Source organism: Lycium ferocissimum, chromosome 9, assembly GCF_029784015.1.
Source record: "Lycium ferocissimum isolate CSIRO_LF1 chromosome 9, AGI_CSIRO_Lferr_CH_V1, whole genome shotgun sequence".
Classification (NCBI taxonomy): Eukaryota; Viridiplantae; Streptophyta; class Magnoliopsida; order Solanales; family Solanaceae; genus Lycium; species Lycium ferocissimum.
This window is the reverse complement of record NC_081350.1, coordinates 43,230,409-43,301,442: the sequence shown is the minus strand read 5'-3', so window position 1 is coordinate 43,301,442 and position 71,034 is coordinate 43,230,409. Positions and strand designations below refer to the sequence as shown.

General features: G+C 34.5%; 7 protein-coding genes and 1 long non-coding RNA gene across 12 annotated transcripts in view; 4 read left to right on the top strand and 4 right to left on the bottom strand.

The window, feature by feature from the left end:
- Positions 1-5,217, top strand: part of LOC132029244 (pseudo histidine-containing phosphotransfer protein 2-like) — a 12,177-nt gene extending 6,960 nt beyond the window's left edge. The window contains exons 3-7 of one of the 2 annotated variants that reach the window (XM_059418560.1): positions 3,727-3,854; positions 3,933-4,001; positions 4,518-4,589; positions 4,667-4,739; positions 4,832-5,216. In XM_059418560.1, the coding sequence (XP_059274543.1) occupies positions 3,727-3,854; positions 3,933-4,001; positions 4,518-4,589; positions 4,667-4,739; positions 4,832-4,906 (417 nt within the window). In that variant the 3' untranslated portion in view covers positions 4,907-5,216. Of the gene's footprint in view, positions 1-3,726; positions 3,855-3,932; positions 4,002-4,517; positions 4,590-4,666; positions 4,740-4,831 lie in introns of both variants that reach the window. The other variant, XM_059418561.1, reaches the window with a different exon arrangement.
- Positions 5,218-12,044: 6,827 nt separating this feature from the next.
- On the top strand, positions 12,045-17,620 carry LOC132029243 (pseudo histidine-containing phosphotransfer protein 5-like). The gene is made up of 7 exons (XM_059418559.1): positions 12,045-12,102; positions 14,935-15,018; positions 15,809-15,936; positions 16,013-16,081; positions 16,691-16,762; positions 16,840-16,912; positions 17,228-17,620. Exons 2-7 carry the CDS (start codon positions 14,962-14,964, stop codon positions 17,300-17,302), a joined length of 474 nt encoding a protein of 157 aa, XP_059274542.1. The 5' UTR covers positions 12,045-12,102; positions 14,935-14,961; the 3' UTR covers positions 17,303-17,620.
- Positions 17,621-25,948: 8,328 nt separating this feature from the next.
- On the top strand, positions 25,949-28,921 carry LOC132030970 (putative late blight resistance protein homolog R1B-16). The gene has a single exon (XM_059420777.1). The coding sequence runs from the start codon at positions 26,044-26,046 to the stop codon at positions 28,648-28,650; it is 2,607 nt and encodes an 868-aa protein (XP_059276760.1). The 5' UTR covers positions 25,949-26,043; the 3' UTR covers positions 28,651-28,921.
- Positions 28,922-29,018: 97 nt separating this feature from the next.
- LOC132030972 (uncharacterized protein C3F10.06c) lies at positions 29,019-35,175 on the bottom strand. Of its 2 annotated transcripts, none has more exons than XM_059420778.1 (7): positions 34,852-35,175; positions 33,386-33,543; positions 31,449-32,142; positions 30,402-30,502; positions 30,157-30,265; positions 29,699-29,758; positions 29,019-29,469 (listed from the first exon to the last, which is right to left on the bottom strand). In XM_059420778.1, the coding sequence occupies exons 1-7, from the start codon at positions 35,132-35,134 to the stop codon at positions 29,300-29,302; spliced, it is 1,575 nt and encodes a 524-aa protein (XP_059276761.1). In that variant the 5' UTR covers positions 35,135-35,175; the 3' UTR covers positions 29,019-29,299. The 2 variants fall into 2 exon arrangements, with proteins under 2 accessions (XP_059276761.1, XP_059276762.1); XM_059420779.1 differs by having other exon boundaries at positions 33,386-33,538; positions 34,852-35,174.
- A 2,980-nt stretch (positions 35,176-38,155) lies between these two features.
- LOC132030968 (senescence/dehydration-associated protein At4g35985, chloroplastic-like) lies at positions 38,156-45,087 on the bottom strand. The gene is made up of 5 exons (XM_059420776.1): positions 44,452-45,087; positions 43,258-43,373; positions 42,063-42,229; positions 41,223-41,307; positions 38,156-38,485 (listed from the first exon to the last, which is right to left on the bottom strand). The coding sequence occupies exons 1-5, from the start codon at positions 45,022-45,024 to the stop codon at positions 38,329-38,331; spliced, it is 1,098 nt and encodes a 365-aa protein (XP_059276759.1). The 5' UTR covers positions 45,025-45,087; the 3' UTR covers positions 38,156-38,328.
- On the bottom strand, positions 38,800-41,204 carry LOC132030969 (uncharacterized). The gene is made up of 2 exons (XR_009408145.1): positions 39,410-41,204; positions 38,800-39,224 (listed from the first exon to the last, which is right to left on the bottom strand). It is a non-coding gene; the product is annotated as an uncharacterized LOC132030969 (long non-coding RNA).
- Positions 45,088-48,633: 3,546 nt separating the features above from the next.
- On the top strand, positions 48,634-52,320 carry LOC132030967 (cytochrome B5-like protein). The gene is made up of 6 exons (XM_059420775.1): positions 48,634-48,788; positions 48,943-49,028; positions 49,160-49,197; positions 51,200-51,277; positions 51,395-51,486; positions 51,952-52,320. The coding sequence occupies exons 2-6, from the start codon at positions 48,947-48,949 to the stop codon at positions 52,016-52,018; spliced, it is 357 nt and encodes a 118-aa protein (XP_059276758.1). The 5' UTR covers positions 48,634-48,788; positions 48,943-48,946; the 3' UTR covers positions 52,019-52,320.
- A 2,254-nt stretch (positions 52,321-54,574) lies between these two features.
- On the bottom strand, positions 54,575-65,096 carry LOC132030964 (uncharacterized). 3 transcript variants are annotated; one of them, XM_059420771.1, is made up of 14 exons: positions 64,736-65,094; positions 62,661-62,716; positions 62,354-62,528; positions 61,782-61,883; positions 60,442-60,513; positions 59,463-59,579; positions 59,268-59,345; positions 58,442-58,504; positions 58,225-58,321; positions 57,350-57,428; positions 57,034-57,248; positions 56,462-56,607; positions 55,934-56,056; positions 54,575-55,082 (listed from the first exon to the last, which is right to left on the bottom strand). In XM_059420771.1, exons 1-14 carry the CDS (start codon positions 64,820-64,822, stop codon positions 54,930-54,932), a joined length of 1,563 nt encoding a protein of 520 aa, XP_059276754.1. In that variant the 5' UTR covers positions 64,823-65,094; the 3' UTR covers positions 54,575-54,929. The 3 variants fall into 3 exon arrangements, with proteins under 3 accessions (XP_059276754.1, XP_059276756.1, XP_059276757.1); XM_059420773.1 differs by having other exon boundaries at positions 62,354-62,548; positions 64,736-65,093; XM_059420774.1 differs by lacking the exon at positions 61,782-61,883 and having other exon boundaries at positions 64,736-65,096.
- Between the last annotated feature and the right edge of the window lie 5,938 nt (positions 65,097-71,034).

Below are 71,034 nucleotides of genomic sequence, written 5' to 3'. Positions count from 1 at the left end.
GATTTGACCTCTATCCTCCACCTCTTGTGCGGCCTCTTCCTTGGTAGGAGTCTTGACTTCTATTTTCTTTGGTCGGAGGTTGACTACCACCTCTTCCTCCTCTACCATGACCTCTTCCACGCCGAAGACCTCTTTGTTGTGAGCCCCGCCTGTCATCTTTCTCCTTCAAAGAAAGTTTTGCTTGCAAAGCTTGTTCAACCGACTCTTGTTTCGATTTCTCCAACTTTTCTTCATGTGCTTGCAAAGAACCCATGAGTTCTTCTATGGTCATGGTTTCTAAGTCCTTGGACTCTTCAGTGGCAACAACAATATAATTAAACTTTGAATTTAGGGATCGTGGTATTTTTGCAACGACCCTATCATCATTCAACTCTTCACCATATTTCTTCATTTGATTGACAACCACCAATACTCTTGAAATATAATCCGAAACTGATTCTGATTCCTTCATTTGCAGCGATTCAAACTCTCCTCTTAAGGTTTGGAGACGAAGCTTTTTCACCTTGTCCAAACCTTTAAAGGAAGTTTGAAGAATATCCCATGCTTGCTTGGAGGTGGTTGCATTTGCAGCCTTCTCAAACATCTTTTCATCCAAACTTTGATTGATGAGAGTGAGCGCCTTATGGTGCTTTTTCTTTATGGCAGCTGCATCATCTTCTTCATCAACTCCGCTCTCCACAATTTCCCAAACATCATAGGCTCCAAGCAAAGCCCTCATTCGGATGCACCAACTTCAATAATTTTCTTTAGTGAGCATCGGAACTTGGAATGGAGTTCCATTGCTGTTAGTCATTTTCTCTCTAAGTTTAGTTGTCTTTCAGACACACCAGCTCTGATACCAAATGTTGGAAATTTGGGAGAGCAACACAACTGTCACGACCCGCCTCGAGGGCCGCGACGGGTACCGCTAGATACCGAGCACCGTACATCATACTATCATCATCTTAACCCATATTCACATAACCTCATATAACCTGAATTCATATAAGCTTCATAAACATGTACATGCAACCACAAATATATTATATATATATATATATATATATATATATATATATATATATATATATATATATATACATCGGGTGCTCCATAGCCTTCGTTACCCACATACAAGTATCTACGAGCCTCTAACCGAAACTATGAAGTCATAACGATGGGACGGGGACCCCATCATAACCAAATATGTACACAAAAGAATATGACAAGGCGGCACCTCCGATCTATGGAAGTGCTCGGGTGCAAGCGGCCGACTCTAGGAAGCGGGGTCGTCTCCCCGTCTACACTCCGTGGGCATGAGCACGTCACCCAAAAGAAAAGGATGTCAGTACGAATAATGTACTGAGTATGTAAGGCATACATCTTAAAGCAGCATAAGAACATGAAAATAAGATAAAATGAACGAGATAAGCGTGGCCCGCCTGCCCTTCTTGGGCGGAGCCATGCATGCATACGCGTAACATAACATATCATATATCGCTGCGGAACGTGCAGCCCGATCCATATATTGTCGTGGAACGTACGGCCCGATCCATTATCCACATGGCCCGCGTCCGGGCATCCCGCGTCCGGGATAACATCATCATATGCCAGCTGATCAGGAGGCCATGCATTTATAGCATATATATATAAAATATACGTAGCATGCATGAGAGCCCAAATAACAGTGCAATCTCTCGGAGTGACATAAGGTCGTACCCCTCCGAGTGCATTATGACATCATCATCATTGGACCGCGTCTGAGGCTCCATGACGTACCTACGGCCATATGTAATATAGCCCAGACATAATCTGAGCCATATGCTTTATAGCCTGGGGCCATATGTAATATAGCTCGGCGAGACACGAGCGTGGCCATATGCTTTATAGCCCACTCAGTTGCGCCTGGAAACCATTTAGAATGCTAGATTTGAAAATCTTTCGGGGTGGAGTCATTATACAGCATCTTTAGGAACGTTAAGCTTTTGGCATTTCAGGGGGGTAAAATAGCAACACAGAGGATAACATACATGGAATCAATGTGTAGGGATCATGCCCTTAATAGAAGAAGGGAATAGCCTCACATACCTTTGTGTTTCCTTACGAGGTCAACTAAAAGCTCTCCTCCCGACTCACGATTCTACATGTAGGAAAGTTCGTATGAAGGTTAGATTGTAGGAGACATTCTTACATTTAAACTAAAGCAACTAAGGCTAACGAAAATTGGGCAGCATTTCGTCTGTTTCGACAACTTTTCCTCATATAGCCAAACAGCTCCCAAACTACCCAACAACATCCATAATATCATAATACGCCAATTTCCTTTGAGTTAAACATTATTCAATCTCTAAACTCGTTTTCGGAATTCTCTATAACCATAACTAGAATACAATTTCATACTGCTTTATAATTCGAGTCCTTCGACTGCTTAACATCCTTACTGACATGAAATAATCATAATACTCACCTTGATTATGTAAGGATGATCTTTGGATGAAAATATTCCACTTGAGAAGAACTCCGCTTGACTACCAAGAAGATCTCCAACTTCTATTAACTTTCCGGAAGCTTTTACACCCTTGATTCCACTAACTTTTGGTATTTGATCCTTTAATTTTCCTTCTTAGATGTGTATTAATGTGATATGGAGAGGTTTCTAGAGGTTTGGAGAGTGTTTGGATCGTGGGAAATGAGAAAAAAGAAGAGGAAACCGTGTATATATGAAAATAAAATCTGGACCCGACCCGAAATGTACGGTACAATATACGGTCCGTATAATTTATACGGTCCGTATATTGGACCGTATATTCCTTCCAGAACCTCCAGAAATTTCCCTTTCACTGGAAGAGTTCTACGGCCAAACATACGGGCCGTATAATATATACGGTCCGTACATTGGACCGTATAATTCCCAGTTTTTCCAGTTTCGTTCTCGTCGCTTCGTTTGATCTCGAATCCTTATGGAACCTTCTTGGCACTCGTGCAACACCTCCTTAACGACCTAACGGACATCGTAACTTATCCTTAAATCCTCGTTAAACATTCGTTAGTTCGATGACCATGAAATCCTTCCCAAATATAGCATATACCCTACTTCCTTTCGATGAATCTAGTTTCCACCAAATCCTACGACTCCAAAATCCTATCGTCTACACACTAAGGCTGCCAATTGCTCTCTTATAGTCATGAAGGCCTCGTGTCCACCTTGACCGACATCAGTCCATTCACGACGCCACGTCACGAAATGGCCGAGGTGTAACAACAACACAAGCAACACTTAAAAAACTCACTAGAAGAGAAATGGAGGAAAGATGAATTTCTATTCAACTTGACTTGATCAAATGGCTAGATTACATGACTATTATAGGTGAATTCATCCATGTATCTAGTCTAGCATACATGTATCACTATTAATAATTTCAAACTTTACATCCTCCAAGTACATGAATAAGAACTTATTAGACTAATCTAGAATTTTCCACCAATTCATGTATCTCCTAATACAGTAATCTACTAGTTCATGAACTAAATTAAATATAACGTGAACAAGTTTAATAATGTGAACAAGTTTAATGTTTTCAACAAATTGTTGGTAATAGGCAAAGGATAAAGTGCCTGATCCTAGGGTCTAAATTTTTGACGGATGGCTATACATGACTTTTTTATTTGAACGGTTACTTCTAGAATGAGTTTTTCTATTCAAAATGGAAAGTATGTGACGGAAAGTAAAATGTTGTGTATCTGCAGCAACTTCTTGATGAGCAATTTCATAAATTTGAAAAGTTCGAAACCACCAATGAGGGCTTTCTTGAGGAAATTTGTGATGAGTATTTCCAAGAATCATCGGAGTTTTTGGTCTTAGTGGTGCCAAAACTGTAAGTACTTGTGTTCTTCTCTAAATTTCTTTTTCAACTTCTCCTCCCCCCTCACAGGTCTGATATGTATGCATACAGGCAAGGACTTCCCTACAATGTCCCTGAGATAGAGAGGTTATTTAATAGATTCAATTCTTTCGTCACAGGGTGAGAGAACTGTTCTCTTTTTCTGTCTTCACGGATCATTTTCCCTTTTTCTTCCGCATTTTTTACTTCTTTTCCACATTCTTCTTTTTACTTTTTGGGGTGGTTAGACTTAGGAGTAGGGGTGTCAAATGGGCGGGCTGGTTAATATTGTGTTTGTGCTATTATAATTTTTTAAGATTAAAACTATTTGTCTTTATTAAAAAGATTTTGACAAGGTTTCTTTCATGGGTCAATTTGCGCTACATATCAATCAGTCCAATTTTAAATGGGTGAGCTAAACTTGGGCGGGTCATGTTTTCATGGTTACGAGAGGAGAGGGTGATCAAATGGGGAAGTTAAATGGAGGCACTTTTGGTAGCCTGTGAATGGGTATTTCCAAGAGTATGTTTACATTTAAATGTATCAGGTGTTTCCAATTAATGTCCATTCTACTCCGAATTCATTTGTTTGTCTACTGCAAGTGTCGTCCGGTTTTTGTATTGCCTAATAACCGAGTCTGCACCTTTGTGCTTGCAGTTTTGGAGCTGTAAAAGTGACACATCAGATCAATATCATGAAGGATTGCCTGAAGCGTGGAGATTTTGAAGCGTAAGATCTAGGGAGGAAATTTATTGCTTTATTATTTGTTGATGATTTGATTGTATTGACTTCAGAAATGTTAACAGGTCCAAGGCTGCGTTTGAGGCTATTAAACGAGAAAATGAGCTTCTGCAGTCCAGACTAGAGAGCTACTTCAAGGTTCTCTTAAAGTTTGTATAAAAGTGTCTCATCTTTAGCATCATTAATTATTGTCATTGTTGTAATCTCTCGTTCTCATTTGGTCTTTTCAGACGAGGAAGCAAGGTCCACCTGCTGAGATAGAAGACCGACCTGAGTACGGGTATATGGACAGTGACAGCGAGTAGAGAGTTGACATATAGGGCCAGCCAATGCTTTGAGAAAATCAGTCGGTCAAAATAATGGATGTGAGTGGAACTAAATGGGAACATTAGGAAGCCACTTCAAACTGATTTTTCTTTATACCCCTATTTGTAGTGTTAAAAATTTGTGATCTGAAGTCTACCTTTGGTCATGTGACTCTAATCTATTTTCATGTTGCTTATGCAAGTTTGTGGTATAGTCTCTTTTTATGTTGCTTTTATCCAATTGTTTTGTTGGTTTGACATGGTTCTGCCTGGGAGGGGTATTTGACGAGGAGAATTTGGTAGTGCATTATAATGTGATATTAACCTATATTGCTCAAACTCTCCAAAAAAGCAATCGGGTGCTCATTGGACCCTCCAAAAGTAGTGTAATCTTGGTTCGACACATGTGTGGCAACATTCTTTTAAGAGTCCGCGCAACATCGATAATAATCATACAGTATTTGTTATCAATCAAAGTTCTTGTGCATTCTCAAGAGACTTATGCAAATAGTATCATCTCATCCCACTGCTTGAACTTTGTCCCGTTTAAGGAACTTGTACCAAAAAAAAAAAGAATGGGAAAGTACGCTTTCACAAATATGGGTGAGGCATAACTTTGGTACAATCTTCATTCTACTTATCTTGTTAAATTGTTCTCAAATTGTCGGATCGGCAAATGTTGCCTTGTTCACAAATTATGCCGGATGGCGGAACTTTGGTACAATTTTGCCTATCTTATTAAATTGTTCAGAAGTCTTGCGGCATTGATAAATTTTGCGTTGTTTAACTGTTCTGTTTTGTTGAACTGGTAAGACTTGGTACTATCTTCAATCTACTTATCTTGTTAAATTATTCACAAGTTTTGCCAGCATGTATTCTGAATAACTATTAACTAATATGTGTGATGTCTTATAATTCGCCTAAACAGTGAAAAATTTCTTCGCCCTTAAGTCGATGAACGTTGTATTAATTGTAACCTTCTGTTTGGTTCAAGTCTAGCGACTAATGCATTCATAGAGCATAGTTTTTTATGAGCTTTGCTTCTTGATCTCAATGATTTTATCAATTCTAACACCAATGATATACACAAAATAACAGATGAAACTAATCCTTAATAAACATGGTACACATTAATTGAATACTCCTAACGACCTTCAAAACAGAAGAAAAGCAGTAGGCCAGAAACAAACAAAAAGAAAGGTTAGAAAAGATGTCCCTTTGGCCATTCACACATTTACATAAAATTTTAAGATATACCAGAAGTCCAGAAGTGCAAGTCTATTATTTTTTGCCCATGATTAACTTTTAGGATCATTCGCAAAAATGCCCTCCTATTTTGGGGAGGTCTTTGATTTTTGCCCTTCAGCACTTTTGATGCCGCATAAATTAGATTTTGCTCGGCATAGTTTATGTTTAGCTTCAGCATATGTATCATAACATCTCACCAATTACGCCGGACGAGGCACAACTTTCAACACTTAAAATAATCTGAAAAAAGGGCGTAAATTTAGATTTCGCTTGGCATAGTTTACATTTACCTTCGGCATTATGCATTATAACATCCACACAAGTTATGCCCGAAAAGGCAAAACTTTCAACATTCAATATAATCTGAAAGATACTATACAACTTATGCCGCATAACTTAATTGTATACATGGAAAAGTAAAGCTTGACACATGGCGTATTAGCAGTAGGACATGTGGCAGCACAGGTAAAGGCATTATTAGCCATTTCGTGGGAACAGGATAAGGGTCTCCGAGTCTAATCAGAGGAAATTTGTTGAGCCGGTATTGCCACGGGATGTCATTGGATCGGGTCATTAAATGAAGAAGATACAGCTCGCAACCGTTACTCAATCGGAGCAAATCCGATTGAAACGTTACGATTAGGATTGAATAAGCATTTAAGGCTCATAATTAGTCTTAATTATTAGATAACCACAGCTAAAGGGTTGATTCTTGTGCTATAAATAAGAGCCTATTATACTTGTGAAGGTCATCAGATTTCCAGTGCACAATATTCTTAACAATCCTTTACTTAAGCAATATATTCAGTGTTCTCTTGTATTCATTTTTGTCAATCCGGTCATCGAGCTTCAACTAGGAACGGGCTGACTCCAACTGAGAGAATCACTCCGGCTAAGCTATTCAAGCTCTTTCTTTTTATTTATTTATTGTTTTGTTGTTAGAATTCGGCTAATATTCATTTTATCACAAATCGATCCACATATCCTTTAGACCACTAACAAATTCAATTGTACCCTTTTACGGGGTAAACATTAATCCCTACAGAACTTGTGTCGAGTGAGGCAAAAGTTCAGTTTCCGATAATAAAAATGTTATAGAACTTATGTCGAGCGAAACAGGTCTAGATATTTTCACTAAATAAGCAGTAGGGACAAAAATTAAAGACCACAGATATGAGGGGGAAAAATTAAAGACCAATACGTTTGAAGAGCAATCTGTACAAAAACTTCTAACTATTAATATATAAGAGTTTGGCCTCCATTTCTATGCTATCTAAGCATTTGATAAATATTAAAAGTACTTATAAGTCAATTTTTTTAAAAATAAAAAAAAAGTTGAACAATAGCATCAGACAAAAATAATAATCAATAATTTAACGGTCGGATTTGAGATCCTCGGTTGAATGTTTGTAAGACAAGCATGACATTAAAAGGTTCATACACGATATGGCGATCAGTGTTTTAAAAGGCAGTTTCAGGACTCGCCCTGGGGCGACATCGGCAAAACGCCTTGGGGCTCACGTGCGGCTTAGTTCCTATGAGGCTTACGCCCTAAGCGCCCGACTATACGCCCTAAACACGCCTAACACCCAACGCTCGAGGCTCACCTAACAGTTCTTACACAAACTATATGTTAAATTCTTTAACTAAAATCGTTGTCCTCACAATTCTTTACCAAATGAATGATACTTAATAGTTTTTCATCGGATAAGGCACTATTACCCCCCTGAACTTTGGTTCCAGTTGCTACGACGCACCTTACCTTTTCAAGGGTCCTATTAACCCCCTGAACTTTTTTAAAATGGAAAAATTATCACCCCCGAAATTGGATATCTACTCCCTGATGGGAGAGTGACATACACTCTCCTTGCCACATGTATATTTATTTGTTTTTTTTTTTTAATTCTTTTCTCTTAAGTGGCAATTTATTTTAAAAATTGAAAAACTGAGTTTTCTTTTAAAAAATGAAAAATGGATATTTAAATAAAATTCAGATTTATTTTAAGACCTGTTTTTTTGAAGAAAAAAATCAAATCTGAAAACATGGATTTTTCTTAAAATATGGAAAACTGGATTTTTTTTTTTAAATGACTTAAAAAATCTAGATTTTCATGATTTCATTTTTTTAAGACACTTTTCTTTTTCAAATAAAATCTGTAAAAAGTGTTTTTTCTTGTCAAAATGTGAAAAAACTGAATTTTTATAAAAATTTGGAAAAAATAATTATTTTTTAAAAATGTCGAAAATCCATTTTTTTAAACTAAATCTAGAAAACTAGGTATTTTATTCATATATAGAAAAAAGTAATCAGTTTTCCACAGTTTTAAAAAAAAAAATCAGTTTAGAAAAAAACTTTAAGCTTTAATGATAATTAATTAATTAGGTGTAACTAAATGTGAAGTACCCAATTGAAAAAATGACTTGTGTCAGATTTCATACTTCTCACTCTCCTAAAGAGAGTGAAATACCTCTCCTTGCCACGTCAGCCCTTACGGTGGTAATTAGTTCGTTTTAAAAAAGTTCAGGAGGGTAATAGGACCCTTGAAAAGGTAAGGTGTGTTTTAGCAACTTTGGCCAAAGTTCAGGGGGGTAACAGTGCCTTATCCCCTTTTTCATCTATAGAAATAAGAAGATGGGGTGTAACTCATATAACAAGTCGTAGTATTGCATATTTACTATTTGAGAATATCGTGAGGGTGAATATCACTTAAGATTTCTTTTCAAAATACATAGCTGAATTGTACATTTTCACCTGTCATTGGTCTTGTGTCCTATGTATCAAAATTATCATATTTTATAATTTTGTTGTATGTAATTTTATTTTTATTCATGAAGGAGTTACGTTGTAACTATAAAACTGATAAAGTTCATTGATTATTTGCTTATAGGGGGATAAAATGAATAATTGATAGTAATATTATTTTAAGAAGGGAAAAGGCATCATTATTCCTCTGAACTTTCGCCGAAGTTGCTACGACATACTTTACCTTTTCAGGGGTCCTATTATCCCCACTAAACTTTTTAAAATCAGAAAAAATACCACCCTGAAACAGGATATCCAAACTCTTATGAGCGAGTGACATCCACTCTCCATGCCATATGTATATTTAATCTTTCTTTCTTTTTTTCCATCCTTTCTTCTTCTCTTTCCTGTGCAAGCCCACCATAACTGTCCCTTTTCCTCCTTTTTTTCCAGCGAAATTCAAAACACATGGCCGGAATTTGAAATTTCGGCAAGCTTAAAATTCCAGCACTATTTTTTTTCGGCGAGCTTCAAATTCCGGCGACAATCTTTTCCAGTGATAATCTTTTTTGGCAACAAAAGATTTTCCAGCGACAAAATCTATTCCCAATCTCATATTTACCGGAGTTAACAAGAACTTTCAAAAAAAAAAAAAAAACTTTAAGCTGTAATGATAACTAATTAGGTGTAATTAAATGTGAAGTACCCAATTAAAAAATGGCAGGTGTATATTTTATCAGATTTTATGCTTCGCACTCTCCCAAAGAGAGTGAAATACACCCTCCTTGCCGTGTCAGCGCTTAGGGTGGTATTTATTCTGTTTTTAAAAAGTTTAGGGCAGGTAATAGGACCCCTAAAAAGATAAGGTGTGTCGTAGGAACTTCAGCCAAAGCTCGGGGGTAATGATGCCTATTCCCTTTTAAGAAATTGTGATTTTTTTATTGTTTGAAAGTTAAGATGTTAGAGTTAATTTGCATTTCATAATAGCTTTTATTTCATTGTATTGTTTAAACTTGTAAAATTATGTTATATATAATTACAAGTTGTAAGTGGCTTATAATGGATTGCTTTGATTATTTTTTTGTGAGGATCGCGCCCGCGAACGCGCGCGCACACACACACATATATACTTCTATTCTTTTTATGTAATTTTACCTATTTAAAAAATATTTATTGTAATTATATTACTTTTATGAAATATTAAAAATTAAATACCATGGGGCTTATCCCTCGCCTAGGCATATGTAAAATGCTCCGCCTTACGCCCCCGCCTTTTAAATCACTAACGGCGATACATATATTATCCTTACAGCAAGAGTTTTGGAAATTCTCTTTGTCTACGGCATCAGAATCAAGATAATTTTTTGCAAAAAGATGAAAGATGAGACAGATTTATTATAAAAATATCTAAGATTCAATTGTTTTTCAAGTATACAAACCGGCCATTGAAAGATTTGGGGTTTCTTCAAGTTTTAGACTTGGGAGTATTGGGCTAAAGTTGAGATACTTTAGTAAAGACATAATACATAAACAGCCACTCAAACTTGGCTCGGTTAAGCAAAATCGTCCTTCGCTTTGGGTGTGCGCAGTAAAAGAGCACCAACTTTAATAAATGTTGGGAGAGCTAAAATCAACCCAACGGAATTATCTTAGGTCATTGGCACTTATGTCATTATTTTGTACTGATCTTTAATTGTTGCCTCTCGTAATAAATCTTTTTCGTGAGACATAAATTTATATTTTCGCATCGTACTTTTGTCATTGACAAACTTATGCCCCGCTAGGCATAAGCTCGCTTTTGAAGGGCAAAAACTAAAGACCAGCCCATTTGAAAGGAAAGTCGTGCAATTTCTTCTTGAAAAGCGTGGGCATAACTTGTAGGATATTATGCTACGAAAATATAAACTTACGCCCCAACAAATAAATTATTTGTCTTGAGGGGCAAAATAATGACCAGCACAAAATAGGTGCAAAGCTGTGAATGACCCCCTTCTTCAATTATGTTATGCCAACCCAAAAGATTATGTGCAGATTTGGTGGGCCATCAATTTTTTGGGTCATATTTATACCCTATGACAGTCTAAAGTTTGACTATTACAATCAAAACTTCAAACCTTTGGTTAAACCCGCAGGGTTGAAGATGAAATATATTTAGGTATGAAGTTTTGCTTTGAGAGTTTTTAGCCAAAATGTCCCCTATCTATGGGAGTAGGTCTATTTGGTCTTCAAATATAATCTAAGAGTATCTTTAGTCCCATAAGTTTGCTAAAGTGGAGCACCTTTGGTCCAACTAACATAATGGATTTAAAAACTAATGGTGATCACCAAATGTCTTAATTACTGGATCAGACTAAGGAATCCAAATCGAGTCCTTTTAAATAGGTAGAGCCAGATTTTCTTACTGGTCATGGGTTGGGAACGGGAATTAAACTCTACAAAATCAAATCTCCTATTATTCCTCAGTAGCTCAGTCATAGAGCGGTCGGCTGACAGGAAACTGATCGAGTCGATTGATCCCATTTTTCTCTTTTAAATAAAACCGTATAAAAAGCTTTAGATCCAATGGTCTGAAGTGACCCGCAATTTCTGAAATGACTAAACTTTTAAATTTTTACAAATTTTCAGACTATTTAAAGTCTATAAATAGGAGTCCTAAACACTGATATTTGTGCACTTTGCCAAATGGGGTTCTCTCTTTTCCATTTTACATCCCAAGTGATTCAGCGGAAAATTCATCTCTCTCAAAATGGAATGGAAAATCTGCTTAAAGTTTCTGCTATTGCTCTCTCCTGCCATTTCTGGTAAATAGTATATTGCACTTACACCTTGTTTGGATCGTTGTTACCCATTGTATCGTTATTACGAATGCAGTGCTTGTTTTGATTGTTATTTAAAACGTATTGTTTAATATACCATATGTAACAACATTTGGTGTGATCAGATTGTTACCTAATTTCGCTTTCCAATTATGTACTACTTACTTAATATTTCATTTACCCTAGTATTATTTAAGTCCACCCAAATATTCTACCTAAGTCTTTGTTCTTCTGTCTCCTTCTACATTTTGGTTTGTCTGCTCTCGTTTTCGTTTTTCTTTTTTTTTTCATCTCCGTCACTTTCTATGTTTTGGTTAAAAAAAAGCTTTAGTAATTTTAGTTAATATTCTATTTGCTCAGGTTTCTACCATTGTTTCAAAGTGGCAGAGGTACTTCTTTTTGTCCATAACCATCTTTTTAAAATTCTTATTCTACTGTATATATATCTCAGTTTTGGAGTTTTTTCTTTTATTTGTTGTAACGTTTTGGATCTTTTTTTAATTAGCATCCTGTATGATCTTTTTAAATCTTAGATCATTAAAGAACAATGTGTAGATATCCTAGAAAGTTTTTCGTTATCTCCCTTGCTTTCCCATGCTTCTGTGCTTGTTAACATGGAAACACTATTCCATTTAATAATAATTGTTACAAGGCATAATTTCTGAAAAAGTAGCAGAAAGATGCTGTGTTATATTATTTTTATGAATAATTAGTGAAAATTTAATATTTACAATAGTTTAGGGCATTTTAGTACACTTAATAGCTACAATACAGTACGATACAGTGAAACCAAACAGTAAAAATATTATTAAACAACAACAAACAATGCAATCTATTCAAACATTGTATCTACAATACAGTACATCACAATAACAGTAGATTATGAAACGATGGGTAACGATGATCCAAACAAAGGGTACAATCCTACTGCAAAACCATCTCATCCAAAGGCTTAAGTTGTTAGAGAGAGCACACTATTTACTTAATGATATTCTCAACACATTGGTCTAGTGGTAAGAGCATGTGTGTGATTAGCCACATGTCACGTGTAGCTTGGTATTTAAGGGGAGAAGAGTAAAAGCGCGAGCTCGTTTTCCACCAAATTTCGAACGGTGTGCCAGCTGCCCCTCAGGTATTACATGGTCATCAAAAATAATTGTTGATGATGTTACGTTGCAAACCAAGGTGTTGGTGCTTGCATTTAGTTTTTCGGAGGCCATAAGATAAATTGATTTTTTTCTTTCTGAACTTGCATGCCAAGTTGGGATACCTCGGAGAAGAGAAGTCGATAATTAAAGGAGGCTTACTAGAAAGTTAATGTCGTTGTAACTGAAAGTTGATTTCTGGGTTATTTATGCGTTTCTTAGCTCTAGCTTTTTCCTATTATTGTTTGCTGATAAATTGAGATGATTATCTCGATAGTTAAATGCTTGGAATCTCACTTTTATTGCTTTTGATCAGGTAAAAGGTTTCATTGATAATAACAAGGCCAACTTGGCTGTATACAATTGATATACCAAAAGGAGGAGAAACCTACAAAATGTGGTTCTCTCCAAACAACACCCAATCCTCTATACAAACAGGAACTATATGGGCGCTCCAAAAGAAAATAAGGGATCAGATACTACTCCTCAATTGAGCAAAGCTTATCTCCACTTTTATTAACCGTTGCGCCTTTGCTATCGTTCTATCTGGTTGCGCGGATATTAGCATTTAATTGTGGTCACTCAAGGGCTATACTTTCCAACTGATTAAATTACCTTAACTATTAACTAGAAAGTCATTTATTAGGGTTGGGTCGGCTATATAAATCCTCTATATCCGTTTCAATTGATCCGTGTTTATTTCATTTGAATGTTATATAATTTGCTTTATGAAGGTTCTCTCAGCCTCACATTTATTCCTACACAAATATTTGGTTTGATCTGAAGTTCTCAACTAGTTCATATAACATGCATGATCCTAATGTGTGCTACTTGCACCCATTAACATGATCATTTACAATTTTGTCTAATCTGGTATAGCCGCGAATCTCAACATTTGTGCTCTTTCTTATTAAGCTAGTGTTGAGAAGTATAACTTCTATAGTAACGTCAGTACAATAATAACTAAATCTGACATTGTAGTAGGAGGGTAGGTATTTCTGCATGATGTATAACTTACTATGAGAAATGATGTTGGATGGAAGTTTTAGCCTTAAGAAAAAAATGGTATTGGATTGAAGACGAATAAGAAGTACTAAAAAGAAGAAATGTTTCTTTTAAAGCTCTATCAAAATGGCCGAATCTTGTGAATGCATTGTATAGGTTAATGTTGTCTAGGGATGCATTATGAAACTTTGGATTATCATAGGAAGGAAATCATTCAGTACAATATGGAGCAATAATTGTAGCATGTTTAAAGTAAAAGATCTATAAAGGAAACTAGAAGCAAGGGGCTTCAGTCAAACAAAATAAAATGCTCGTGCCTTCCTTCTTGATTGTCTTTTCTTTGTAACGCATATTGTACATGAGTATGTCTACTTAAACTGTGCTTCTATCTTAGTCTGCCTTCTTTATATTTTCTTATACACTTTCCGGCCAATTTATTTAGTGCACTACTATTTAGGGGTTGCTGAAGGTTTTATACACTATACAAGCTTTTGCAAGCCTAAAGAATCCAATATGTCATTTGAGAAACACTTTTTTGCATGTCATGTCCATAATGGTGAAAAAAAATTAGCTTTCCTCCATCTTTTTAGTTCCTTTAGGAATTGATAAAAGCTTCGTACGAGATTATGCATTCTATCAGAGAATAAGAAGTACAATAGCCAGTTAGAAATATAGCAGAGTAATAATGTTATGTTGTCATCACTCATCAGCTTAAGATATCTGAAATTCTTGGTCACTTCTTTTCTTTTTCATTTTTTTTATCAACACATCCTACAACCTGTTGACACATACAAATAAAGGGGTTTATGGAGACGAAAGAAGTTCTTCAAGGGTCGAAAAGATAATTTCGTGATGTTTTGACAAGCAGATGGCTGCAGTTTTGTTTGCAAATGTGGCAACGGCATGTTTTACCCATTTTTTCTGATTGATTAGTATTAAAACATCTGCGTTCTTTTTCGTTTTGGACGAGTGTCATGTATATCATCCCATTGGATCGTCAACTCTATATTCGTGTAATGGCTTGAACACATTTCTGCACTGAGTTTTATGCTTTCGCATCCTGTGTACTAGGTTTGAAGAAACTCGACAATATCCAGGATGGCAAGCAATTTTGCTCGATACATTGCCAATTTAAGGCAGTCACTTTTTGATGAGGTTAGATTCAGATCCTATGTCCTACTTTCTTTTTTTAATCAGGTTTTCCCTTTCTATTTCTTTTATTCCTTGTTCATCTTCATGAGGACCATCTATACTACACGCTAAGCACAATGTGCAAGGATAGGGAGGATGGGAGAAAGGAGAGGGGTGGGTGGCACTCTAAAGGGGCAAGGTAAGTGTAAGGGGCACGGGACTATGGGAGGGTGGAGTAGGGTCAAGTTGAGAAGGTGTAAGGCCATACGGGATGCTAGACAAAAACACTATGTGATTTCTTCCTATCTGTAGCCTTGGTGGGCAGAGTTACCTGGTACCTGTTGCTGGTGGGAAGTAGCGGGTATTTCGTAGAATTAGTCGAGATGCGCGGAAGCGGCCCGGACACCACGGTTATATAAAAAAAGGTCATAGGGGATGCTGGCCTAGTGGAGGATGGAGGTGATGTGGCACTAAAGGGGTCCGTAAAAAGGCGGTCATTATAGTAGGGTAAAACGGTACCTTGATGCAAATATACTACTTCTGACGGGAAAAATAACAAAATCACTAGTGTTACAATAATTGTTAATAGGCAAAGGACAATGAACTTAGCTTGTAAACGATGAATGAAAGACGGTGCCAGATCCTAGGGTCCAAAATGTGATCCGACTGCAATTTTTTTGATCCCCCGTCATGATGATCCATTCCCAATACTTAGCTATACATGCCTTTTTATTAGAACTGTTACTTCTAGAATGAGTTTTCTATTCAAAATGGAAAGATACGTGACGGAATGTCATATGTTGTGTATCTGGAGCAAATTCTTGGTGAGCGATTTCTTGAATATGAAAAGTTTGAAACCACCACTGAGGGCTTTCTTGAGGATATTTGTGTTGATTATTTCAGACAAGTTGCTAAGTTTAAGGGCTTAATGGTGCCACAACTGTAAGTACTTGTGTTCTTCTCTAAATTTCTTCTTCAACTTCTTCACCCCTCACAGGTCTGATATGTATTCATACAGGCAAGGACCTCCCTACAATGTCCCTGAAATTGAGAGGTTACTTAATGGATTCAATCATTTCAGCACACTGTAAGTGTTCTCTTTTCTTTGTCTTCACGGATCGTTTTCCCCTTTTCTTCCGAATTTTTTCTTCTTTTCCTCGTTTTTTATTCGGGTGGTTAGGACTTAGGAGTAGGGGCGTCAAATGGGCGGGTTGGGCTGAATTTGAGCAGGTTAAATGGGTTAAGTTAATAATTGGGCGGGTTAATTACCTACCCAAACGCTACTTGGGTTAAAATGCGGGTCATAACCCAACCCACTTAATTCTTGGTTTGTACAATTATAATTTTGTAAATACCTGATAAAACTATTTGTGTCTTATTATAGCTATATATAACATATCAAATAAATAAGAAGTCTTTTTAAAAGGATATTAACAAGGTTTCTCATATGGGTCAATTTGGGGTACATATCAGTCCAATTTTAGCTGGGCTGAGATGCGCTTTAGCTAAACTTGGGTCTGTTGGCTGGGTCATGTGGGCTAATTTTGTCACCCTTGGTTAGGATGTTCACATTTGAAAGTATCAGGTGCTTCTGATTAATGTCCATTCTACTCCAAATTTATTTGTTTTGTCTGCTGCCAGTGTCGTCAGGTTTTTTGTATTGCCAAGTAACCGAGTCTGCTCTCTGTGCTTGCAGTTTTGGAGCTGTAAAAGTGACACATCAGATCAACATCATGAAGGATTGCCTGAAGCATGGAGATTTTGAAGCGTAAGTTCTAAGGAGGAAATTTCTGGCTTTATTATTTGCTGATGATTTAATTGTATTGACTTTAGAAATGTTAACAGGTCCAAGGTTACGTTTGAGGGTATTAAACGGGAATGTGAGATTCTGCAGTCCAGACTAGAGAATTACTTCAAGGTTCTCTTAAAGATCGTTTGAAAGTTTCTCGTCTTTTGCATATTTGTTGTCATTTTTTTTTATAACCGTCGTGTCCGGACTAGCTTGCGCGCACCTCGACTAATTTCACTGGATACCTGCCACCTCCCACTAGTAACAGGTTCCAGGTAACTCTGTCCACCAAAACTAGGACAGATTGGAAGAAATCACCTAGATTTATTTATCTCTGCTGGGATTTGAACCTGAGACCTCATAGTTCTTAACCCACTTCATTCTTTGTTCTCACTGTTGTAATCCCTCCATCTCTATCGCTCGTTCTCATTTTGGTCTTTTCAGACGAGGAAACAAGGTCCACCTGCTGAGATTGAGGACAAACCTGAGTACGGGTATATGGATTCTGACAGCGAGTAGGAATTGGCGTCTCGCGTTAGCCAACGCTTTGAGAAAATATATCTTTTAAGTGAGTGGATGGAGTAGCTGAATGTGTGTGGAAATTAATGGGAACTTCAATGTGCTTTTTCTTTGTATCCGTAATTGCAGTGTTAAAAACTTGAGTCAGTGATCTGAAGTCTACTTTTGGTCATGTTACTCTGTAATTTAATTTTCATGTTGCTTATGCAAGTTCGTGGAATAGTCTCTGTTTATGTTCCTTTTCTCCAATTGCTTTGTTGTTTTTTAGATGGTTTTGTAATTGCATTATAACGTGATAATAACAATCTGGTATCCGGTATTGATGAAGTTCTAGTGCATTCTCGGTAGATTCGCACAAATAACATCACGCTGTGCCATTGTTTAAGTTTTATCCCATTTTAAGGAACTTATGCAGAACATAGCCTCCATGCTACACACCTGGAAGAATGGAAAATTATGCTTTCACAAGTTATGATATGGTGGGCATAATTTTGGTACAACCTTATATCTACCTATCTTGTTAAATCGACCACAAATCTTGTCGGATTGACAAATCTCGCCTTGTTCACAAATTATGCTGGATAGGGTAGAATTTTGGTACAATCTCCATTCTACACCTAGGGAAAATGACTTAATAATACTACTTAAGACTCTATATTACAAAACATAAAGATACTTTTTCTTATTTACAAAACATACCAACAAAATTACAAAGTATACCAAATAGAATACCGATTTGGACTTAATGAGATACCCACGATTTTGGGCATTTTTAAGGAAAAGAATCCGATTTTAAATGTGTACTTAATTATAGGATAGTTACCAATCAACTTCTTCTCCTTTTCTAAAAGATTCTTCTCTCTCTCTCTCCCTCTATGATAGACACCATTTCTAGACCTAAAATTCATCTTCTCTCATAATATAAATTTTCAAACTAATATTACAATTTTTTTTATTACTGACATGCGTATTAATGGCATATAAAAATTGATTTGTATCATTTTGAGATATGTGCGATCATTGTGTGTTTGAAATCCTGTATAAATGTTAAAAACTAGTATATATATGAAATGTGTATGGAATCTGCTATATTCTATCATTTTTTAGATATATGTGGCATAGTGTGTATGAAATGCAAATAAATTCGATATAAGTTAATCTAAAAAATGTTAAAAATTATACGGGTATGGAATGTGGTTTGTATCAATCTAAAAACTTAATATACATATATACTTTCTCATAATCTATACATACTTTGATCAGATTTTATACAATTTATATGTACTTTATCATAATCAAAATATACATACAACTTTTATACATATTTCATACATAAAAATTATAACGAATTTATACATTTATACATATTGCATACAAAAATCTACACAAATTTATTTTCGTGTATGAACTTTGTATGGAATCAGTTTGTATCAATTACAAATTTATTTTACATATTTTCTCAAAATTTATACATACTTGGATTAAATTTTATACAATTTACATGCACTTTATCATAATAAAAATACACATAATTTTAATACATATTTCATATGCAAAAATTATAACAAATTTATACGCTTATACATATTGCATATAAAAATTATACATATATGTTTTCGATGTATATAAAAACTACCGATTAGTATTGACTTTTTGAATAAAGTTGAAGAAAATTAGAGAACAATATCTCTTAATTTTGAATGGGGAGATAAAAGTGGATGAAATAAGGAAGCATGGAGAAAATCAGGTAACAATATATTTTAATTTTGATTGGAGAGAGAAAATTGGATAAAATAATGAAAGCAATCTCCTTACCTTATTTAATGTGTTTTATTTAATTCTTTTTAATTTACCTAATTTGTATAGATTTTGTAACAAATCTAGTGATATGTTTTGTAAACTGAAAAGTATCGTTATATTCTGTAAATATAACCTCTTAGTATGTACATATATGTTTTTTGCCCTTCTGCCTATCCTGTTAAATTGTTCACAAGTCATGCATGATTGGCAAATCATGCTTGTGTTGTTTTTCTCAAGTTTTTGGACTGCACCTTCTAGTAACTTCATTATACCTATCTTATTATATTATTGTAAAATTTTCTCAAATAGCTACCTTTTAGCTGCTTCTAACAAGTTATAACTACAAGTTCATTATTTACAATTCGTAACTGGTTTTTCCTATATTTAGGTTCTGGACGTGTCGCATAAATATAGCCAAAATACAGACTAAATACACGGAACTGTTGAGCAAATAATGCCTCTATTTAAGGGGAAAAAATCTTTTTCAAACTAAATAGAAATCTGTTTTTAATGTTCCATAAATCACGCAAATCTCATTCTCTTCCATATCTAATCACATATCTCATTCAACATTTAATCATTCACATAAAATTATTTTCTCAAATAGCTACCTTTCAGCTGCTTCTAATAAGCTATAACTACAAGTTCATTATTTACAATTCGTAGCTGGTTTTTCCTATATTTAGGTCCTGGACGTGTCGCATAAATATAGCTAAAATACAGACTAAATACACGAAACTGTTGAGCAAATAATGCCTAAATCTTTTTCAAACTAAATAGAAATCTATTTTTAGTGTTCCATAAATCACGCAAATCTCATTCTCTTCCATATCTAATCACATATCTAATTCAACATCTAATCATTCACATAAAATTTGAATTCAAAAATTCTCTTCATATTTTTTCCCAAAATATAACTAAAAAAAAATCTCTTTTTAATGTTCCATAAATCACGCGAAGCTTGATTTGTTCATCAACTGAATTGCATAGTGACAAGTTGAGATTGTCTCCTGATGCTATGACCATCGGTTTTGTGTTCGTTATTAAAAATATTCAATAAAATTACATTATTAAAAATTAAAATGTTCACTACAAAAAATATTAGTTATTGAGTGCAATAAGCTGATATTGAATATTGTTTAGTAACTTTAATAAGATGGGAAAATTTGACTCTATAAAAAAACTTTAATCCCTAAGGGTGGCTTTTGATTCACTGTATTTTATCTGTATTATGATTGTATTTTTGAGTGTATTCTAATTGATCCGTAAGATTTGAATCATAATGAATATATTTACAATATATTTCACTTGTATTTTGTATGTAATTTAGAAGTATTAAAATTGTTCTTTAATTTTTGAAGTATATTGTACAAAAAAATGGATTTTATGGTTCAATAATGAATTCAAGTGTACCATGAATACATAGAGAAAATGCATAGAACTCTTCCTGGTTCATCAATAAAATATAGTGAAAACATGTAGGAAATACAAACTTGATATTAAAATGCACTCTGTAATTTTTTAGCAGTAACTATACAAGAAAAATATAAATGTAATAAAAACATAATTCAAATCTACGATTAGACTATACAACAAGCGGGATCATTACCAAAATACATAAAACTTCTTCTAAAATCTTCATAAAAATAATGTCGCAACAGTGATGTTATACATCAAAAAAGAGTTGGAGGAAAAAAAAAACAACTTAAAACATAAACTGTTCTGTCTACTAATCTACTTCTGAACATCTACTAAAATCACTGCATCATAATCAACGGTAACCTTGACAGGTATTGGTGGTTGTTCGTTATCAATAAATGCATTCAGGGTTGCCTTGTCGATTTGCGTCGTATCTCATACGGAGATACTTTGCATCAATTTCGGCTGGAATGCGTCAAGATATAATGAAACTTTACATTAACAAAACATGAAAAAATAACAAAATAACAAATTAACCACAATAAATAACAACACATTCAAGATATACTGAAAATATACTATAAATTTAATGCAAATATATCAATGTCAAATGCACTGTAGTTGTCACTACAACAGTGTGTGACTGTGCTGTAAAAACACACTTCAAATACACTGAATATATACTACAAAATATACTTTGATAAAAATTAAACACAAATTCAAAATCGCATAAATTTACAAGTAACAAATTAGGTAGAAAAAATATATAACACACAATTAAAAACACAAACTAATTGAAATAATAAAAATACGACAAAAATATACTTAAAATGTACGCAAAATACGGATCGGTGAAATGAAAAAACGAGGAATTAAGCAAGTTCAAAACACAAACTAATTGAATTAATAAAAAAATACGACAAAAATATACTTAAAATATATGCAAAATATAGATCCGTGAATTGAAAAAACGGAATTAATCGAAGTTCATCGAAAAATACGATAAAAATATACTTAAAATGCAAGTAAAATACATATCTCGGTGAAGTGAAAATAGGGTCATTAATAAGAGAAAATACCTCTTGGAGAACATGAACATTTTTACTCTTGTCCAATAACAAAAACTTCAGATCTGCATTCAAAAATTCTGGTGGCCGGCGGCGGAGGGCATCTAGGAACAGTCATGGCGGTTAAATGATTTGGTCTTTAATATTTTCTCGTTCAAATAGGTCGATCTTTTTAATTGCTACGGATCTAACCGTGTCAAATAGGCCGGTCTTTGTAATTGCTACGCATCCGACCATGCAATTGCTACGTATCCGATCGAAAGAGAAGACGATCGACGCCGGTCGTATCACGCCGGAGAAGACGGTGGTCTAAAACGACATGAGGATGAATGATACATGGATCCCTCAAAACAAAAAAAACAAAAAAACCTTTAAACTTCCACTGAATACAGGGAAGATGAAATCTGTGACTTAGTAAAGCCCAAAAAGAAACAACGATGATGAGGGAGAACACAAAAATAACAGAGAATCTTACATATTTTAGGAAATAGAGTTGAATTTTGGCGGTAAAAGGTTGAAATTAATGATTAATACGGAAGTAAAAAAAGAAAGTGAAAGAAATCAGAAACTAATTTGAAAAGCACGAAATTAGGGGAGATGGGAGTTAGAAACGTATATTTAGGAAAAGAGGAGAGAGAAAAAGTGTGCAGCAAAAAAATAGGGGTGTGGGGAGTGGTAAGTTAATTGGTAGAAAAGTGGGTAGCTAGAAGTTGTAAAAATATAATATTATAGCTACTAAACTTAATTATTAAAAAGTATAGTTGTATTTCATAAATATGTAACAGACTAAGCTATGCCAAGTAAAATTTACTATATTATTCACAAGTGTCCGACAGACAAATCTTGCCCTGTTCATAAGCTATGCCAGACGGGGTAGAACTTTGGTATAATCATCATTCTACCTATATTGTTGAATTGTTCACAAGTTCTTGCCGCATTAAATCTTGCCTGTGATCTTCCGTTGTTCTCAAGTTTTGCCGGACTTGCAAACTTTAGTACTATCTTCATTCCACTATCTTATTAAATTGTTCATAAATTTTGTTGGATGGGCAGAAATTGCTTGTGTTTTGAATAACTGATGTGCTTGAACTGATATGTTTGATGTTTAGATAATTCACCCAACCAGTGAAAATCATCTTCACCAGTACCAAAAGGAAAAAGAAAACCATCTTCTTCCTCAAGTCAATGAACTGTGTGCTTGATCAAAGAGTTACAATTTATACAAAAACTAATAATATGTCTCTACAGTAAAACGGTTAATAATTCTAAAAATTTATCAATATTCATAAGCATAGAGATCAATAGTGCATGTATCAAGTATTGAAAATTAAATGCACTTGATCAGATATTATACGCATTTACAATCAAAATTTATCAATAACCTAAGAAATCAGAAGTGTTATTAACCCTTTAAATTAAGTCGCAAATGGCCCCCACTAAAATCACTTTTCAAAAGTAGAAGATGCTTTCACACAACTTTTGTTGGTTGTGAGCTGTCGTCAAATGAACTTTCTCGTGCAGTGTCCACAAAATGACAATTCTTTATATCACCTAATAGTATTATTTAAAAAGATAAAAAACAAAAAAAAAAACTTGACTAATGGTTTGGTTTGACTTGGTTTGGTGTTGAAAAAAAAACCCGACCATAATTGGTTTGGTTTGATTTTAACTAAAAAAAGTCAATGGCCAGACAAACCAACCCGACATTACATGTATTCAATTTTTAAAATATTTTATACATAAAAATATTTATTTGTAAAGTAATTTATAAATATTTCTTAAATTTTTTAATTTTTTTATCTATTATCATATTATTCAAGCTTGAACTTAGAATTTTGAATGTCAATAAGTTTTATATCTTTGGATGTTAGTAACTCAAATAAAGTTCCAAAACAAAACAACTCAACACTAATCTAACAAAAGAAATTCAATTTACCACTAGAAATGACAATAATGTTGGATATCCATTCTTTAGTTTTGCATAATTGATTTAGAGAGTAAAAATACATAACTTAAGTTTTTTTCTTTGTCATATAATTAATACTTATTTTAGCATGACTTAGTATTTTTAGATTATGTTCATTTTCTTTTATGGCTTGTTAATTAGCAATATTTATTTTAACCGATTATATTAGCTTTTGTTGAATATTTTAATACAATGTCATCCTCTTCTCACATTTTGTGTTATTTTCTTAAGAAACACCTTAATTATATAATTGTATCTTACTAGGACTAAAGAAATATTTAAAGTAAAAGTTATATGTTTTGTATCAAGACTATTCCGAAAAAAAAAACCGAAAAATCCGAGAAAACCGAACAACCCGAACAACCCGAGAAACCCCGAGGTTGAAAAACCCGAATTTTATTGGTTTGGTTTGGTGTATAAATTTTAAAACCCGACGCAATTGGTTTGGTTTGGTGTTTAAATAATCCGAACCAACCCGGTCCATGTACACCCCTAAATAATATATTTAAAAGAGAGGAACAATGTTACTACTCATATGAGAATTTTTAATTTGATGTCCTTAATTTTTTTCAGGCCATTGGGTCCGAAAAAAAAAAAAAAATTTTGATAGGGAGAGCTTCCTCCTTAATGAAGCCCCACGCGACCCGAATACGGTATAGTCAGGCTCCAATGCGGATACCAAATATCAGATGGGAAACCAAAAAATATGAGAGAATTTTTTCCTTCCAAAGAGAACTCATGTTTCTGGTGGAATTATATTGGTCGTACAAAATGCATAGGATTTACGGCTTATTGTGACGAATGTGTATAATTAAAGGAAATAATCACTTGCATGTGATTGTACATAGACTCTTCTGTTTTGGTAACTAATGCACCTATCATGGGTGTTGTATAGGGGTGTATATGGACCGGATTGATTTGGATTTTTTAAACACCAAACCAAATCAATTGCATCGGATTTTTAAATTTATACACTAAATCAAACCAATAAAATTTGAGTTTTTCAACCTCAGGTTTTCTCAGGTTATTCAGTTTTCTCGAATTTTTCAGGTTTTTTTTTTTTAGAATAGTCTTGATACAAAACATATAACTTTTACTTCAAATATTTCTTTAGTCCCAGTAAGATACAACTATATAATTAAGGTGTTTCATAAGAAAATAACACAAAATGTGAGAAGAGTGACGACATTGTATTAAAATATTCAACAAAAGACAATAAAATCGGTTAAAATAAATATTGCTAATTAATAAGCTATAAAGAAAATGACCATAATCTAAAAATACTAAGTCATGATAAAATAAGTACAGCTAATAAGTATTAATTGCATGACAAGAAAAAAACTTAAGTTATGTATTTTCACTTTCTAAACCAATTATGCAAAACTAAATAATAGATATTCAATATCATTATCATTCCTAGTGGTAAATTGAATTTTCTTTTGTTAGTATTAGTGTTGAGTTGGTTTTGGTTTGGACTTTATATGAGCATTAACATCCATGAGGATATAAAACTTATTGACATTCAAAATTCTAAGTTCAAGTTCTTGAATAATATGATAATAGATAAAAAAAACAACGAAAAAATTAAAGAAATATTTATAAACTACATTACAAATAAATATTTTTATGTATAAAATATTTTAAAAATTGAATACATATAATGTCAAGTTGATTTGGTTCGGTTCGGTTCGGTTTACCTTTTTTTAGCTAAAACCAAATCAATCAAATTATGGTCGGGTTTTTTTTTTTCAACACCAAACCACTAGACGGGTTTTTTTCTCGATTTGACTCGATTTATCGGTTTAGTGCGAATTATCGGTTTACTTTGTACACCCCTAGTGTTGTACGTAGATTTCTCTCCTAAATCATGGTTAGTTATATATTCCACCTCATTAAATAGCTTAACCATAGAAAGTTTATGTGGTTTAGTGTAAAATAAGCTTTTGAAAAGTACTCCCTCTATCTTAAATATTTGTCGTGTTTCTCTCTTACACGTCTCTTAAGAAAATATTAATTACGAGGATCTTTCACTATTTTACCTTTATTTATGTTTCAAGATGTAATCTCTTCATTTAATATTTACTATATTTATATGTCATCTCCCCATAATTGAAATGTTTGTAGTCTTCCAAAACATTTACTTCTAAGAGCAAAATGATAAAAGAATAATGAATTTTGTCTCAAACTTCAATGATAAATAATTTAAGATAACTATTTTACAAAAACTCGACAGATAATTTGAGCCGGAGGGAGTACTGTTTGTAGTCAATTTGCGAATTCCAAGATCCAGATAACTTTGCACTCATTCTGTTTATTTTATTTGAGAAAGTTATCCATTGAGGCAAGTTGTCCATTATTTTATTGAGAATGAGAATATTGTGGCTGGTCCCTGGTCACTAGTTTTTTGTGAAGTCTCCAACATCACACACACAAGAGAGTGAGAAACAGAGAGAAAAAGAAAGGAAAAAAAAAAAAAAAGAGAGAGAGATATGGCTTATACTGCTATTACTTCTCTTATGAGAACCATAGATCAATCAATGCAACTTACTGGCTATAATTTGCAATCATTTGATGAAAAGCTTGAATCTTTGAGAGCTATCATGGAGAAAAATTGTCAAATAACAGGCCATTTAGAGGCATTAACATGCTTGGAAGCTGAAATCATAGAGCTAGCATGTAGCACAGAAGATTTGGTTGACTCAGAATCAAGAAAAAGTTTCTTAGAGAAAAACGAAATCACTCGAAAAATAGATTTTTGGGAACTTCGTTTCAAGTTGAAACAGGCATTAGGGCACATTGATTCCGCGATAAACAAGTGGATGGCAGTGAGGCAGGACAGCGAAGTTTTGAGACCAAAAAAATTGATTCTATCAGAGCCTGATGAGAATATGATGGTTGGTCATGAAAATGAGTTCGAGATGATGCAGGATCAACTTGCTAGAGGAGCAAGTGAACTAGATGTTGTGTCAATTGTAGGGATGGGAGGTATCGGTAAGACAACTTTGGCTAACAAAATTTACAATGATCCATTCATCATGTCTCGTTTTGATATTCGTGCAAAAGCTATTATTTCACAAGAGTATTGTGCGAGAAATGTACTCTTATGCCTTCTTTCTTGTATAAGTGGGAAGATCGATGAATTTCATGAGCAGCAAGATGATGGGGAGCTAGCAGACCGACTGCAAAAGCTTCTAAAAGGCAGGAGGTACTTGGTAGTCATTGATGACATATGGACTAAAGGAGCTTGGGATGATATAAAACTATGTTTCCCAGACTGTAACTATGGGAGCCGGATACTCCTGACTACTCGGGATATGGAGCTGGCTGAATATGCTAGCTCAGGTAAGCCTCCTTATCGAATGCGCCTCATGAATAATGATGAAAGTTGTAGTTTATTGTGTGAAAAGGTCTTTGCGAAAGGCTTTTGCCCCCCTGAATTTGAACAACTTGGGAAACAAATTGCATTAAAATGCAGAGGATTGCCTCTAGCAATTGTTGTGATCGCTGGACTTCTTTCCAAAATTGGCAAAACATTGAATGAGTGGAAAAGTGTTGCCGAAAATGTAAGTTCAATGGTAAGCACAGATCTTGATGCTCATTGCTTGAGAGTGCTAGCTTTGAGTTACCATAATTTGCCACATCACTTAAAAGCATGTTTTCTATATTTTGCAATCTTCCCGGAGGATGAATTCATTTTTGTCGATAAACTTATGGAATTATGGGTTGTAGAAGGATTTCTGAAGGTAGAAGCAACGGAAAGCATTACAGAAGTGGCGGAGAAATGTCTAAAAGATCTTATAGACAGAAGTTTAGTTTTCGTACACTATTTGAGTTTTGATGGAAAAATCAAGAGTTGTGGAATTCATGATGTGACCCGTGAATTCTGCATGAAAGAAGCTCGAAACATGAATTTTTTGAATGATAATGGAGGGGGAAATGATCAAACCACTTCATGTGCACAATCCATGCATATTTCCTCTAAGAGTCGAGGTCGGATCAGTATTCAACACGGGAAAGAGTTAGCTAGGTGTCGTAATAATGAGGCCCGCTCTATTTTCCTTTTTTATAGATACCGAGGGTTCGAGCCAGAGTTACTACGTTTCAAGCTAGTAAGAGTACTAGATCTTGCTTTATTGAGGTGTTTTACTTTTCCTAGTTGGATACTTGATTTAATTCACTTGAGATACCTAGCTTTGACTCTTTCCCCCGGCGAGCAGAGCTATCTGGGAGACGACATTTCTTCATCACTAGACATTCCTCTATCAATAGCTAGCCTACATTATCTACAAACTTTCATACTTAAGGTTTCACATCACGAGGCCTCGCAATATCCTTTCACATTACCATCAAGTATTTTGACAATGCCGCAATTGAGTCACCTTTGTCTGGACTGGAATTACTTGCGTTATCATGAGCCTGCAGAGAAAAGTTTGCTTCTGAAAAATTTGCAAAGTCTATCCGGTTGGAATCCGTTATTCTGTACTTGGTCTGTCTTTCGACTACTTCCCAATTTAAAGAAGTTGCAAATATGTGGCATCGAAGAAGACTTTCGTAGTAGCAAGGACATCCTCTATTTTCGCTACTTAGATCAGCTTGAGGAATTGGAATTTCATATTGCTGCTCCACAAGATCTTCCTCCTGGAAATCATTTTCCATCTTTGCACCTTCCTTCTCCGGGTGCTTTTCCACAAAACCTCAAGAATTTAGCTTTTAGCGGGACTTCTTTGTTGTGGAGGGATTTGAGCGTTGTTGGTAAGTTGCCCAAACTCGAGGCCCTCAAACTAGCATATGATGCTTGCGTAGGCCTGGAGTGGACAGTGGCTGAGGAAGGGTTTCCTAGCTTGAAGTTCTTACTACTCAAACGTTTGGGCATACGGTACTGGAGAGCCAGTGGTATTCACTTTCCCCGCCTTGAACGACTGTTCATCAAGGCTTGCTGGTATTTGGATTCGATACCTCAAGATTTTGCAGAAATAATTACACTTGAGCTAATTGATATAAGCGGTTGTGCACAATCTGTTGGGAATTCTGCCAAGCAGATTCAACAGGATATTGAAGATAACTATGCGAGTTCTATTGAGGTCTGTATCAGTTAGGCCTTTATGGCATTTCTTTTTATTCAGGTCGGAAAAGGAAACAACTAGTAATTGAGGTGTTTTTTAATAAATAGTTGGTGATAGTTCAAGTAAGAAACTCGCACACCTAATAGTTCAGGTATGAAACTCACGAAAAAATGATAATTCAGGTGTGCTTTTGACCATTACCCTTACTTTCATGAATTGTTAGTTGTTACTATGTATTCGTGTGTCCAAATTATGAGATAAGTAACATGCGACTATCCTGTAAGGCATGAACTTTGCTCCTCAATTGACCTGTGTATATTTCTGCAAAATGAAAATTTTGAACTCACTCGTACACATGGGGAAAACATTGTCTCTGATTTGTAAAATAAGCAAATGAAGTAGAAACCAGAACTTTGCATGATACTATAATAAAACGCAAGAAGACTATTAATTATTCTTCAAGGAATTTAGTTTTACATGAACTTCAGTTCAGAATGTAAAATGCAATATACCTTAGGAGTTCACTATAGAAAAAGATACACCTGAGCATCTGGGGCTCATTTAATTTTAAAAACAACCTTATACTCTTCATCTGGGGGCTCATTCAACGCATATCCACTCCTGCTCCCCTGTATGTGTTTCATGATCATGTTTCGAGGCATCAATATTGAAGTAAGTTTCCTCAAGAAGTTGTCCCAGCATTTCCTCCAGAGAGATAATTAAAGACCTGCCTAACATTCCCTCTTGACGGGCGAGCATTCACAGCAAATTGGCAAATAAATACCAATCGTCGTCTCAACTCCAACTTAGTGATTTGTGTCTCACTAAAAAACTTCCCTTCATCAAAGTGCCCTAAGGAAAGCACTCGAAAATTAGAATATTTGCTTAAAACCTCCATTAGAGCTACATGTTTTATTGAGACAAAACCAGAAAAGATAAGGAACATCTTGTAATTTCGTGGCGGAGAGCAATAAACAATTGGTACATTAAGTTTTGTGCTTAGAGGTAACACTTGCTAAATTTTGTTTTAGTTACACAGTCGAATAACAATTCCAAATTAAAATAAGATACCCAGGCGTACCTTTGTCATCAAATAATGACATCAAGATTGCTAAACAAACACAAATGCTAATGTCCTCCCCTAAAAAACACGAACAAATAACTTTGTCAGCAAAAGTTGTCTTTAGAGACTACAGTAATGATCAGTTGGCATATCTAAAAGACATCAAGAAAAGACAAGTTGCCAGAAAATATGCAAAACAAAACAGGTCTCATTAAAAGTATAATCAACTAACTTTGCTACTCTAACGTCTTTGGTCAATCAATTTGGCAAACATGGTGAAAATGGAGACAGAAGTAGATCTAGAACAGCTCCTGCTAGACTTGCCACTCGTCTCATCTTCAAAAGCCTCCCCCTACCCCATGAAATCCCCCCCAAGAAATGGTATGAGCAAGTTATATTCAGTTTTTACCTTCAGTTAGTATAAGACAAGTGACACGTGGAAAACAAACTCGACAACATAGTAAAGCCATACTTACCACTACTGCAGCAAACTAGGAGTCTCTTCCCTTTTCTCAAGTTGGTCTTTGCAAAATTCACCGCTGAAGGAAGATTTCTCAACAATGAAGACCGGTCAAACTTCGAACTCTGTATTGTTCACAACCCCCAACAAGAAAAGAGAAAAAAAACAAAGATAAGTTAATGCCGCAATTAGGTAAATGGACAGTAGTAAAAACTTACTAACAATTTAAGCAACGAAGTCAATTAAGGAAGTCATACGCACCACAATAGACAGGTTTAGATGGGCTTCAGACTCCTTGGAACAAAGAGAATTGGACTCCAGATCACAACTCAATACACAATCAACATCAGATGCATCCTTAGCTGCAGGGTAAATTTTCAGTTAGAGTGACCATTGCAAAAGGTTCATGACAAGAATAAACCAATGGCGCCAATAAACAATTAGCAAATCAATACAAATAAAGAGAAAGGAAGGACATGGCTTTTTTATCATTTTACATGAATATGCAAAGAACATGTACCCTACTGATGCAATCTGTCTGACAAAACATAATTTTGAACTCTATAGAACAAAAAGGAAATTTATGCTCTGGCATTGTTTTACTCATGAATGAATATCCGGCAAATCTGGCAATTCTGCAGCATAAAGCAAACTAATTTACAATCTCTAAGGAACTAGCCAATGCCAAAAGTCTGCATACTAATTTTGTCAGTTCTTACATGAAAATATCTCGGCCGAATGGAATATAAGATTATCTAAAGATGAAGTAAGCATCATCACAACCATATGATCAACCATGGCCAGCCCAACAAACAAATCTACACAGTCGAAAGGAGGGAAGAAGGAGACAAAGTCGTCATGGTGCTTAGACCTCAGAAATTAAGATATTAATTCATAATGCATGCTACTTCAAACAGGGCAGCATAGTATTGAGAAATGGATAATCACAATGGATAATCACATCCCACTTAAGAGGTCTATCACTAGCAAAGAATTCAGATCCCGAAGCATAAGCCACATTTTGGACAACCAAGTGGTTGACCAACCTCCACTTTTAATTAGAAATTCTTTAAAGTAAAGTTGGTAGGAATTTTACCTGCGTCAACAAATTATAAAGATTCATATCACTAAAAGAATTCCAGTTCATAACATGACACAGCAGAAACTCATACCACATGCAGAAACATAGTAAAGGGGTCGCCTACTCACAAACTATAAAACTGCAAGCTATAGTGCTATACACATCAATTACCATGCAGAAGTAACATAAATTCAATACTTCGCAACAACATAACAGATGAAGCATACCAAGCTGCGTTGTGCCAACCGCGAGATTTGTTTCCCCAAGCCAAGATATGGAATTATTATCATAAAACTTCTCATCTCCGTTCAAGCATAGAGGCTCCAGGTCTAGTTGTTCTTGAGCAGGAAAATGGCCACTACCCTCAGAAGATTTTGAAGGCTTAATAGATATTTGAGGAGCATTTTCTCCCCTTTGTGCACGGTATACCCTATCCTTTTCAACAATATCAGCTACCTTCTTGTTACACATATCAGGACCAGAACTTATGAGATCATAAGCATGTTTCCAGAAAAGATTTGGCGACAAGCCCCTTGCCCAACTTTCCTCATCATCTCCAGCTCCAGCTATGTAGCTCCAACTAAATTCAGAGGTTGTTCTTTGCTGAAAATTGCTACTTGGGGAGGATGTAGAAACAAGCATTATTGGAGTGAAGTCCCACGAATCACAATCGGGTACTTCATTTAACCAGATCACAGTCTTTTGTGAAATCCATAGTGGGCGTAGCGGTTTTTTAAGGGACAAAGCAATGGAGGCAATATCAGCTCCACTGACCTCCAGATCCTTGGTCCATCCATCTAAACGCTCCTCAATAAGTGCTCTTTCGGTATTTGAAACCCATAAAGGGAGATGCAAGGAACAATCCCAGCTACTTGAGCCCTCATTAATACTGCTACCACATTCAGCAGAATCATTTGACTCCTGTTCAAACGAATTCGCAGAAGATATATGTACGCAGATGAGCACATAGGCATTTATGTGTGTGTACAAATGTGCATATGCAGGGGCATAATTACAACTTATCTTTTTTCTTTTGATGAGGTTTTACAACGTATCCTAAATATCAAGTCTACATTGCACATCAAGCATAAAGTTCCAGGTGCAATGCAGTCAATGATAAGATAGACAAGCACAAAGCCCCATAGGTCACAAGCCTTGGACTTCTTTTCACAAAAATGAAGATGTTTCTTTCATCATATATTATTCCCCCTTCATTAGGTACATGGCCTCTAATCCTAAGTCGTATGCTTTGAGAGAACAGCACCAGTTGTTGACGGAAGAAGCAAACTATTGCTGTGGTCCTCTTCCTCCAATTTACAGTTAACGTTTTCGGGGTAACTTAAGAGAACTTCCCATAGAATAACAGTTTCTCCCAGTTTCCTGCCATCCTCACCCTCCCAAAACACAAGGTTCATGAGGCGAACAATGAGAACCATAATATGTTCTATTATAGTGACAAGTCCTAGTAATTAACTACTCTCTTCATCCCAATTGTTGTGGCAGTGTTTGTTTGAGCATGGAACTTAAGTAAGAAAGAATTTCAAACTTGTGCTCTAAAATAAACCATAGACTCTTACCTGAAAAACAAGCCATAGACATTTGTGTGGCTATAAATCATCTCATTAAGGTAACATGGGAAGTTTAAAGTTAAATTGTTTCTAAATATACAAAGATGTCATTCTTAACGGGACAAACTAAAAGAGGAAGTATATTTTATACAAGTAAAAGAAAAATCCTAGAAATTACCTACAGTATTATTTTCTTCTTTTTCAAAGTAAATTCTCCATCTGTCTTACAGAATAGACAATACATGTCTCCATATATCTATTGTGTCAACTAATAAGCACGCCAACATTACATCACAATTAACTAATACTCCCTCCCTCCCATTCTATGTGAAGTTGTTTAACTAGGCAATCGACACATCTATCCAGATTATAAATACATATGACACACAAAAATGCCTGATTATCATGACATCATTCACAAGTGATGGACACCACCAATATATCTTTACAATCTAGAGAAAGAATTTTTTTTTAAAAAGAAGATGATTTTTTGCAACTAGCGCAATCCACAAAAGACAAGCATTTCAATACAGAAGAAGATATTAAACTATTTCCTAGAGAATAGGCATACACTAAAAGAATAAGTTGTTACTTACATTCTTTTCCGCAGTGCCAGCCAAACCAAATCTCGTTCTGTAATTCCAAATGGCACGATTCAGTACACAGGTCCAAATAGGTATTGTCTTTGACATACTATCTGGAAACCTCTTCCCTTTCCTTGTTGAATCAACAATCATACACCCTCCCTTCTGTCCTAACCATCAATTAGCAATTAGCTCCAACTATATCATGTATATAAAGACCAAAGACACCCCACCTCCAACCAGCAACGTAATGCTACTTTAGTTGTTAAATTCAAATACAATATTCATAATGTGCTACTAGTCAAGTCTAGATTATTTTATTCAGATTTTTAATTGAAATTACAATCAAGTTACATTAAAAGAGAAGATATAAATGAAACAATGCTATTTTTCGTTGAATGTTTATATTTTTTCATCAGCTATATTAGTTATACTTATTTCTTGATTAGAAACATTAAAAACCAATCTTAAATTCTTAACCCTCAACTTCTTCATTGTAACAGATGATAACTTTAGCTCAATAGCTGATTTGTAGACATTCCAATGGTTGTTGGATCTATATGAAATATGGATGGTGACATGATGTAGCTAATCAAGACAAGGACAAAAACCGTTTTCAAGCAAAGAATTGACTCAACGGGTTTTTTCACATTTGCCAATGATTAAGCACCTGGTGAAAGCATCTCCTAGGAAACCAAGTCATAGTAGCCCCCAGGGCCTAGTTCAAGTGGCAAAGGTTGAGGGTCTTGTATAAAATGGAATGGAATGAGTACCACTTTACAGGGCGGCCGAAATTCTTTAATTAATCAGAAGAGTCTTAAACACTATATATTCATACATATATACAGGGGCGGAGGGAGGAAGGGCCAAGGGGGTTCATCCCTTTGGCGGAAAATTATACTGTTATACATGGTTAAAATTATTTTTTATGAATATATAGTAGACGTTGAACCCCTTTGGCTTCTTCTTGTGTTTACTTTTTCATATTTTGAACTCCTTAGTGAAAATCTTGGCTCCGCAACTGCATATATAGCTCAATTTCCCAAGAGAATCAAACAAATGAATGACTTTTAGGGAAAATTATGCTCTATGTCTACTGGCAAAGAACATTTACCCGGTTTAGCCCAGTTTTCCTTAATTACCCGGTTTAACCAGTTTTTCCTTAAACACGGTTGACACATTGTTTACTGTAAGTGTATATTGCTCGTATCATGCTGTATACTGTGTGTATAAGCACTGTTGCAGAAAAAAAAAAGGTAAACTGAAAATATGGCTATATAGGTGTAATAAATTAAGTTGGGTTGTACTCCCTCGGTTCACTTTTACTTATTCACTTTGGACTTTTCATGTTATTTAAAAAATAATAAATGAAGTGTATAATTTACCAATGTGCCCATATTAATTAGTGCATATTTTTATTGGATTTGAAAAACGATTTGAAGTGAGTAGGACTTTTTGTACATAAGGTTATCACTTACCAGCAAGAAGGGCAACATGGAGATTAAGTCGAGAAGTATTAAAAGACCAATTATTAGTATGTCCATCAGTTGACTTGAAATAACATGTTGACTTGAATTTTTGTGAGTACCAAAGTCCACAACGGAGATTTGCTAGTAAAGGAAGTTCAGGCCATAACTGAGAAATCTCGCCAACGAATATTGAATCTTCGTAGATTGATCGTATGGCGTTGTAGAGTGTATTTTCCCTTCGTTTTATAGTTCTTGATGCTTTGTATATGTTCAAATTTGATGGATTCTCCATTGAAACACACGGTTGGAGCTTTGGAAAAAAAATGGATCTAAAAAGACTACTGTTAATGCATTTTATACTGCAACTTTTGTGCTTATATTTGAATGGGCTCATATTTGGAGAACTTTGGGTGTCAAACTTTTGGTTGATTTACACAAATGTCCCTTTGTTAGGCCATCATTTAGATTTTGGCTCAATTTTTGAAGGTGTGCAAATATAACCCTTGAAAAACTAACCTTCCAGATAATATTAAACTCGGGTCTAATGTTTGCTCATATGTTTCTCAATCTTACGGACAAAATATTAGACTTTCATCTAGTGCTTGAATAACTTAAAAATTTTAGCTCATGGTCTAATCTTTTCTCATAAGATTTTCAGTTTATACAATATTATACGCGACATTTTCAAAAATATACAGTCCAGCATAAAATATTACGTCATGTAAACGTATTTTCAATTTATACGATACTATAAATGGGGAAAGCATTATACATACTATAAATGGGGAAAGCATTGTACATAATGTATCAACCTTGTATAAAATAGTACAATAGTGTATAAAAGATGCTTATACGTAAATATGGACTAAACAGCTAAATATTATCTACTGGTAGACATAGAGCATAATTTTCCCTCATGAATCACTATTTGTTATACATATGTTATTTAAAGCTAATTAATAGAGAAGTTACTTACCAGCAAGAAGTGCAACATGGAGATTAAGGCTAGAAGTATTGAAAGACCAGTTATTAGTATGTCCATCAGTTGACTTGCTAGTAACGGCACTACACCAAAAGAGGTTTCTAATGGCAATATATTTTCCTTTGTCGACAATAGTTATTGCCACAAAAATATTTACCAGTAATTGGTTAACACCATTAGATCCAATGTCGCTAAAGCTTTTAGCGGCATTTATTGTTAGGGCCAAAGCTTGTATTACGGTAATAATCGATCATAATTAGAATATATATATTCTAGAATATGATTCTAGAATATAATTAAGTTATTGCCGCAAAAAGCATATTTTGTTGTAGTGCGGAAGCTCTAGCCATAACTGAGAAATCTCACCAACGAATATTGAATCTTCTTAGATTGAACGTAAGGCGTTGTAGGGTGTATTTTCCCTTTGTTTTATGGTTCTTGAAGCTTTGGTGTCTTATCAAGAGTAGTACAAGTTTGGGCTTTTATTAGAGTTGTTTTGCATTTAGGGTCACTTGGGTGTCCAAAGTATAAACTAAGAAGTAGTGAATAAATAACCACTTTTAACACCTGTTATTGAATATTTAGCGACTATTTTATAAACTATTAATATTTATTTATTTTTTGACACGGAAAAAAATTTTGGACAAAGATACCCCAACTAAAACACGGAACAACTCCAGAAAATGTTGTTGAAATTTCCAAGGATTGACAAGAGGAACTCAAGGATTGGTGTTTCAAATCCTATGAATCGTTATTTGGTTTTAAACTTACTAAGGAACGATTCATGGAGTTAAAACATTTATAAGTTCTTCCGTGTTTTAAGTAGGGGTATGTTTGTCCAAATTTTATTTCCACGTTAAAGTGTGGTTATTTTCCTATTACTTTTTAAACAATTTGTAAAAACTCGTGGCAGACTTGAAAACTGACCATTTCACCTAATTTTACTCCAAACTATTTTCGTCGGGTAATTTTAATGGATACTTTCGGGCCGATATTTTAAATTTCATCCCTATTTTTAGATAATTGTGCGGAAATTACCTTTTGGAGTTTTTTAAAAGATAATTTGGATTAAATACCATAAAGATGAGCGACAGAGATGGTAAAAAGACGACGGTAGGAGGGACTGTGGCATATAAATCATGAAAGACTTGTACGGTTTATGCTATATTTAACACAGATGTCTACTTAGGATTACTCACAAATGATATTGGATCTCCATGATTTCAAAATTACAAACAAAGAAGAGGAAAATAGTATATCTTAGAAATATGGTATGCAGGTCATGACAGACCGGTACTTCATTAAGTCATTCCTAGCTCTTAAATGGAAAAGGTTGAGCCTGGAGAACATGGCTTTTTAAAATTGTATTTCAAACGGTGGCTAAACACTAATTAGCGGCCCAAAATTGATTAACTTTTACGTCATTTTTGTACAGAAGTCGTGCTATCTTTCCTCACAGCCAGGGGCGGATTGATAAGGGTTCAGTTTGAAAGAAAAATTAACAGAAAATAAAACAAAGAACGGCTTTGAGGCGTGAAGATTCGATCGTCCTTAAAGAGTTATCACTCGTATTCAGATTTTGGAGAAACACAAACGATTCTCTTCGTCAGATACAACAAAGCCAAAATATACTTGATCTATACTACTTCGTTGGGAATTCTTGTTTATATAGGCAACCATCAGACCTTTTGATAAAAGGCACCTTATCAAATCAGACCCTTTCAGAAACACACCTTATTTCGTGAACAGACACATCTGTTTATTCAAATTTTAATTTAAAATTAAAATTCAAATAAAGTAATTTTCTGTCAAAGAAATAAAAATAAAAATACTTAATTTAGGATCCGACCCGACTCGCGGCCAAGCCCAAGTCCAGGTCTTTAATATATAATATATAATATAATTACTTAAACACTTTAGGAGTGTGTACTTATCAAAGCACATAAAGTGACAAGGACTTTTAAGGCTCACATATAACTCTTCCACCACCAATGTGGGAGAGTACTTATATTCCTAATTAGATATAGCAAACTATCTTTACACAGTTGAATCCCAATTATTTTGCAGGTGACCTCAGTGGTCCAATCGTAACTTGTAAATACGCTTGTTGAAATATTCGTTTGCAAATAATGTCTCAACTTGAAAGTTGATCAGAAAAAGATGTTATATATAAAGCGCAAAGATACTTTTAAAGGTGTGAGCCTTTTAAGGAAAAAGTGCATAATATCGCAACACATTAATAGCATCTGGTTTAGCCCAACAATGTAATGATTCAATTACAACAACAACATACCTATGTAATCCCACAAATAGGAAATGGGGAGGGTGATGTGTAGGCAGACCTTACCCTTACCTTGTGAAGGTAGAGACTCTGTTTCCGATACACCCTCAGCTAATGAAATGATTCAAATTGTGTTGTGAACATATTTTTCAAGTAACTTAAAAACAGTCATTTTCATTCCTTCATGTCTTACAACAACTTTTTTTCTTTCCACAAGTTTTAATTATTTTCTATTTTTGACAGCATTGAGTGCACCAGAGGAGACAGAAGAAGCAGGATTAAGGGCCTTCCTTATTTTGAAGACATTCCAAGCAGTTCCTGCACAGTGCCCTACTGTTGCTAGTGCATCTTCTGTTGCCTCCCCTGCATTCTCTCCATACCTGTTTCTCATTCAAAAGAAATTTAAAAAAATAATAATAATAATAATAATTAGCTACCATAAATAATCATCACTTTCAATTCATATAAATTGATATGATCTTAAGGTAAAGCCCATATTTCTCATTTCTGAAAATAAACCATATTTAAACATGATTATAAACATTAATCCCACTGTGCCATGTTCACTCTATTAAAACAGCTTTTTAATCACTGCTTAGTATATTAGTTGCACTAGTATAATAAGTTCATCCAAAACTCATTTTAAACATGGTGTTTAATCAAAACTAGCAGCGAGAATGTTGAAATAGCTAAATATGGAAAAATTTCAATATTATACAGTTTTTGAAAAAAATTATGCCACGTAGCCCAATTTACAATATTATACTACATTATACCTGTGGGGAAAAGCATTATACATAATGTATCAACCTTGTATAAAGTGTGTTTATACACAACTATGGGGAAAATTGGGTGTTTATACACAAAGTATAATCTACGTGGCATAAATATTTTTAAAAATAGACTTAGAGCGTAATTTTCCCTAAATAATTTCCTTCTGATATATTTAGGTCGGGATAGACTGGGCTAAGTCCAAATAAGTACAACAGTGGTGGTATAATTGGTGAAGCCCATGAAGCATTTGTTGGACTTGGAGAACACCGGCCCGTTATCCTTCCACTGCTTGGAGTGGGAGTTGGTCGTTGCTCTATGAAACCAGCCTCAAGTAGTCCGCCCCACCTTCTACTATATTTGTGAGTCGGGGATATGCCGGGCCAAGCAAAAGTTCAAAAAATTGGTGGTTTTATTGGAGGAGCCCATGAGGCATTTGTTGGACTTGGAGAACACCGGCCAATTATCCTGCCACTGCACAGAGCACAGCTGATAGTTGCTCTGTGAAACCAGCCTCAGGCAGTCCGCCCCACCTTCTGCTAGATTCACGTGTCGGGGATAGGCCAACCAAATAAGCAAAAAAGTGGTGGTTTAATTGGAGAAGCCCATGAGGCATTTGTTGGACTTGGAGAACACCGGCCAATTATCCTGCCACTACACGGAGCGACAGCTGATTGTTGCTCTGTGAAACCAGCCTCAGGCAGTCCGCCCCACCTTCTGCTAGATTCACGTGTCAGGGATAGGCCAACCAAATAAGCAAAAAAATGGTGGTTTAATTGGAGAAGCCCATGAGGCATTTGTTGGACTTGGAGAACACCGGCCAATTATCCTACCACTGCACAGAGCGACAGCTGATCGTTGCACAGAGCGACAGCTGATCGTTGCTCTGTGAAACCAGCCTCAGGCAGTCCGCCCCACCTTCTGCTAGATTCAAGTGTCGGGGATAGGCCAACCAAATAAGCAAAAAAGTGGTGGTTTAATTGGAGAAGCCCATGAGGCATTTGTTGGACTTGGAGAACACCGGCCAATTATCCTGCCACTACACGGAGCGATAGCTGATCGTTGCTCTGTGAAACCAGCCTCAGGCAGTCCGCCCCACCTTCTGCTAGATTCACGTGTCAGGGATAGGCCAACCAAATAAGCAAAAAAGTGGTGGTTTAATTGGAGAAGCCCATGAGGCATTTGTTGGACTTGGAGAACACCGGCCAATTATCCTACCACTGCACGGAGCGACAGCTGATCGTTGCTCTGTGAAACCAGCCTCAGGCAGTCCGCCCCACCTTCTGCTAGATTCAAGTGTCGGGGATAGGCAACCAAATAAGCAAAAAAGTGGTGGTTTAATTGGAGAAGCCCATGAGGCATTTGTTGGACTCGGGGAGAACACCGCCAATTATCCTACCACCGCACAGAGCGACAGCTGATCGTTGCACAGAGCGACAGCTGATCGTTGCTCTGTGAAACCAGCCTCAGGCAGTCCGCCCCACCTTCTGCTAGATTCAAGTGTCGGGGATAGGCCAACCAAATAAGCAAAAAAGTGGTGGTTTAATTGGAGAAGCCCATGAGGCATTTATGGACTTGGAGAACACCGGCCTGTTATCCTTCCACTGCACAGAGCGGAAGCTAATCGTTGCTCTGTGAAACCAGCCTCACGCAGTCCGCCCAACTTTAGGGATCAAGAAGCACATGCCTTCGCTTGGGCTACGTGACCCAACTCTACGCTTGGACAGGGCAGGCCAGAAACTAAGCCCTCCAAGCCCTACCTTATGGGACAGCCCAACATTCCACCACATTAATGCCCCCATTTGAGTTACAAGCCCACATTACTGAGCTCGGCGTTAAGTCCTCTCTCACATTCCTTCAAAATGAGATAAAAGTTCATTTCCTATTGCGATGTGGGACTAGTTTTTCATTTCAGTCTCACAAGTCACATGGGGATGTTATTATTATTATTAATATTTTGGTACTTCTGTGTCTTATAACTAGTTTGTTATAAACTCTCTCAAATAACCAGAGAATGCTAAAGGCGTCCTTGTGAATAATGCAGATAATACTATATCACAATAGTAGTATTCCCTCCCTTCCAATTTATGTGATGTTATTTAATTGGATAGGGAGTTTTTAAAAAAAATTGTTATCTAAAATCAGGTAAACATGAATTATTATAAATCATTTCATTACGAATAAAATGAACAGCTTACAATTAAATTGTTATTCTACTGAATGGTGAAGAGTTTACAGTTTACCTGATGTAATAGTCTAGTGAAGAACTTAAAAAATTAGCTCATCCATTTCTTGCTCGTTAGCACTGTTTTTTTAAAAAAAAAAAGAAAGAAAGAAAGAAAGTACCTGTTAGTGACCATCCTAGTCACAGCACCAGAAGTTGCGGTCAATGTTTGTTTTTCAGCAGCTTCAGCAGCATCTAAAATCTTGTCTGCAGTTTCAACAACAAATTAATCATAAACATCATTGAATAGGAAAAACAGGAAAAAAGGAAAACAAAGAGAGAATAAGGAGCTGTCTGGACATAGATTTTTTTATCATTAAACTGATTTTATTGGTTAGTTTTTGAAATGAGTTATAAAGAGAATTTTTTGTTTCCATTCACACAACTTCAATCTTTTCTGAAGTGAAATGCGAGTGTAGTGCGTATTTACTCCCCCTAATAAAAACATTACTTAATGTCTCGGCGATGGTGCATTCCAATCTTGTATATCATCTTCTCAAATGTTGAGGTTGACAATGCTTTAGTGAACATATCCGCCAAATTATCACTTGAACGAACTTGTTGAACATCTATTTCACCTTTCTTTTGAAGATCATGAGTGAAGAAGAATCTAACTTTAGAAAACTTTTTTTTCTTTCAAATTTCAATCAATCCTAGTCAAACACCTACTAAGGATCCGTTTGGACATGAAAGTTTTTTTCTTTTTCTCAAAAGAGTATTTTCAAATTATTATTTGGTTGTAAGTTGGAATGATTTCTTGGTTAGTTTCTTAAGATGAGTTTTTCACGTGAAATTTTCTTTTTCACTCACAAAACTTCAACTTTTTTCTAAGTGAAATACATGATCAAACACAACTTCAAATTTCAAATACTATTTTCTAATTTCAACTTTAATTTATTTTTCTTTTTATAATTTCAACCAAATCTATGTCCGAACGCGTAGTGAGATTATAGGCTACTTACTGACAGCATCAAGTGAAGCCAAGAGAACTTCTCCAGGGACCATGGTCAAGAATTTCATGCCAGCTTGGGACCTAACCATTGGCCCCATAACTGATCCAGTTGCAACTCCAACACCATTAAGCATAGATTTGCTCATTTTTTCTGTCATTTTTGACAGCTTCCTCACACTACAAACATATTCAATGACAATTTAAAGTTCAAGCTTTATTGACTTTTTGACACAAGATTGTCAAGAACAGAGAAAGCACGATGGAAATTGAAGAATGACTATCTCAATTACTTGATTCAAATACATCAGAATACATTGATATTTATTTACAAGAGAAATAAGAGATGAAAGGATGTAAAATATCCTACACTAAATGTAAATCCTACAAAATATTCTTCATAATATTCTACAAAAACACCTTTTCTTTTAATTTTCTGGAGAAATGGTATCCAAATTTATTCTTTTACTGTATGAAATATATTAGTTGATGTTTAGCTATGGTTCGGTTTAGATTTGAAAAAAATAGTATTTGAATTTGAAGTTGAAAAAGTATCTGGGAGTGGATGTTGTTTTTGAACATGAAAACAAAGTTGAAGTTTGTGAGTGAAAACTTGAAAAAACTGTTTTTGAAACTTCAGATTCTATATTCCAAGTTTGAATTGAAATAATGGACAACTTGATAAACAAACCATTAATGAAATAATCTTCAAATATTAGTTCAAAATCCATGGTGAAACAAGTTTATCTTCCGTTATACTTTGGGATCATTTATATCATTGTTGTTACCAAATGTTTTCGTATTTGTCTTTGATTTTTACTAGACCTCTAGTTTAGACCAGATGGATTTCATGTGCCAAAATACTTTTGAAAAAAATGGAGCATCTAAACTTATCCATTCAGTTTTGGCTGTTGTTTAAAATGAAGCTCTATTGTACTTTAGAGTGGAGTTCCAATAGGACCAAGGACAAATAAGAGACCATCTGTTAACAGTAAGAAAATGAATGATCTCAAAATACGGATAGTAAAACTAAGATATTTCGTTATAATATATATGTAATTTTTAACTTTTACCTTGACTTTTTGACATAACGAGAAAACCAATGAGACAAAAGAATCATTATTGGTAGACAGCTAGACATAACTCTAGTTTTTTTTTCTTTACCTTTTTGACTAAATGAGAAAGATAATGAGAAAGGAATTGAGTACCGTTTTAGGCTTTCATTGACTGCATTTTTATTTGTGGCATTGCCTTTGCTTTTGGTAGCAGTAGAACCAGATTTCTCTGCAGCTGGAATTAAGATGTTTTCTCCTCCTTTCTGCACCTGCATTTCCCTTACTAATTTTTAGCTTCTGATTCTTTTTTTAATTCAAATGTAAATGATTTCCAAGTTAACATTTAATATTATAATGAAAAATGGAATTCAGACCTAACTCAACCTCAAAAGTTAAGTATAAGATGAAAAATGTCTAAAGGTTAATAAGAAAACAACAGTAGTGTATTCCTTCAACCGATGTGCTACATTGTAACAGGCCTTCAGTTTTTGTCACAAAAAGTGAACAATTAGTGACGAATTCTATATCATAGCTAAGAATTTCGTAGCTAAATAACATATTTGTTGTAGTGCAGGTGCTTGGGCATGAACATATTTAGACTGTGGTCAATATATTAAAATCAGACCTAACAAGAAAACAAAGTTTTAAGGCTAACTCAACTCCGATAGTTAACTCATGAGATGAGAACGATAGAATTAGCAAAAAATGGTCCTTAAAAGTTTTGGGTTCCCAGTTTCCCACTACTCTATAGAATTTTGGTAATAATTATCCATGTTACAGATTGTCCATAACTTCTCTAGGAAACTATTGCCTATTTCAGCAACTTTTGGAACCGCTCTTGATGGAGAATAACTTTACATTTTTGCTGCTCGGCCAAATATATTTATAACTGATAGCAATATACGTAAGTTACACAAAAATTATATATATATATTATACATCTGCCAACTATTTGGCGAGCTGCCATTTAACTTAATTTCACTATGAAATATTTGGTTGAAAATGTCCCTAGGCACAATACTTCTCCTTCTGAACTCCATATTATCTTAGCGTGAGGTTGAGTGCTTAGAAGATCCTTGGGATAGAAAAACGACACCAAAAACGACATCTAAACGATGATCGACAATAAGTTGATTTTGTTTCCAATGCAATTTTTCTCGACATATGTGTCACATGCTTTAAATTGTGTAGAATTTCTAACAGAGAATTATGCAAGACCGTATAAAGAGACAACAACTAATTTCCTCGATCACGGACACATTTCAACAATCAAAAGACTGCATGAAATTCAAAAAATCCTTTTTACCACACTTTCACATCATAACAAGAAGGTAATAAAATGCAAACCTGATTAGTATAAGCATTGCTACATTTGAAGATTCCTTTAACAATTTGACCAGTACCTCCAGCTATTGCCTTAGCCAAAACATGATTATAATCTTCAATTCTTGGAGCAAACTCTTTCCAATCAATATCCTTTTTCCTACTTGATGATGATGATGAACAAGTGAACAAAGCATTTTCTTTAAGAAATGCATCTAAATATCCAAGATTTCCACTACCCTTTTCTGAAAATGTCACACCATAACTCAAAGGGTGACCATTTGTAACAGGCAACGTGAACAAATAATGTAAAGAATCAAGCTTTACTACTGGTTCATCTTTTGTTAAGGGCCATTGAAGTTCATCACCAACTTTTATGATTTTAGCAACACAAACATCTTCTTCTGATATAGAAAAAATTGTGAAGAAACCATTTGAAAGTTCTAAAGTTTCCCCTTCATCCATTAAATGAACTTTGCATCCTGGAATGTTCAAGAGAACTTCATGTTTGATGTTCTTGATTTCTGGGGTTTCTTTTTGTGATGGGGTTTTGGCTGTGGGGAAACTTTTGGATCTCTTTGTCTTAAAGAAGCTCATTTTTTTGGTGTTGTTTCTTTCTTTGCAATTGGAAGAACTTTGAGCTATAAAAAGAAAGGCTAAGGGTGAAAAATATTCTTCTAAATTTCTTAATTTACCTTTAGTTATACTTTAGGCTCATTCATACCAGGGTGGAGCCAGCGTCCCGCATGTGAACCCTTAAGTCAAAAATTTAAACTATATATACAAGGTAAAAATTATTTTTTATATATATAATAGATGCTAAAACCTTTTATTTTTTTTTGTGTGTATACTTCTTTATATTTTAAATCACCTAAGTGAAAATCCTGATCTCGCAACTAATTCATATCCTTATCATTAGCAAATTGCCACAAACTTACCTCCTTGACCTTAACGGAGCTCCAATAAAATATACCACCAGATAATTTTTTAAATCATAGCCAAAAGTAAACGGATAAATTTAGAACAACTTGAGAAGTATTTTGACACGTGAAATTTACTCGATCTATTCTGAAACTCCGTTAAAGTCAAGGCTAAATACGAGATAACTTGCTAGTAACAAGGATATGAATGACTCTAAAGTATAAAGAATAATAAAATTAAGATATTTGGCATAGTGAATGGATAAATTTGGACCTTTTTGTGGAACAGAAGGATGATGGATTTAAAGGGAATATAAAAACGTAAAGGAGATGGTTAATAGATAAAGTTTAGTACTTTAGTTGATTCCATATATTGCTCTTATTGGTACTTATTCTATTCTTCAAAGAGAAGCTGCTGTTGAGGTATCATTACTTTCGGTGACCGAAAATTCAAATCTTAATAAAAAGGAGTATGCAAACGAGAACTGTACATTTTCATTTCAAGAGTTACCTAACAGATGTAACTAAGATTTATGGAACAATCACTATTTTTTTAAAATAACCATTAGTTGTCCCCGGTATTAGCTATAATATAATTTCACGAGAACATAGTAGTCTTAGTAAGAGGGTGTAAGGGTTAATTATTTTGCCCTTTGTTGATATTACATTGTTCGAGGAACTCTAGATGTTATTCGAGTAAAGTGTAATCATGCAATAATTAAAGCGTTTTAGTGCGTTGTTGGTTCTTATCCAAGACTCATATCATTTAATGATGCCATATGAATCGCTAAAAATATGTGAAGTGCATGGCTAACTCAATAATGGAAGTGTCGTAAAGGGACCGGAGTATATTACCATAATACAAAAGATAATTCTCTCATAAAGAGATTCGATTTGGAACTCTTATATGTCCAGGATTCAATGTTGTAATAATTTCTGAAGAGCCACTGGCTTGAGTAATATGGCTTCATGTCGTGTAGGTCCAATTAATAGGGAAAAACGTTCTATCAGAAATTTCTTCATTCTTAGAGCTTGAAACCAAAATCCATAATTAAGAGTGAACTAATTTCATTTACTTTGTTAAAGGGTGGAACAACCACAATCTTCAGTTTGTTCTTTTCTCTCTTTTTCTTGATTCTTTTTTTTTTTTTTTTCTTGTTGAAAGAGACCTTAGTTGATTTGATTGGACCATGGAAAATTGAAAAGTGAAATTATTCTTTTTGGTTTGTGGGTGTAGGGGGACTGTGGAGCTATGATGCTTGAAGCTCCAAAAGTCCATATTTCTGAAAAGTTCATACCTAAATTCAGTTCATCCCAAGCATAAAAAAGAATAAGCAGGAGAATGAGATGATGACGAGCACATAAACATGTCTCATTTTTGTTGGTTCGGCTAGCCTTTTGATTCATGTGCAAATTGGGGCAGAACTACCATTTAAATCACAGGTCCGACATAATTCAGTAACAGTAGCTCGATGATCCAATGGTCCATAATAGGGTTCATTTCTTCTTGATAATATCATTTGGCGGACTTTGAATAAGAACAATGGCTGAGTCAGGAATTTTAACAAGAGAATAAAAAAATTAAGAATGTGAAGTTAGGGATTAAAATTTATGACCCATTTCAATTTTTGAACCACATGTACTGCTACATTAAATTTTTTTCTTGTGTTAGGGGAATTTTAAGATTTATATATATGCAAAAAGAAATATGTTTTTGCCCTATCTCTGATAAAAGGGATTCAATTGAATTTCATTGTCTCCACCCAGCTTCGCGCAGCCTTGATGAATAAGTAACAACATACTAATATTTCAATCAAGCACCCAGTGTATATATATAATATTATGCTACAATTTATAATATTATGACCCAAATGTTTATAGATACTAAATTTTGCATTACTAATAGTTTAAATCCCATATCTACGCGAGGAGTCGATTTACAAATGTCATTTATAACGATACAATTAAAGTGCTTGTAAATTTCATTCCTAAAATGCTACTTGAACTAACAATACAACTCAACAACATATCCAAAGTAATTTCATAAGTCGGTTTGAGGAGGTTAGAGACATAAAGTATACGCAGACCTAACCTCTACTTGAGAAGTAAAAGAGGCCGATTTGAACTAACAATATATGTCAAAAAGTCAGTTACCACAGTTAATTTTCGAGGCATTAAAATTGCATTTCTTGCTTGCATTGTACATAGTTTTGAAATTATTATCACAAAAATTACACACCTCTAAAAATTTGCAGCCAAAAAGTACACATGTTTTGATGTTGGGAAAAAAATCTGGAAAAGGCTTACTAAATTATGTAAAGTAAATATGTAGGGAAAACAATACAAAATACCCATTAAAAGTAAAATATTTATGGGGTCATATCCCCTCATAAATTTATTTCCCTTCTCCCAGTGCGATCGAAAATATTTATTCAAGTACCCCCTCACCTAAATCCTTTCCTCCATGATACCATACCATGATGGTACCATGGATGTTTTTTTCACCATGATGGTATCATGGATGTTTTTTTTTTCTTCTTTCTTTCTTTTTTTTAAAAAAAAAATGTTTTAAATAAATGAACATGATTCTCTATAATATCCTATTAGTGTCAAGTATATTACCATATGGGTTTCATAACGGGTTGATGAGTATTTTTTTAAGAAGTGAAAGAAGTCCTGCGTGACACCATCATGGTATATAAAAGATAGGGCGATACCATATTGGTATCATAGTTTTGGAGGCATCTGAATAGTTTCGGGGGCAAGAAAGCAGGGGTCATTTGGTAGCTGGTTAGAGTTGTTCAGATATTAATAATACATAGATTTAGTTATGAGGAGTTTATGTATTAATTTATGCAGGTATTAGCTATACAGGTTTTAGTTATTCATTTATTAGCTATTTCACCTTTTGTCGTGCATAAAATAATACATAGATTCCCCCATAACTTAAACATGTATTGGTTATGCAGATTTCTTAATTGCAAGCTAAACACCATACAAATTTCACACATGAATAACTTACACCTAACCAGCTACCAAACGACCCCTGGGATGACATTTTCGAATAATTATTTTGCCTGCAGTGGACATTTGTGTTCTTTTACCAAATACAATACTATGTATTCTAAGAGCCTGTTTGGATTGGCTTATTTTAGACGATTTTAAGCCAAAATAGCTTTTAAGCACTTTTGTAATATTTGAATAAGATAAAAAAAAAAATTAAGCTAAAATAATAAAAATAAGCCAAAAATCATAAGTTAGAATTCGTAACTTATAATTTTTGAATTATAAGTCAAAAGTCACCAGCCCATTCAAACGGCCTCTAGTTCCCTCAACCCGACCCATTAACCCAACGGCCCGTCCAGCCAACAACAGTTCAATCTCAGGTGAATCTAACTTCAAAAAAATTTCACCGGGAAATCAAGATTCCAAGTATCTCCGGTAACAAACATTTCTCCTCACACCATTCTTTCTCTCTCACACACACACACACTCCACTAAACTTTTTGTTGATATGGATAAAAAATATTGTAACTTTATATGCTCCAATTTAGTTTTTTAACTGATTGTTTTTGCATCATTTGTTAAATGGTAGAGATATGGATGTTACTTTGGCTACAATATTGTTGGGTATCTTGTTATCTCTGCTTATTGTCATACCAAGACTGTACAGTAAATCTGGTAAGCTATATACACAATTTTAACCTCTCTTTTAATCTTTTTGGCTTTGAATCTATCTGATTTTCAAGTTTGTAATTGTTTTTATATTATGAGTTTGATATGATTATTGTCATTTATGTTATATACTACAGATCAGCCCAAAAAGGTCACCTTGAATGCTCAAAATAAGGTACTACTTTAATTTACAGTGATATAAAACCTTTTTGGTTGTCTGATTAGGCTCATGATAAGTACTTTTGTTGTTAAATTTTAGTTCATTTCAGCTGTTAACTTAATAACTATGCTTGTCAAAATTAATAGTTTTAGTGAGTTTGATTTCTCAGATGGTCACTCAACTAATAGTTATTGTTATAAAGTCACCGTCTTTATTAAAGAATATTGAAATCAAGAAGAAAGGTGACTTTCTGAGATAATAACTACTGTATTACTTAGTTGAGTGACCATATGAGAAATCAACCCTAGTTTTAATGGTTCTTACGGTGTATTAACAAAATTTGATCTTGGGTATAACTCAACTCCTAAAGTCAATCAACTCAAGTTGTGAGGATTGCCCGAGACCGTATAAGGAAACTACAATTCATGTGTAATACGTAAGATTTTAATATTCACGGCATGCTGAGAACTGGATATCTAGAGCGTAGAGTAAGATGACATGGATGGCCCAGTTGGGTAGCTGAACACTAGGGATAGGTCTACCTTTGATACCATGTTAAGAAAATCGAAATTGGCCTAACTCAATTCCAAAAGTTAGCTCAAGCCGTAAAGATTTCCCAATATTCCCATACAATTGATTAACTCATGTTGGATGCTAACATTGTGAGAATACAAAGAAGTAAGACTGTTGTTAATGGTTTGATATCTCATATTACTCTTGCTTATTTGCAAAGTTGGAATCAACCACTGATGCATGTGTCCGGGTCGGTTGCGTATACACCACCTTGGGTTGCAGGCCTTCCCCAAAACTTGTGTCAACAGGGATGCTTTGTGCACAAGGCTGCCCTGGATGAAACGATTGTGTTTCCCTTTGTTTGTAAAAGACATGGATATATCAGTTATATAGTGTAATTAGTGTATTGCTATTTACTTTTAAAAAAAAAAAAAAATTGCATATTGGTATTTGAAGCAATTGACAAATCCGGCGACTATTCGTTGTTTTTTTTTTTTTTGGTTAAAGCTTAAATTTTCATTCAACCAAAAGTGTCAACTTTACAAATCTACCGGTGCTATTCGGACTCAGTACTGGCTCTCTCATCTATCCTTTCTATACATGCATCTACAGCAAAATAAATGTAAACCTTTAGTCAACTAAACAGCTAAGCTAATATTAAACTGGATAAGAATTGTACTGCTGCAACTGACTCTGCCAGTTTCCATGCCTTTGTCCTTCAATGTGCAATTGAATAATGATATCTCTGATTGCTCCCAGTGACTTTCTTTTGAAATCTCCTCCCATTCTTTTCGGTCCATATCTGATACACTGCTGCAACAAAACAAAAACCCAATTTGCAACCTCGTGGTCTGGTGCTGCTCATCCTCTGGTTTAACCATAGAACCTCATGGTCCCAATCACTAACTGGCCTGTTATAGCCTAGCCATGTCAATTGAGTAGACCACACATAATTTGAGTATTGACAAGTAAAGAACAAGTGCTCAAAGGTCTCCTCCAGCTGAGTATTGCAAAGTACACAGTCTGTTTGGACAGAAATACCCCATTTAGTAACTCTGTCAACTGTGGACAATCTTTTATGCAATACCATCCACATAATGAAATGATGTCTTGGAATGAGCCCTTTGTTAAGAGCCAGTTTGCTCCAAGTAGCTTTTGGATATTGAGGCATCATGGATACATAACTTTTCTTAATACTAAATCCTTGGCCCACTGAAAGAGTGCAGTACAGATTGCAAAGGAGAATCCCCAGTTAACCATTTCCTTGCATCAAAAATCTCTCTAAGGATCCAGCAAACCTGCTTTGGACTATTTGTTTTTGTTTCTTGCTATCGGATTTTTTTGCTAGATAACTGCAGAAAGCTTCATAACTGACCGATTTAATAATCTTCGTCCATTGTGCATAATCTCTTTCTCGTCTTTAAATTTTTCCTTATGTTCTGTGATTATACTAATTCCTTTTCTTTCTTTCTTTCTTTTCGGATATGTTCTTTTTGAACTGAAGGCAGTAAAATCATATAGCAAAGCCGAAGTTGCACTGCATAACAAGAGAACTGATTGCTGGATTATTATCAAAGATAAGGTCTTTTTTATTCTCTTCTTCACCGCATAAAACATTACTTAAACTTGTACAAATTAACATTTCCTTATACCATTCTTTTCCTAATATATTCTCTTCTCCGCTTTTTCCTATTTTTAGGTGTTTGATGTTACCTCGTATGTCGAAGAACACCCAGGGGGTGATGCTATCCTAGCACATGCTGGAGATGATTCAACTGAAGGTTTCTATGGGTAAGTCTTTGTCAAAATATCTTTCTTTCGCGAATTTAGTTACAGTAGGAAATTGTCCGAGGAGATAAATGGTTTCAAATAAAAATGTCCACATTTGTTTCTTTGCTTTAGTGTCCACCAAATATCTTCTTATACTAAATCCAAATTTTCTTGTTATATATGAGTTTGTGTGAACTTATGCATGATCAAAATCAAAGTCTTGGTTTACTCACTCTTCCCATCTGGCTAATAAGCCTTAGTGGGCAAAGTTACTCGATACCTATGCTGGTGGGACTTGGGAGGTAGCAAGTACCGGGTGGAATAGTCGAGGTGCCCAAGCTAGCCTGGACACCGTGGTCATTTATCATCGAGCATAATTGATCCTATTCCATTTGTGGTTCTCAGTTCCCTACGTTGCCTTATTTTTAGAAAACGTTTCATTGTTGGATGTATTATCTAAATAGCTAGATTCTATTAACCATACAGGCCACAACATGCTACACGCGTATTTGAGATGATTGATGACTTCTGCATCGGAGATCTTGAAAAATAATTGCTTGCTTTGATTGATTGGTTAGAAAATGTTATCTGAAGACAAGATTCGAGGGGCTCGCATGCCTCGTGATGAAGCATCAGTTATGTCTACGAAGACCTATTGCCATCTTCCCATATCAAGCTCTGCATTGCTGATTTTCCCGAGTTCAGTTGTACTGTCATCTACTTTGTTAATCAGCTTAGCATGGATTTGAAACCCAATTTTTCATGCCCTTTGGTGTATGTGCCTTGGCATCTAGTTATTGTTATTTCCAATTTCCATGCCTTGTGTTCCTTAGTCCCCTTCAAGTTGACAGAGTAGTTATGCTGACTAAGAAGCCCCCCACGTGGTGGTTCTTTTTGCAACTGCAGTTTACTCCAGATAATGACTTTTGCCATAGAATCAAACAGGCAACTTATAACCTAACCAGTTATTAGGAAATTTTTGCTTGAAAAAGGTCATATTCTTTGTCAAACCGAGCAAGAATGATCAATTTATCCAACAAAAAAAGAAGCAAGCAACGTTTGAGTTTGGCTCAACTCGGGCTTTTCTTTACCCCCTTCTATGGGATGATTTTAGCCTACTAATTAGAATATAACTAGCGTTTGTAAAGTAATTGAAAAATAGTTTCAATTTAACATACAAATTGCCAATCTTTTCTTTCATCTCGGAAGAGATACAATCGGGAGGAGCTAATTCAAACCCTGCGATAAAATAAGGGAGAGAAAATAGCTTCTTCTGGTGTGTTCTAGTTCTTACACAAACAAGAAATGGATGGAGAACAATATCCACTTTATTAACTTATTTATTATTTATGATAATCCATCTTCTAAAGGGCAAAAGGTATTCGCTTTTACTTTTCCTTTTTCTTTTAATAATTTTATTTTGGGTCTTTCTTAGAACAAAATTAACTAACGCTTTCCTTATTAAATTCAGGTTCCTAAGCTGAGTTGGTTTAGGATTTGCTTCATAAGACTAGTTTGAGACCATTTCTATGTTTTGAATAGGGATGCGTCACTTTTAATTGTGGTGCAGTTATAAGTATCTCTTAATCAGAAGTTTTGAATCAAACAACGATGAAAATTTATAACAGCATAACTATCAATACGAACTGAATGACACACCAGCATCCGCGATTACCACAACCACAGCCAATATATCATCAACCCCTGCTAATAGTCGCCGCCACCACCAACAATCACCATCTACCATCACCGCTTACCACTATTATCAGCCACCATTACCACAAGTTACTACCTACAATTAACATCGTCAGCTCTCACACCGAGTGGGAAACAAAAAAAGGAATATGGATACTATTTTCGGTTACCACCATCCCTCCTCGGATGCTTGTGTCATAATTTGGCAAATAGAATCACCACAAGAAGAATTAAGCATCAATAAAGATATCAATATTTCTCCTTTTTTACCTCTTTTATCCATTCAATTTCACCTTCGTACACGTGAACGATATTGGTATAGACCACCCCGTGACCCTCCACAATTCCAATATCACCGTGTCCTTCTTGCCAATTCAGTTCTCGAATTTCACCCTTTTGTATACATGTCATATGACATATTCTACCGTGCCATGCAAGAAAAACTGGAGAACTGGGGTGAGGAGTTTGAGAATAATTATCGTCGTGTTATCATCCATGATATGATAGGCAAAGTACACGAAATTGTTGATGATGAGTCTAACAAAAGTCGCGAAAAATTGGAGATGTATGCTGGTGTAACATTAACCGTTGATTGTTTTCTTGATGAAAATATTTTGAGTGATGATTGTGTGATTTGTTTCGAAGAGCTTGGGAAGAGAAAGTTGAAGTGCACACCTTGTTCACATGTATTTCATGGAGATTGCATTGCAAAATGGAAAGAGAATGGCCATTCTTGCCCTATTTGCCGTTACGATCTTTAAGCTAGCTAGCGTCGTGTTTCACTTCTTTGTAACAAAATGTAAAAGGAAGAAAGATTAGTTGAATATATGTCTTTATTTGAGACAAATAGTTGTGGGATATGTACAATTGTTCAGGCGATTAAGGAAGTTGAGTTGAATATAAGAGTATAACACTTTGAACAAGGTGAAAAGTCCAAGCTCACTTGCATTTACGCTTTTTACACAATGGTATTTTAAGGTGTAAATTCATTATTCATGTTACTCAAAACCTTGGCCAAACCAAAATTATTTTCTTCGATGAAAAAACCCACCAAGTAAATACTGCACCAAAATTAATAAAATTTACAGGTGCCTATTTAACCCCACTATTTAATTTGTATCCAATTTTTAAAAATTTGTTCAAGTCTACCTACTTCAGAAGTTTGTAAAAAATGGCTAAACTCACCATATGCACCTAAAGTTCAAACAAAAATATCATCATGGCCTCGTGTTAGACATTTCAAAAACCAACAAAATTCCGATTTTGTCTGAAACTAGAATTTGTTAAGCCTAACTTCAAACACCACATATTTGAAGTAGTTCCGAAGTGAGTAGATGCTCAATAATTTATAAAAGCTAATTTCGTCATGGACCCTCAATGAGAAATAACAAGGCAAGTCCAACATGCACCTGAATGAGAAGAATGAACTGATGAATTTAATAACCAGAAACAGCATAACCTTACACTTGTTATCTATTGGTCAGCCACCCAAATACATCTTAAGCTAACTTTGAAATGGACATCAAATTACAAATAACATTACAATTACAAAAACCAGCCCAAAGCATGGTAGACCTGAATGAGAAGAATGAAGTGATGAATTTAATCGCCAGAAACAATAAGCCTTACACTGACAGCCTATATCCCGATGATGTGCCCTTAGATCAGAAGGGATAAATAATCCAAAAAAAATTTGGTCATGCAAATCCTTGGCCACTACCACCAAGGGATCAAAAGAATCACATAATTTACCACTGATTGGAACTTATCTAAATATCGTATTTCTTCGGTTGTCGCCACTGAGCTAGAGTTCTGGACAAAGAACTAATAATAGCAACCTTAGGTGTTGATCCTTGTTTTCCAAGCAAATCTTTTCCTGCCAAATCTGTAATTTTGGGAACCAAATGCTTGTGTCTGTCAATCTGCAAAAAAGGGATCGGGCCTTAATTGTTATTCAATATGTTCAACCAAAATAGACCAACTCAGACACTTACGACATGTTTAATTTTCACCACTAGAGTATTTGGCATAAACAGATACCAAACGAAGGACAACGGAAGTATGGAACGGTTGTATATAAAAGCAGAACATCAGAAAATCAATCATTTGTGATAAAGGTAGGCAACTCAGCTGTGTCTTATAAAGGTATGCAACATAAATTTAAAAAAAAAAAAAAAAAAAAGAATGGTGGAAAGGTGAGTATCTAACCCAAAATTTTAAGTTAGTAGGTGAAGTAGTCCGACCCAAGATCTTTATAGACCTCTTAAGATACCCTTATATACCTAATGAGGACATTATAATGTGAGGACAGTGAGACATTATATGACTCAACACTCTCCTCCAATTGTAACCTGATTTTGGAGTTTACACTCGAATTTTTAATACATATGAGAGCAAGAATGGACTTACTAAAGGCTGAATATAAAACCGTGTGAAGTAATTTGAGCATCTAAACCAAAACATTAAAGGTTGGAGTATCCCAACTCAAGATCTTTGTAAAATCCTATAGATACCCTTGTGCACCTAATGTGAACCATTATATAATTCAACAGAAAATATAAAATTGAGAGCTAAGGGAAGTTTCTTTTTCCTGATCCAAGAAAAAAAGGTGCTCCCTTTTGACACAGTAGAAAACATTTCTCTCTGCTACATCTAGCTTTTCTTTGAAGCAATTAGCCTGAGGGATAAAGAGAACTCCGAATCCTAGAACAGGCAGATGTATATGAAAGAATATAATGCTGCTCTGAAAGCAGAACGGCTTAGGAAAGCATACCTTGCATATCTTCCCATCCTTCAAATGATATCGGATGCCAGACCAATTGATGGACTGAGAAAGATGAGAACGCATTGCAGATACTGGGTATAAGAAATTGTCAACCAGCATTGCAATGAATACCTGCTCAATAGGACATCATAAAATAAATCATTAACTAGGTATCGTGATCAAAAATTACAGCAAACAGGAACATAGTATACAGGATTTTCATACTTGAATTCTAGATCATTTTTAAACCACATTGGTCCATGATTATTCCTCAATTTCAAACTAGTCGGGCTTGACTATATGAATCCTTTGTTTTCAATATATAACAAACAAATAAGCTTCTTAAGAAATTCATTTTAACCACTCGTGGTTGTCTGATTCAAGTGCCAATGTATCCACTTTTTAATCTTATAGTTGTCAGCAAGACTAAGTTCAGCAGAAATCTTGTAGTCCATGAAAAATATCAGACCTTCAATGGAAAGTGGAAGAAAAGGAAATGAACTGTTTGGTTCATAGGCGAAGTCTGAATGAACTTACAAGACACCAGTTATAAGAAGCAAGTGATAGTTGAGGTGCCTCGGGAGACAATGTATTGCACAAGTGAACTTCAATTCTTGTCAAGTTCCACATGGACAGGAGTTCAATCACTGTGCATATGGCATGGCATCCAGCGAGTAACAACCCTGACAAAGTACAAAAAAATATGTGCAACTTAAAAGAGGGTGAAATATGCAACCAAATAAGCAATAACTGGAAAACACGGGACCAGTTCCCAAATATAAAATATGAGTTTTACTGTACTTTTTAGCGAGAAATGAATACAATAAACTAATAATAGGATAAACAGATTTTCAAGAACAATTAAGAGCTACTTAACATTCATGAATAACCACCCACCCAAAAAAGATTTAGTAATTCCAACTACTGGGAATAGCATACTGGTAAATATACAGCCAATACCGAGATTCGGGATTATATCAGCATTACACTAAAATACTGAGGACATGGCAAGGTTTCCAGCAACAGTTCTGGGGAAAAGGAAAAAAATGTGACCAAAATGGCTACCACAATCCACTCTACTTCTACTTACACAAGAGAAGTGTGCTCACCACCACTACAGGTCAACACAGTATCCTCAAGGGAGTATTCTTTAAAATAATATCTCAGTGCTGCTGCCACATGGATCCCTGCCATGACGTATGGAACTACAAAACCCCAAGACAGATAGCAGTGGATTGTAAATAGAGCCCGATTCATGATCCAGTTAACCTTTGTTGCATATGATTCCAGTACGAATGTTTGCTTCCTCAAATAATTCCAATATCTACACGTAACCACAAGAAAATATAAGGTGAGCCAACAGCAAGCAGTTATCACAATGTATATCAATATTCCATAAAAGACTTTAATCTATTTTTCAGAAACCTAGGGAAGGTAAGATCAGTTGCAAGAGGATGTGGAAAGACTGCAACTGGTGGTGACGTAATGAGCCTCTTGTGTGCCCCTAGAAAAAGTAGCAAAAAACAAAAAAGGGTTAAGAAATGATAGCTTCCACCAAAAAGAGAGATATTGCAAGGAATAATGTCTCACAACAGTCCCTAAAGCACCTAAAGCTAAAAACAAGAAGTACCAAAGCACCACAGTGCCAGTGGTCATTAAAATGGTCAATATTTAACATCTCCTAGAGGGTTATATAATCAGCAAAAGTAAATATACCAAAACAATTACTGCAACAAAAACTGCACATAACTATTTAAGTTACATATGTCCTGAGAAATATCTTCCAATGACAAGAATATCACTACGTAAAAGGGAAAAAACCAAAAGTTCAGAGAAGACTAGCTCATTGTACAAATTTGCAGGTGAAGAGATGCGTAATTAGGACAATTCTTAAAATGTCGATAGTTGCAGAATAAGACGAAAACTCAAAATTCTATTTTCCTTGGACTTCTGCTTTCTCGACAGCAGCGAGGGGGATATGCACCAGTTGCATTGCCACTCTTTTTTTTTTTTTTTTTGATGACATGGGAACCCGCAGCCGCTACCCTTCGGGTGCGCATAGGGTAACCCAGCTCCTGTGCAATACCTCGCAAACCACACAGGAGAGATAACCCGCACTAGGCACGCCCCGTGCGACGAGCTCGACCCAGAAGGCAAATCCCCTGTTGTTGTAGGCAGGGGGTTTCGAACCTGAGACCTCCATTATGAAAGCCCCATGCTCAACCAACTGAGCAACCCTTGCGGGTAGTTGCATTCCCACTCTTGTGCAGTCATATTTATTTAGGGGAGGTAAACTTTACCAGATATAGCTGCTAGAGTCATGTCATCTGAGTAGCCCCCATCTCGAAGACTTGACACTACACCATGGCGGTCGGTTCTAAAATCGTCAGCATGCATCTGGAATTAAAAAGGTACAAAATAACTTGTAACCAGATGCTATATAGGTAACATGTTTGTAAGGTAGGGAACATGGCTATACTCATGAAACAGGGAACAAATTCAGTGGTAAAAACTAACCATCATGCATCCTCCCCAGAGGAAGAATGTTTTTCCACCAGTAGCAAATCCCATAGAACATGGCTGTAAATAAATGGCAATGAACCAACAAGGTAAAGAAAGTCAGCAAAGCTACAAACTAACTTAAAAAGGGACCTTTGCAAAGCAAATCATTTGAACTAAAGACATGCATAGGCAACACAGACGCATAACCCCAAATCTTATAGGAAGCTCATAAACTGTCAGAGTTAGAGGAGAAGATTCAAGTTGGCCAGGAAACAGCATTTAAGAGCTGGAGTCCATTCCCATACAAGATTCCTTTTTTTTTTTTTTTTTTTTTGATAGGTCATTCCCATACAAGATATGAAAACAAAAAAGAGCCTCATGAAAACCAATTCTTTGTGCAGATAAAGAATAACAGATCTAGTGCGTAGCTCACTGTATACAACATCAATTTACATTAATATAACAAGAATTTCAAACTAGATTACTTCATCGAAAGATTTGTGTGTCAACAATAAAGTCTTTACCATAGCTTTTTCTTGAGATAAAAATATTATGGATAAATAAAAACTTCAACCAACAGACAACAACAACGCCTCAATCCCAAACAAGTTGGGATCGACCAGGATCTAAAACTAAAAACAAATAGCTGAGTGGACAAAGTACTAATCTAACACCTTTCAATTAATGAAAACAAAGACTACAACCAATATTTGATAGACCAGCTTACCCTAAAATCTCCGTCCACATTACACAGACATGAAGTACCAAATATAGAAGCAAAAAGCAAACAACAAACTTGACAGACAATATATAGAACATGAAAATAGAGATAAGGGCATACCATGTGATATTCATAAATGCAGTAACTTCCCAAAGTTCCAGATGGTAAATCAAGAGGATATCCTGTTTGAATAAAGATCTGGCAAGCATAAAGACAAAATATTACATCTCTCTACCATAATAGATGAAATGAAGATTTGATTAGCAAGCTGGCATACTGTGCCAGAGCATAAAGTTGCTTTAGCATAGAAATTACATCTGGATTCTTCTCCATTTCAGTAGTGAGGGCTCCAATTGACCCAGGGTGCAACCTAACATCATCGTCAAGGAATAAGACATACTTGGTGTCTTTATGCATTTGATCCACCCCAACCTGCAAAAAACGCCGTTGTTTTAAGTAAGAAGACCAAAGAAGTACTAGTTCATAAAACACTCTATCTAAAGCGACCACCCCAACATTAAGTTTTGATTCACAAATGCCGCCCTGGTGCTAGACTCGTCCCTCCTCTTCAAATTCTTTACGTCCATCAGTCACGTCAAATGGGCTTCTATAAGCTCGAACAAGAATTGACTGCAAACTGGCTCTTTTAAGGAATAATGATCCAAATTGCCCCTCAATAAGAAACTGAAGAACCATAATTTGGACATTGGAAAGACGAGCAAGAGAGAGAGAGAGAGAGAGCAAAATAGGAAGGATTTTCGTGTAGCTAGATGACTTCTTTCTTTACCTATAGAAGTCTAGAGGCAGTTGAAATAGAAAACAAAGAATCATTTACCTGTCTAATGGCCTTCCCTTTCATCAGTTTGTTCAGTCTACCATTAAATGCTTCCAATTTTTCAAGACTTACATACTCAGAGTACAAAGTATATGAAATTTAAGAGTTCATTTAACTCGAATGGGAGTTCTCCTAATGATAAGTTTAGAGTATCATCGCTTATAACTCATGCATCAATAAGAAAAGCACAAAACTGAACTCTCATAATAAAAATTGTTCCATCTTAGAAAAGCAAAGAATGGTAATAAAGATGCCTGTTACTCCGTCATAGCAAAACTCGGAAAACTTGGGCACTTATAATGCAATGCATCTACTAAAATAATTTTACTCAACTATTAAAAAAATTTACATTCCAAAAGAGATAAAGCTTGGTTTGCCTAATCAATATAAAGAAAAATGGACCCCGAAAAAGAGCTTTTCAAGATTTCCAAGGGTAAACAATAATATCATGATACATACCAATTGATTGTGAATCTTCTGACTGCAAGTTGTTGACAGACCAGCAACAATAACCTTAGCATCAACAGCATCCTGTGGGCAGAATACGAAACAAGTGAAGAGTTTAAGAATGCAACACATACATGCAACATAAGCTTGACATAGACACGCAGACAGGTAAAATTCTAACTATAAGACACGGGAAAAATCAAGGACATAATTGAGGTAAATACTTCCATCCTTCAAATAACAATGACTCTTTTGATTTGGGCACGAGATCAATGATCAGAGAATAGAAGAGATTGATTCTTCCGGAGAGGATCTGATGAGTGATAGGAAAATCTGGTTCATTTCCCAAGAGAGAGAGGAAAGGAGAGAATAGTCGAATACCTTGGAGGTTCTTTAAAATAATGACATTCATAATGTAGTTGCTTATCATTTTAGGAAAAAAAAAAAAGTATATCATTGGATCCATCCGTCATTCAAAGTAACCGGCGGTGACGTGCATATACTACCTCGTCTAATTCTTCTTCCATGCTCCTTTTATTTCTTTCTTTCCTTTTTTTTTTGGAGCTTTTGCTTCTTTGTTCTCCTGTATGCCTTTTATCACAAGTCTTAAACTGTTTTCGAAAATTCCTTTATTTGCAAACTTCAAATCGTTCTCATGCTCTACTTTGTCCATTTCCAATTAACATGTGACTGTTGGACAGCATTTTCTGAGAAAGATAAAGTAGAAGAACAAAATGAAGGGTTTCTTGGCAGGGGAAGATAACGATAACAGAAGGGAAAGAAGGGATTACAGAGGATTGAGCCAAAGATGAAAAAATATAACCAGGACATCAAGACAAAACCTATATTCCAGTTTCAAAGGCAATAATCAGTTCTCGTGAAATATTGTACTGAATATTACTGCTATGCAAAATCTTTTGCAAAGAATATCAGGCTATGCAAATCAAAATGATAGTAAACACCAAATTAATGCTGAATAGGCTATGGAAATCAAAAGGCAAACATTAAACTAACAACTAGAAATACCAACTCTTCAATCTAGAGATATCCGTTTCTTCAACTTAGAAAACGAATATCATGAGAAGTGAGCAATAACAAGATATAAACAGATACCAACTCTTCGAACACAAAAGAAGCCCCAATATACAACAACAGCATACCCAGTGAAATCCCACAAGTGGGGCCTGGGGAGGGTAGAGTGTACGCAGACCTTACCCCTACCTTGGGAGGTCGAGAGGGTGTTTCCGGTAGACCCTCGGCACAGGGACAAGCAAATTCAAAGCAATACAAACGAAATAACGAAAGCGAATAAGCTAAGGCAAAACACTATAAAAGAAGCCCCAATATAACACCTTAAAATCCGCTAATAATCGCTTCACGGCATGATAAGCAGGATCACCGGTACTTTCAACCACAAAAAGGAACTCCACAGGACCACCATAAAGAGATGTGATCTGCGCCATTCAAAAGGGAACATAAAAAAACCCAGCAGACTATAAATTATCTGGACTAAGTGAGAAAAAAGGAGCATGTAATTTAAGGTCTTCATCATATATCCAAAAACAACATGAATATGAATTAGATACCAAATGAGACTAAAAGACAACAATTTCTTCGTTTTTAATGAAGTATGAATTTTTTCATTATAAAATTCCAAACACGCCCATATGCAAGAAGTATAGCAAAAAGTAGAAAACTTAACAAAAAAGACTAAAAGACACAACAATTAACATGTGACTGAGTCCATTATACTGTACTGCGGGCTTCTCAGAAGAAACGAGGAAGAAATTATGCAGCAAACGTGAGATTATTTTCAAGCTAAATATATGCTATAAAGAAACCATAGCGTAAACAGAAGTCAAGTACCTCAGCTTAATTGAAAACTCAAAGAAAACTCCAAGCTCAAAGGTTTCTCATCGTTTACCTGACTTCTCCAATTATGTAGATTGTGCTCTCCAAACCCTTTTAAAGGCATTACAACTGAGACTCGGGGCAAATTGACCTGTTTTGAATGCTCGAGCTCATTAATGTCCAATGTAAGGAATGCAAAGCTATTTCCACTCTTCATACTACTCTTCATGCGTCGAATCTCCCTGCCCCTGCAAAAAGAAACCAAAAGCTGCATGAAAATCACTAATCTTAGAATCCATTCATGACCTAAGTCGATTACAAATAATCAGCAAGAAAAGTGTCCACCATAAACAACTAAGATAAATCATAAGATCTCATACCTTACATAAGCAGCTAAAGCCCATCCAAGAGCCAGTATTAAGCAGATAAAACATCCCTGCAAGATGCAAGGTCCAATAAAATTTCAAAAAAAAAAAAAAAACAGAGAAGAATAGATAAAGAAACAAGTCAAGAAAGTAGAAAAACATGATCAGTAATATAGTATTCTTAATTTGTCAGTTACAGACCAAATAATTAAATCACACACACTAATAAAAAGCAGAGCATTTTAACAGATGCACAGAGATTTATTCATGTTAAACACATTGCCAAACATTTGATTAGCAAAGAACCCATTAACAGACAACTGCAAATTTACACATATGTTCCGTTTGTCTGTAGGCATATCAAAACCTATTTATTCTCATCCAAACAACGAGATATAGATAGCTTTTTTAATTAGTAACCTTATATGGATAGCTCTCATGCACGTTATAGTATAAGACAGCATACCATGACTTAATTTAAATCATGTCACTCAGCAATCTGTACCCTAATAAATTCCATTTTCCCTTTGTTAAATTTCACACTATACCAATTGCCGCATGCATTATGTTATCATAGGTATCCCCAAGGGTTAGGCCCACTTTTTACAGGTTAATGGAATATTTATGCTCGACATAGAGATTACTGCTATCTGGGAATCTCTTTTTAAGTTAGCTAGCGGGGGGTAGTCCCTCTGCAGCCTCTGAACAGCCGTCCATCTCATCTTGATTTGGCTATACTTGTATGTAGCTTTTAGTTTCTTGGTTTATCCATGGAGCAGTCCTGCCCTATTGAACCCAATATGAAAGGACATCATAGCTACAAGCACCAATGAGCTACTTTTATCAAATTCTTTCTCTGTTTTATCGCTAAGGCTAATTTGTACAAAATAAGTTTTTTTAAGAGCAACTTGTAGCAGTCGTTCATAGCAAGGGCATACAAAGCCTTCTGTTACAGCTGTGGAGTCATTGAAATGTGATGAGAGCTTATTAATTACTTCTCTATTGAAATGACAAATCATATGCACATACAAGCCAAAGTTCTTGCCAAATAAGCTTTTCTAAACACAATCGATTACCAAAAAACTTGTAATGAAAGGTGAATTAACAATAGCATTATCCTCATACTTTCAACGTGCAGATAAGAAACTCTAACCAATGAGGGTTAAAAAAATGGCTTTTCAACTACTCTCAGTTCTGAAGTCTAAACAGAAAAAAAACTCCCAAGCTGTTAATTACCGTGAATGCAACATAACAATTTAAATTAACAGGTAAAAGGAAGAACAGAAAAAACTTCCTAAGCTGATAATTACCGTGAATTCAACATAGTAAGTAAAATTAACAGAAAAAAGGAAGAGAAAAAAAACTTCCTAAGCTGTTTAATTACAGTGAATGCAACATGATAGGAATAAGTAAAATTCTACTTTTTTTATAATATAGCTCAGCAATATAATTGGCAACGAAATTCCTCATCAACAAAACTACATTGGCATCAAAATTTTAAGCTACAGAAAGCATGAAAAACAAAGGAGTCAAATTTAATTCTAATCATTACATCTGAATGCAAGGGCGTCCCAACAATATTAGCGGCATGACGCCAAATTTTAATATGAGGCCTTAAGTATATACACATACACATAAAAATTAGTGTTTGTCTCTTCTTATTTTTTCATACTTGTTGTTTTAATGTAGTATTCTTAAACTTTTGGAACCTAAAGAAAAGGATTTACTAGCCTCACACTTGAGCCGCCTCTGTCTGAAAAGTGCGAAATCAGGAAACCAGTCAATAAGCAATATATTTCTCAGTTTTCTAACAAAACAAACAGCTAATCTAAAGCAAGAAAAAAAAAAAAAAAAAAAAAAAAAAGCAAAAACAATAAGCAATTTATTTCTCAGTTTTCGAACAAAACTAACAGCTAAATTATAACGAAAAAACGAGCAGCAAAAACAATTAGCAATTTAAGCAGTCATATTTCTCAGTTTTTGAACAAAACGAAACAGCTAATCTATAACGGAAAAACAGTCAATAAGCAATATATTTTTCAATTTTCGAACAACATAAACAGCTAAATAATAACGAAAACAATATATACCTGGATCTGAATGAAAACCGCAAGAGGACTACACAATGCTCTACTAGCATTGAATAAAAACGCATCAAACGAATCAAACGGTGACATTTTTTTCACACACAATATAACTTTTTTTTTTTCAAATTTTATTATATGAGATATATGTATGTATATCTCAAAAATGTGGTGTGCTAGGGCAAAAACAATGCCCTAGATCTGAGAGAGAAACAATTTTGTGTTAAAAATTGTAAGTTAATTTCAGTGTTGTTTCTCTCAGATCAATCAGCATGGATGTGGGAAGAAGAGAGAGAAACACCAATAGTATTAGAGAGAGAAAGAAGGGAGATTTGTGAGAGACCGCGTAATTTTATATTTTGAAGGGGGGAAATGGATTTTGTGCGGTGATTAGAGAAGAATATGCTTCATTTGTCCTTGTTTTTATAGCACTGCTAAATAGTGATGATAACGAAAAAAAAAATATTATTGAAACGTGAGTTTGAAGATAAAATATTAAGTATTTATATTAAGGGTGCCTTTGGTACGACGGAAAATATTTTCTCGAAAAAATAAGTGATTTTTTTACTCATTTTCTTGTATTTAGTATTCAAATTGAAAAATGTTATTTTGCGTGCATTTGCAAAACGTTATAAGATTTCTGAATTCAGAGTGCAAGTTATGATAGTGGAGGATAGGCGGGATGGGTAGGGGTGGGCGGGGTAGGCGGGAGGATGAAGGGTAGGTAGGGGTGGGTGGAGTAGGTATGTAGGGGTGGGTAGATAGTGTGGGGGTGGGTTAGGGGGATGCGAGGTATGTTTTTATTGATTTTAAGGTAAACATTTTCATTTATCTTGGTCAGTCCAAAAAAGAGAGGCATATTTCTATATCTAGTAATAATTTAACTTCAAAATACTCATTTTTATCTTTAGTCAGATGATTTATGGCCACACTAGTACATATTTTAGACCACAAATTTTTAAAAACTTTTTTTTTAAAAAAAAAAACTTCGTGTTCAGTCGAACGCCATCACATTGCTTAGGTCGAATGGAGTATTAAGTGTTAGGAGGGGGAGAAGAGAGAGAAACACTAAGGGGTCGTTTGGTTGGAAACAAGTTATCCCAGGATAACTTATCCGGGGATTGGTTATCCCGGGATTAGTTATTCCGCCCTCTCATAAGGATAAAATAACACTACAATCCCGGGATAACTAATCCCGGGATTAGTTATACCACGATTTTATCCCAACCAAACGTGAGATAAATTCATCTCAAATATAATTCCGGGATTATTTATCCTTATCCCTTGTACTAAACGACCCCTAAGAGAGGGAGGGAAGAAATGAATGAAAGGAGGAAAAGGGGAGATTTGTGAGAGAGACCGCTTAATTTTATATTTTGAAGGGCGGAAATGGGTTTTGTGCGGTGATTAGAGAAGAATATGCTTCACTTGTCCTTGTTTTAAATTAAGGTTGTGTTTGGTATGACCGGAAAATTTTTCCCGCGGGAAAATAAGTGATTTTTCTACTAATTTTTTGTGTTTAGTATAAAATAAAAGATGTCTTTTTAAGACCATTTGCATATATTCATAGCAAAACACTATGCGATTTTTAAATTCGGAGTGCGATTTCTGGCGGTGGGAGTAGTCAAGGTGGGTAGGATGAGGGCGGGGAGGCAATGGCGGAGCCAGAATTTTCATCTAGGGGGTTCAAAAATTCTAAAAGGCAAATACACGAAGAAGTCAGGGGATTCAACATCTATTATATATACATAATAAAATAATTTTAACTTTGAAAATACACTGTAATTTTCGCCGAGGGGGTTCAGATCCCCCTCGAGCTAACGTGGCTCCGCCCCTGGGGGGAGGTAGGTGGGTTAGGGCAAGGGTAGGATTGGGTAGAGCGGGATTAGGGGAGGTGGGTGGGTAGGCAGGTAGAGGGTGGGTTGGGAATGCGTTGATATGTTTGTATTGATTCGGATAATATTTTCCCTCAAATTTCTAAGGAAAATATTTTATCATGTTTTGAGGAAAATATTTTTCAAAATATTTAGTGTAACCAAACAAAGAAAAATAGAAAAAAAAATCCTGTCATGCCAAACACAACCTAAATCAGTGCTAGACATATTAAATTAACTTATATATGTTAATTAGTGAGAAGGAAAATATATTATTGAAATTGTTTTGACAGATAAGATAGTATATTAAACTTTTAAATTTGAATGATGTAATGAATTTGTGCAATACAAAGTTGTGACTGGCCTTAGATGTCAAAGAAGTTTTGTTGTTCCAAGAAGGGAAAAAATGTCCTATAAATTGAAATAAATAGATCTAACACTCTTTGTCGTATAAGGCTATATGAAATTTCTCATTATATTCTACCAATGATAGCACGAAACGTGACAGTATACTCATAAACTGTCTTAATCCACCTGTCTTTTATTGATGATGTTATAAAGTACATATGCAAATCTATGTTTGCTTCTAGCTCCAATTCAGAAGCGGATTCACGAAGAATTCAGCTTCAATGTTTTTAGATTTTTCGCATTAAATTTATTAGAAGTCGGAGCAAAATGGATATTTTTACTGAGAATTGACTCAAAAATAGGTCTTTTTTTTTTTATACCCAAATGGGTATTTCGTTGATCATTCAACGAATAATTTTGGGCCATCTGCTCATGACAAGAACTCTTTTTTTTTTTTTTTTTCGCTATTTCGCGATTGTTCCACTAAATAGCCTTTTTTTTTTTTTTTTTGCATTTTCGTGGAATAATCCACTAAATAGCTTTTTTTTTTTTAATTTCGGGAAAAAAAATGATTTTTTTTTTTTTACATATCATGACACAATCCACGAAATAGATATTTTTTTAATTTTATTTCGTGAATAAAAAAAGAAATAGGAAATTATAATTTTTTTTTATTTTTGCATTTTGTGTATTAAAAAACGAAATAGGCTAAATTTTTTTCTAATTTCGTTCGTATAAAAAGGAAATTGGAAAATATATATATATTATTTCGTGTATTAATGAAGGAAATTGATTTGTTTTTTTATTTTTTTTGCATTTCGTAATCTAATGAACGAAATAGTTTTTTTTTTTTTTTTGTATTTAGTGAATAAAAAAACGAAATAGGAACTTATATATATATTTTGCATTTCGTGTATTAAAAAACGAAATAGGAAAATAATTTTATTTTCATTTAATTTATATAAAAATGAAATAGAATACATACATACATACATATATATATATATATATATATATATATATATATATATATATATATATATATATTTCATTCATGTACCAATGAAATATTTCGTGGATTGTTCCACGAAATGCAAAATAAAAACAAAAAAAAAACATATTTCGTGGATTGTTCACGAAATGCAAAAAAAAAAAAAAACAGTTTTATTTATATTAACGAAACTCGTTTTATTTTTTAATTTAAAACTGTTTTTTTTTTTTTTTTTTTTGCATTTGTGGAACAATCCACGAAATATGTTTTTTTATTTTTTTTTATTTTGCATTTCGTGGAACAATCCACGAAATATAAAAAAAAAATAGTTTTTTTATATATTTTTGAAATTTATATATATATATATATATATATATATATATATATATATATATATATATATATATATATATATATATATATATATATATTCCAAATTGATTAAAAGCCATTTTTTAATTTTTTAAAATATATTTTTCAAAAAACTTAGTGTTTAACCGTAAGGTTATTTTAGTCAACTTTATATATCGAGAAAATTAGTCACTTTATTTTCAAAAATTGAAACTTGAGAAGTGAAATTGACATTCCGGATACATTACCCCTGATTTTTACGTTGAAATCTATTGCGTATCATCATCTTATAAGTAAATAAAGCGAAAAATTTCACGCCAATTTGGGAAAAAATTGAAATTGAATGTGATAAAAGACGTTTTTTTTAAAATCGGCTCGCCAAACCACCTTACAGTAGTTTGTGTGCATAGATCTCTGAAAAATACCCAAAAAAAATTTTAAAAAAAAAAATCGCGTAAATCGGACGTCCGAGCGCAAAGTTATGACCATCTAAAGTTTGACGACTTTACAACTAATTTTTCTCCCTATATTTTTTTAGAATTATATTTATATTTAAAATAAAGTTATGTCTTGACTTTACAACTAGTTTTTTTTTTCGTTTATTAAAAAACTAAATAAGATTTTTTTTTTTATTTCGTGAATATATAAATGTTTTTATAAATGAAACACAAAAATATATATATATTCATCCTATTTCATTGGTATGAATGAAAATATATATATATATATATATATATATATATATATATATATATATATATATATATATATGTATGTATTCCTATTTCATTTTTATATAAACGAAATGAAAATAAAATTATTTTCCTATTTCGTTTTTTAATACACGAAATGTAATATATATATATATATATATATATATATATATATATATAATTTCCTATTTCATTTTTTTATTCACTAAATACAAAAAAAAAAAAAAAAAACCTATTTCGTTCATTAAATTACGAAATGCAAAAAAATAAATAAATAAATAAATAAATCAGTTTCCTTCATTAATACACGAAATAATATATATATATATATATATATATATATATATATATATATATTTTCCAATTTCCTTTTTATACGAACGAAATTAGAAAAAAATTTATCCTATTTCATTTTTTAATACACGAAATGCAAAAACAAAAAAAAATTATAATTTCCTATTTCTTTTTTTTATTCACGAAATAAAAAAAAAAAAAACATCTATTTCGTGGATTGTGTCATGATATAAAAAAAAAAAATCATTTTTTTCACGAAATTAAAAAAAAAAAAAAAAAAAGCTATTTCGTGGATTGTTCCACGAAATGCAAAAAAAAAATAAAAAAAAGAGTTGCCGCTATGAACGATGGGGGGTATTTCGTTGAATGATCAACGAAATACCCATTTGGGTATAAAAAAAAAAGGACAGCCTATTTTGGTCTAATTCTTTGTAAAAATATGCCATTTTGGCTCCGGACTCAAATTTATTACTCCCTCCGTCCCAAAGTGTCATTTTAGCTAAAAAAAAAATATTATTTCAAAATAAATGTCTGTTCAAAATAAATTGATATGTAGTTTTAACTATGCTCTTAGTATTAAGAAATTAGTCATTTTTAATATTGTTTAGTTCTAAAAAAATATCTAATAAATAAGGTAGTTTAGTAAACTCCATATTGTATTTATTGATTTCTTAGTAGCCGTTTGACCATGAGAATTTTTCACTTTTTTCCGGTCACTTTATTTGAAAATCAACGTTTGGCTATGAAAATTACAAATACAACTTGAAGTTGTATTTGGAATTTGAAAAACACCTAAAACCTTGTTTTCACTTTTTCCACTTTCAATACATTTAAACAACCAAATATTCTTTGCAAAAACTATAACCAAACACAACTTCATTTCTAACTTTAAAATTCCAAGTAAAGTGAAAAATATTTGATTTTCATGGCCAAACGCCTACTTAATGGGTGTAATTTCTGTAAAGATTACACTTATTTTGGAACGAATGGAGTATATCTTTAAAATACAGACATTTTATCGAAAGATTAATAAATTTTCACGTAAAGGATTATATATATATATTAAAGATATTAAGTTCGGATGGACCCTTCGCCAAAAGATTAATCCGCCTTGAATTCTCGATTGACATCTTGTCTCGAGGTTCTGGAACGAACTATTTGTTGTTGTGATTACCTCAACCCGAAAAGAGCATTTGACAAGGAATGTTGTTTTGAAAGATAAAATGTGTTTGACAACTCTATCATTTGAAAAGGAGTGCTTTTATCAAGTAATGCATGAGGTGGAACCATTTCCATCCCAATTACATCAGTGGTGGAGCTATTCGCTAGAAAATTATACTGTGTAATAGATAAATATATCTATATATATTAAAAGCATGAATATAAATATTGGTTGACCAAAATATCCTTCAAATATTCTTTCACAAAAAAATCAGAAGGAAGGACATAATTGAAAATACAACATATTAGGAAGAAGAGTTGTAGTAGAATAGGTTTCTAATATTCCTATTTTCAAATAAAATACTGTTATCAATTTACGTGTGCTGTTTTTCTAAAAAAATCTATTTTCAAAAAAGTAAAATATAAAAAGAAATTGATTGGAATTCTTCTTCAAAATTTTGAAGGAAACAACACGTAAGAATACACCAAAAAAAATCTATTTTCAAAAAAGTAAAATATAAAAAGAAATTGATTGGAATTCTTCTTCAAAATTTTGAAGGAAACAACACGTGA

Coding starts and splice junctions, on each gene's coding strand:
- LOC132029243 (XM_059418559.1), top strand. CDS start 14,962: ATGGCAAGCAATTTTGCTCGATACATTGCCAATTTAAGGCAGTCACTT. Junction 16,082..16,690: donor TTCAATCATTTCAGCACACT/GTAAGTGTTCTC, acceptor CTGTGCTTGCAG/TTTTGGAGCTGTAAAAGTGA. Junction 16,913..17,227: donor GACTAGAGAATTACTTCAAG/GTTCTCTTAAAG, acceptor TGGTCTTTTCAG/ACGAGGAAACAAGGTCCACC.
- LOC132030970 (XM_059420777.1), top strand. CDS start 26,044: ATGGCTTATACTGCTATTACTTCTCTTATGAGAACCATAGATCAATCA.
- LOC132030972 (XM_059420778.1), bottom strand. CDS start 35,134: ATGGAGAATCCATCAAATTTGAACATATACAAAGCATCAAGAACTATA. Junction 32,143..33,385: donor CTGGCACTGCGGAAAAGAAT/GTAAGTAACAAC, acceptor TCGTTTGAACAG/GAGTCAAATGATTCTGCTGA. Junction 30,266..30,401: donor ATCTAAACCTGTCTATTGTG/GTGCGTATGACT, acceptor TGAACAATACAG/AGTTCGAAGTTTGACCGGTC.
- LOC132030968 (XM_059420776.1), bottom strand. CDS start 45,024: ATGAGCTTCTTTAAGACAAAGAGATCCAAAAGTTTCCCCACAGCCAAA. Junction 43,374..44,451: donor GCAATGCTTATACTAATCAG/GTTTGCATTTTA, acceptor AGGGAAATGCAG/GTGCAGAAAGGAGGAGAAAA. Junction 41,308..42,062: donor GGCTTCACTTGATGCTGTCA/GTAAGTAGCCTA, acceptor TTGAAACTGCAG/ACAAGATTTTAGATGCTGCT.
- LOC132030967 (XM_059420775.1), top strand. CDS start 48,947: ATGGATGTTACTTTGGCTACAATATTGTTGGGTATCTTGTTATCTCTG. Junction 51,278..51,394: donor GGATTATTATCAAAGATAAG/GTCTTTTTTATT, acceptor TCCTATTTTTAG/GTGTTTGATGTTACCTCGTA. Junction 51,487..51,951: donor TCAACTGAAGGTTTCTATGG/GTAAGTCTTTGT, acceptor TTAACCATACAG/GCCACAACATGCTACACGCG.
- LOC132030964 (XM_059420771.1), bottom strand. CDS start 64,822: ATGTCACCGTTTGATTCGTTTGATGCGTTTTTATTCAATGCTAGTAGA. Junction 62,529..62,660: donor GCTTTAGCTGCTTATGTAAG/GTATGAGATCTT, acceptor TTCTTTTTGCAG/GGGCAGGGAGATTCGACGCA. Junction 58,322..58,441: donor TCTGGGGAGGATGCATGATG/GTTAGTTTTTAC, acceptor TTTTAATTCCAG/ATGCATGCTGACGATTTTAG.